Source organism: Astatotilapia calliptera, chromosome 18 (genome assembly GCF_900246225.1).
Source record: "Astatotilapia calliptera chromosome 18, fAstCal1.2, whole genome shotgun sequence".
NCBI lineage: Eukaryota > Metazoa > Chordata > Actinopteri > Cichliformes > Cichlidae > Astatotilapia > Astatotilapia calliptera.
In genome coordinates, this window is record NC_039319.1 from 25,012,707 (window position 1) to 25,084,795 (window position 72,089).

The window sequence follows — 72,089 nt, forward strand, 5'->3', positions numbered from 1 at the left end:
ATTCACTTTTAAATAAAATGCACTTTGCATCATATTGATAAGACAACAAAAGGGTATATAAAAAAGCATGGTGCACTATTTTGTGAAGGGCTCTAATGGTCAAGTTTATTTTATTCATAAAATGTCATAAAAATTGTTTGACATTGATCTGAGGAGAAGATTCAGCATTATTTTTCTGGTCTGTGCTAACACCGAGCCTTTGTCTGGTCTTTTACTGCACATGGTTTATAATCACTGCCATCAGGTTGTTATCTCTGCCTTTGCTGCCAGCAGTGAACCAGAACAGAGAGGGGATTTTCTTTTAGTTTAAATGAATTATTTGGAGCTATTTATTTCTTATCCCCGCAGGCTATTGTTTCATAATGAATTGTAAAGGACAGGCTAGATGTCTATTTGCCTGGCAAATAAACATTCATTCAAGGCACAAAAAGAAAAAAAAATCTTGTTCAAAGTAAAAAGAGCTTTTTAGCCTTCAGGCAAGCCATGAATAATTCTTTTACAATGAGAATTCATTCTGTATACCTTTCTATTCAATTTTCAAAAGACATAATTAATGTGTGAGTAACATTTGTTGCTGTTTAATTAGTTAAAAGGCTCATGGACAAGGCCAGAATTATATTTCTTTGATGGGCCAAAGGGCACATTTTTCAGTCATCACCCATTTCATTTGTACTACATTTTCTTCTCTTAATTGGAATTACTGTATGCAAGAAACCGGACAAATCGGAACCTCACTGAATCAGTGAGACGTGATAATCTTTCCGACTCTTTGTTTTTGCTCTGACAACTATCTGCAATCACAAAATTCGAAGAAACAGGAATGTACGCAGTGTCCTTGCATCGAGTGCTTACTAGTGAAAGGATTTATTTGTCTGCTGCATTTATTAAGACATTTAAAACCTTTACATTCTCTGTGCATAATGTGAATATTTGTCAAGCTGTGATAATGTCAAATAAACTCAAAAGAAAATGGGACCCAGTGATGGCAAGTGATGACACGTGTCTCTATGCAGATGCAGGCAAATCTCCTCCTTCCACAGAAGTTACACATTTATCACAGTGCATTGGTGGTAGAAAAATCAGAATATTTATTGAAGTAAAGGTACCAATATAACAACTAAACGAGTTATTGAATTTTAATTATTATAAAATTTATGTCGATTACATGTTTACGGTGTCCCCTAGAAACAAAGTATGTACAAACTCCGAAGCATGTACAAACTGCAAAACACAACGGAAGTGCTCCAGGACGCTAGGGGCAGTGTTGAGCTTCCCTCTGAGCAAAGCACACTGACTGTTAGCTAACGTGAGATTTGACTCCACCATAAACCAAGCGTTCATAGTAGTTAAAAACAAATCAAACAAACAACAGTTTACACATTACCTTTCTTATAAAGTGTGGTTGTTCTATCCTTGCAGGTGTTTTCCACCGGTATCCAACTCCATGTGTTTACAACAAACTTGCCGTTTATTTTGCAAATCGAGCTCAACACTGCCCCTAGCGTCCTGGAGCACTTCCGTTGTGTTTTGGAGTTTGCATGTGCTTTGTCTCTAGGGGCCACCATACATATTGTCCTAAAAGCTAAAAAAAAAAAAAGAGAGAGAAAAGAAACCACTGTCATTTACTATTAATTGTTTTTCCACAAATTTAACTTCAAATTTCTACATTTATCTGCCAGCAGTTACTAAACTGAAGGAAATGAAGGCTTGATTGTTAAGCAGAGCATGTTTGTTTTATCGCAGCTGCTATACTTAAGTTGAAATGGTGGTAGTGGAAAAACCTAAGTAGCTGTAAACGATTTATCCAGAGAGGGTCCCTGATATCACAACACCCAAAGACAGCCAAGAGGGGGGATAGAAAAGGTAAGTAAAGTTTGAAAGGTACATTCTCTACTTCATAGACTTATGTAAGTGGATGTTTTAAAACAGACACTTTACATAGTCATGAAGTACTATGACAGTACATAGTACATTAGTGCATTATGAGGACAAGGTGCTTAAAGTAGCAAAATTAAATACACTTGGTATACGGATGTATCACAAAGTAAAGTATAAATGGCATTATAAAAACAACGTTATGTCTCCAAAGAATCGTCAGCTCTTAAAAAAATGATGGTGGGTTATGAGATGATTGTTGAGGTAGGAAATCACTCTTACTAACCTCTTTCAGATTAGCTAAACACAAAGCAGCAACATCAGAATGAGGAAGAAAAGTTATTTATGTAACTTTGATTGTGGCATGGCTGTTGGTGCCAGACGAACCAGCCTGGCTATTTCAGAAACACAACCATCTCTGGGGCTTACAGAGAATGCTCAAAAAAAGTTCTGTGGGTGAAAATACCTTGTTGATGTCAGAGGTCAGACGACTACTTTCAGTTGATAGGATGTCAACAGCAACTCAAAAACAACTTGTAATAACCAAGGTATGCAGAAGAGCATCTGTGAATGTATAATAATTTAAACCGCGAAGCACAGGGGTATGGCAACAGATGACCACTCTGGGTACTGCTCCTATCGCTGAGGAACAGGAAACTAATATTCACACAAGATAATGTGCCACAACACGAAGCTCAAGTGATCTCCAACTGGTTTCTTGAACTTGACAGTTAGTTCAATGTACTTAAACGGCCTTCACAATTGTTAGGGTTGACTGAATGGACTCAAGTGCAGACTCCGAACTTTAAGCAAATATTCTTTATTTACAACATCAGTGAACTATATACAGATGTGAGGGGAATGGACAGGGGCTTCAGGTATCCACAGGGCAGGAAAGGGAAACACTCCACAGTCGCTCGTAGATCATTCCGTGCACTCCGGTCTCCAACTTGCTCCATGCCAACACGCCACACATCTCAGCCAAACACTCGTGCTCAGGTATCCAAAGGAGGTTCAAGGGATGGGTCCAGGAAAACTATTTACACACAGATGAGAGATAATCACAAATAGGCTACACTAACATGGGTTGTACAATGGTCCAGCAACGAGAAGCACCATCCTAAGAAGCAGCCAGAGAAAGCAGGATGATGAGCCACAGGTGTGTGATTACGGACAGGTGCGTGGGCCGAAGGCAGGAGGCTGCGATGAGCTCCGCCCAGGCTGAGTGAACACAGGAGAGAGAGAGCAAGAGTTGCCTGGGTTGGCCGGGCAGACATGGGGACCATAACAACAATAACCAGATCTCCATCCAATAGCGTGCTTTTGGGCTGTGCAGCCAGCAAATCAGCAGCAACTGCATGATGCTATCAAGTCAACATGAACCAAAATCTCGAAAATATGTTTCCACCGCCTTGTTGAATCTATGCCATGAAGAATTAAGGCTGTTCTAAAGACAAAGGAGGTCCAGGATAAAAGGGGAAAAGTGACTGGTAAAACTCAAGCACAGTACCAGAACCAGGAATCTGAACCTGAAGTAGCAGGTACAACTTTTTAAAACATCACATCTCTCAAATCCATTCCTCCCATTACCTTTTGGCCAGCGGACTAAATAATGAAAAACATGAGAACTCGCAAGATATGAAATCTTAACAATAGCAGCTGTCAGTATTGCGATGTGAGATGCAGATACAGTACCTGCCACACAAAGCCTGTAGCTGTTAATCGAACTGGAGAAGAAAAAGAAAATCCCCTTTGAATTGTATCCACCTTTATTTTCTCAAACTTTTACACTCCACCACTTTTGGTATTGATTGTGAGTATTCAAGGCTGTAAAAAAGTATTTCTGTGTTTTTCTTTTTAATCTGCAGGAAAAATTCAAATGCTGTCTGTACATGTGTGTTTACACAAAACACTTCGTTAATTTAGCTTAGTCAAGCATGGGGACTAATGCCTTGCGCCGGTGTTCATTTCATACTCCCATTTGTTTTGCACATTTGGAACGCAGATGAGTTTCACTGTTTTAGCACTAGCTGTTTGGGTTTGTCCTAATGAGCTAGCAGTAAATGGGTTTCTACTGTTCCAGATATGGTGCTAAAAGACCAGGATCATAACCTTAATGAGTTCAAGTTTGGGATTTCCCAATTTAGATATGCACATAAAAAATTGTGTCACTTGGTGTGAAAACCTGCAAAGTCCTGTGATAAGTTTATGTTTTCTTCAGCATTGCTATAATGTTAAAATAAAGCCTTTACTTACATGAAAATCAGTGCTGGGCTACTGAGGGTTTGAGTGTCACATTCCTCCAAATAAATATTTGTTCTAAAGGCCCAGCAGGAATTTCACTCTATTTTGAGACTCTGCAAGTGAGGCTGCACCCACATACTCCCCATGCTACCGACACTCAGACACGGGCACACGTGCTTTAGGTTCACACACACATACGCACGCATGCACAACCGCACTCTCCTCTCAGATGTCCCATTCAAGAGCTCCCGGAGATGCAGTTGGGAAGGATCGATGATGGTGTCTGCACCTTCTGACCTGCTCTCCCCGTCTGTGCCACATCTCCTCCAGCCTCCAACAGCCAGGAGGCAAAGAGACGCACCACAAACTGGCTGTGAAATGAGATAGTCACTCTGAAAAATGTCTGCGGCTTCATGCTCTGCTTGCCCCGGAAGGTCCTTGAAATGTACTTATATTTGCAAGAGTGCCATCTTAAACAAAAGGCTGAAAGTGAGGTGGAAATTTGCCTTAAAGTGCTGCTGAACTTTGTCAGGTTTCATCCGGGTAGATTTTTATCACATCTGCTGAAGAGGATTAAGGTTAACAAGTTTGGTTCACTTTATTGCATACAGTTGGAAGAATAACACAATTAAGAACTACAGTGGCAAAAATACACTGAGGGCAAACATAAAATGTGTGCAGGTGATATTAAAAACCCAAAGGGCTTACTTCAAAACAAAGAAAATTCCTTTGATCCCCTTCTATCCATACCCTCGCCTAAATCCAACATTTTAATGTGAGGTTTGTTCATCTTAATCATTAAAGCTATGAAAATTCGAATTCTTTTGATCAGTGAGCTAGTATAAACAGACGGTCGTATGCTGTTATGATTTAACTTTTCTTTTCTCCTAAAAATCTCAAGTGCTTCATTTAGTTGGCCTTTCAGTATTCAGCTCAAATATAGAAATCGAATGTGTATCCCTCCAATCCCTCTAATGTGTAACTCTATGTTTTCAAATGAGAGCTTTAACCCCGAAGATAGATGATCATGGGCTCTCATTTCCGCAAGTGCTGCATCTGCATTTCCAAACCTGCAGAGAGACTGCCACTGGACCAGGACTCTGATCTGTATGCTGGTCACTATTAAATACATATTAGGAGCAATAATTGACTACTAGTAGTCAGAGAGCACTTTGGTGAGGCTGCTTTTATGCCTATATGCTGTCATTTAATGGTGAAATCAGACTTTTAGAAGAATAAGAGAAATGTTTGTGTTTTCTCTTGGGAAATCAGTGACCTCAGGTCAGTCATTAACAACAAGGAGGCAGAAGATTTTTTTCCTTTTTGATGAGAAGTGACTAATAACCTGTAGGTAATGCTGATATGTCGCTATCGATGTGCACTGGACTCTTAAGACTCTGTAACATTTGTATTTAAATTATGATGGATGCTAAATGCTGTCACATGCTGAACGTGTGTATTCGAATGCAGCCGGTGCAGAGCAAACACAGTCTGCTGCTTGGACTATCATGAGTCATTGATATAAACAGAGTACAGGCTTGTTGGCTGTGCCACAAAACAACAAAACACTTGTTTTAAATTCTTGTGTTTTTTATTAAACTGTCAAAATCAGGCAATTTGATTTTGACTACTGAGCATCCTGATCTGGACAGAGTCAAGCATTTGTGTAACAGACTGTCTCAGCTGAACAGATTGTTTTTGGTTTTTGTTTCAGCGTGATGTTTGGCAGGCTAGGCTTGACCTGTTAGAGCTCAGTCCATTTATCACTGAGATCTAACAGGATTACAGCATCCTCGGAATTAAAGGGAGTGTGCTGCAGTGGTTTGAACTGCATCTATCTGATAGATTCCAATTTATTCATGTAACTGGGGAGTCTTCTTCACGAATGAAATTACAGGTGTGTCTACACTGGAAACAATTTGCCGCATAGCACTTTGAAGCTGACGGCTGGTCGCTTGTGAACAGTGCAGGTTCTGGTTGCCTATGTTCATTTGCCACTGACATATTTACTGCCAGGTCAAATGTTAGTCAACTGTATTTTCCACTCTTGGTAGTCGGTTCAGTACTTTGCCTTGAAACTGAGAAAAGCTCATGTTGCCAGCAGTTTTGTCATTAAATATTTCTTTCTATGGCCTCAAGTCGCCAAATCTTCGTATCGTTTCCAGTATGTTTGTAGCTTTAACACCACCACAGGGTTCGGTGGTGGGACAAGTTCTATTTACATTATGCATGCTGGTAGTATTATATTTATCTATATTGTTATTATTAGAAAACACTGCATATATTTTATTGCTTTGTAGATGATAACCTGCTATATTTATCCATTAAGCCAGATGACAAATCAATTAGTTGCACTACAGGCATATCTTAAACATGCCTGTAGTTCAACTTAAAGGACATTCAGCCCTTTATGTAAACATACATAAAGGTCTGAATGTACCATAATTTTCTTCTCTTAAATTCAGACAAAGCTGAGGTTACTTACTACTACTTACTCTGGATTGCATTACCTTGTCCCCCAGTAACACTGAGAAATCCTGGAGTATTTTTTCTACAGGATTTGCCCTTCAATGAACCCATTCAACAAAAATTTAGGACTACTTTCATTCATCTGCACAATATCTCTCAAATTAAAAATATCCTCTCTCAGAGTGATGCTGAAAAACTAGTATATGCATTCATTACTACTGGGCTGAACTTGCAATTCATTATTATCAGGTTGTTCTCTAAATTCTCCAAAAAGCTTCCAATTAATCCAAAACACTGCAGCGTGAGCACTGACAGAGATGAGAAAGTTACTCTATATTTCTCCCTTATTAACTTCTTATTGTTGGCTCCCTGTTAAATCTAGAGCTGAATTTAAAATCCTTTTCTTCACATGCAAAATCTTTAATAATCTGTCCCCATCTGATCTTAAAGAGCTCTTAGTATCATGTTGTCCTAACAGATCACTTCATTCTCAGACTGCAGACTGACTTGTCTTTCCAAGACTTACTAAAACCAGACTGGGAGGCAGATCTTTAAGGTTTCAGACTGCACTCTCTGTGAAACCAGATCCCAGTTTGGATTTGGGAGACTCCTATACTTTTATACATCGACATAAAGCTTTCCCTTTGACAAAGCTTATATTTAAGGCTGGAATCAGGTGACCCTGAAGCATCCATTAGTTATGCTGCTGTAGGGTGATGCACTGAGCACTTCTTCTCCACTCACCTCTTTTCACTCCCCACATGTTTATATACCAGCGCAGTATGACATAAAATTTTTTGTCTTCTTTCGCTGTTAGCCTGTGTTTTGTCATGTCCTTGTTTTGTCCTTGTCCCTATCCCCTCTTTTTGTTCCTTTGTCCCTTTCTTCTCTTCTTTCTCCCCACACCCCCCGGCTGGTGCAGCAGATGACTGCACATCCCTGAGTCTAGTTCTGCCAGAGGTTTTTCCACCACTGCAAATATCTAATCAGGATTCATATGGCAGAAACTTAATGCATTTAGATACTGTATGTAGACATGGTCAAGAGAACCTGTGGAAGTTCAAACTGAGAATCTGAATATGGATGAAAGTGATATGTGTAACTTTGAAGGTTACATGGTTGGAATTATGTCACCTCTGATCTGTTGGGATTTATAGAAAAAGGTCAAAACATGAGAAAAAAAATCTAGTGAGCGACAGTTCTCTTGGTTGAAAAGCTAGACTGCTTTGAGCTGATAGGAAGTTAACAGTAAGTCAAATAACAACTTGTTACAACCAAAGTATGCAGAAGAGCATCTATGAATACAAAACATATTGAATTTTGATGCAGATGGGCTACCACAGCAGAAGACCACACCGGATGCCATGCTTGTCAGCTCAGAACAGAAAACTGAGGTGACAGTTCACACAGGCTACCAAAATTGTCAACAGAAGACTGAAAGAATCTGGCCTGGTCTGATACAACATTCAGCTGTTAGGATCAGAATTTGGTGGAAACAACACAAAAGCATGGCTCTAACCTTCTTTGTATCAGTGGTTCAAACTCGTGGTGGTGGTGGTGGTGGTGTAATAGTACCCTGGGATATTTTTTGTGGCAAACTTTGGCCTCTTCAGAGTTCGTCTGTATGCCTCTGTGGTTCCTCCAGTGCTTTAAAGTCATTCAGCCTTCCCTGATCAGGAGACGTTTGTGTGTAAGCTGAACCATCTGCAAATTATCAGCAATACAAAGTGGATTCCAAGTTATCTTAGTACATCTCTTTCCATTACAGCGCCTCCCATCCTCCAATGTATGTGACACCATATTGAGCCCGTGGTGGACAATTTTTTATGTTGTAGTCTTTTGGGCAAAAATATGATTGATATCAACAAAAGACTACGAAGTGGCTGACTCAGTCCCCTGAGGACAGAATTGGACCCCACCTCAGGTAGAGTCTTACATAGTGCTGCAAGTGCATGTTAAACAAATACTATGAAAGGACATAAGAGGAGGGCACCCCTTTTGTTAAACTTACATGTTTTACTAATATATTTTATTCCAGCGGTATGCATTTTCTACCATAAAGCTGTCCATATCTGCCACAGTCTTTGCAACTATAGCAAAATTGTTTAAGGGATTATTCAAGTCCTTCTTATTTTTAATTATCTTCATGAGCAGGTGTTGTTAAATGTGACATTTCTTTCAGTTTGTTCTTTCTTTGCCTTGCCTACCCTCTCCCTGCACAAAACCTCATTTTAAAATTAATCCTAATCCTCAACTACCAACTCAGCCGGGTGAAGCGAGGACCAGCAAAAAAGACTCCACTTCCTCAAAAAGTCCAGAGCTCAAAATGACACTCGCAAGCAAAACAAAACTAGACCACAAACACACACATCCACACACTCGCTCTTTCCTGATCTTTTTTCCAAGCGAGGGATTGGACACACTTCATCCACTGGACAGCATAATCTCACACCCGCTGTCTGCAATGCACTAAGAACTGAAAAGTCGGTGTCATGTGTTTGTGGTGTAAGAACTGTCATGACAAACGTACAAGTTGCACGAGGTTAATGAGAAACTCCAACACAAGTACCTGTGACAGAGAGGGTGTGAATTGCATATAACGAGTGATGTGTTCCAGACCAGAGGAGCTTGGAGTGGAAGCAAAACATTGTTTCTGTACACAGATGGTTGCAGACATTTAACTAACCTCTGGAAAGCATTTACAACACATTTGCTACCTCCTTCAAGAGGCTTCAGACAGGTTTGAGTGTGAGAGGCTGGGGCTCAGATTAACAGATAAGTAGACAGACAGAGACACTGAGCACAGAGACAGGAAAAAGGAGAAGAAGGGCACATAAAAAAGAGCAAAGACTTAAAATTCAAGTAAGAGGCTTAGTTTCAGTCAAAGAACCCCTTTTAGTGTCCTTTGGTTCTTTATGAAAGCTGACAGGGCAGATTATCCTGACAGCAAGGGGGTCAGAGTGAATGTCATGTTATGTCTGTCTTTGAGCACAAACCAAACAATTCCTCACATCAATAACACACTTCACTGTAGCATAACTCACTGCCAATATAAAATGTTCCACCTTGTCCTGCTTTTTCTTAAATGGTAAAAAAAAAACCAAAAAACATGGTAAATGGCCTGTATTTGTATAGCGCTTTACTAGTCCCTAAGGACCCCAAAGCGCTTTACACATCCAGTCACCCACCCATTCACACACACATTCACACACTGTTTTTTTTGTTCTCAGATCTACTATAGTAGAGGCAAAACTGGTGCTTTTCTAGATAATACAAATACAAGCTGGGAGACTAAGAGACTGTATATCCTCGCACGGCTCTGCAAGGTTGTGCAAACCCAATTCCAAAAAAGTTGGGATGCTGTGTAAAATGTAAAGAATACAGAATTTAATGATTCGTAAATCTCATAAACCCACATTTTATTCACAGTTTGAAGATATATTAAATATTTAAGGTGAGAAAGTAATTCTAAGAAATATATCGCATTTTGAAGTTGATGTCTCAAAAAAGTTGGGAGAGGGGCAAGAAAACGGTGAAAAGGTCTTTAGTGCTAAAACGAAAACTTATCAAAGATTCAAAGAATCTGGAGAAATCTCTGTATGTAAGAGACAAGGCCAAAAATGAATATTAGACATCTGTTATCTCCGGACCCTCCGGTGGCACTGCACTAAAACAGGTGATGGAAATCCCTGCATGGGTTCAGGAATCAGTGTCTGTGACCATGGCTCACCGTGCCATCCACACATCCAGGTTAAAGCTTTGTCGCGACGAAGCCGCATGTGAAAATGATGCAGACATCCAACTATCACCTCTGGGCCAAAGCGCACTTCAAATGAACTGAGACAGTTTTGAAACGCAACAGCTAAAAATGATGCCAACAGTTCACTACAGTGCATTCTACATACAGGACATAGAAAACAATGTGCTCTGATAGAATACTTTCTGTTTCTACAAAAACCCACTTTTATTCACATGTGCAAATCTCTGTACAGGGAAGGAGGCATATTTATTTAGGTCAGCAGCAGACAAACATGTGAAAAGAACTCGGCTCTGTAACGAGCATCAACAGAAGTTTGGATCACACGTTTTAACTTGTGAAAGCTGCAGTGAATGATGGTCAAGTAAGAGACGATCTTGTCACCCAGTAAGGTGGCTGCTCTTCTCTATCACCAATCACAGCACTTACACCAACATTTGCAAAACCAAAAAGCGGTCTGTAGACACCACAGACTATCACAGACAGCAGCCTCGAGGAATAACTGCGATTTAACAAACTGAAAGGCCCAGCAGTTAACTCCCTTTTATAGGGAATTCTGATGTCAATAATCAGGAAAGATTATTTTTTCATTGAATCCACATTTTTCTTTTATTTCATTAATGGTAGTTTTCACTCTGAAACCAAGGTGTTTAATAAAAAGTTGGAACAGAACGGACCTGGATCATCTTCCTATACAGTGACATCATTAACAGATCAAGTGGTGAGAGTAAAGTGAATTTCAAAATGCAGCACCGAATATCTTAGAAGGGCGATAGACGTGAAGGCAGGGACATGTAGGCCAGAGTTGGGGAAATTATGCCTTGTTTAGATAGTTGAATATTTAATATTAGTTTTACTATCGTCATCATAATCTAAATCTATAAACCAAATACTGTATGTTACCTGGAGAGAGAAAAAATTGTGCAGTCAGTAGGATTCCTGCCATGCTGTCCTCAGGGGAAAGTCTTGAGTTACGTCATCTGTAAAAGCTTTCTGATTACTCAGCAATTATGGTGTATATGGCTCAGAGTGCAGGAGCTGATGAGTTTCTACTATTCTTCATGAAGTGGAATTAAGTAGCCAGTGATCAGCGAGGCCAAGACAAAGAAGCCGTTGTGAAATTTGTCATAAGGCACTTTTTCCAGTCAACATGCACGAGTCTGAGGTTGAAAAAGTGGCATCCTACAAGTATCTGGCAGTACATCTGAGTAATCATCTGAAGAGGACAACCTCCTGTCTGCAGGAGGGGCCAGAGTGATCTTCCCAAGGAGGTCCTTTAACATCAGCAGCAAAATCCCTGAAATTTTCTATTAGTCCACAGAAGCAAGAGCAGTGTGGGAGATGCTGGGAAGCTCAATAAAGTCCTGGTGGGCTGGAGGGAGGCTGGCTCTGTACTGGGCTCTGATGTGGATATTCTGCATGTGGAGTAAGGCTGAGAGGGGGGATCCTCAGAACCATTACGGACAACCACGCTCACCCCCTACATGGCTTGTGTCTCAACAGGAAAAGTGTGTTCAGCAGGAGGTTCTTCCAGTTGAAATGCAAAACAGAGCACAGCTGGAAGCCGCTCCTCCCTGCTGCTCTACAGTGCATCCAATTCTTCAGTTGAAACTGTCTGTAAGATCATGAATGGGAAGGATGTAGTTCCTACACACATATATGATGCATGCTTTTATACATATATTGTTCATTCAGTTTTTATGGTCTTAGGCAATATGTAGTCATGCACAATAATTAGCTTTTGGAGATTTAAACTTTGACTTTCTTTTGAGTCCAAAGAAGTCTACAGTCTGAAGAAGAATAAGACTGACTTTGAAGCTGCAACAGTCACCTCAAGGTGCTTTGTATTGTAAGGTAAAGACCCTACAAACCTCCAAAAATTAGAGAAACTCCTTTTTACCAGGAATAAAGCTCTAGCAGAGCTGGGCTTGCAGAGTAGCAGCCATGTATGACAACCAGTAGGGGGTGAGGGAAGGGAGACGAGAGCAGAGATGGGACATAAGGGAATGTATGGCAAAGACAGCCAGCCATATTTGTCCATCTAAAAAAAATTTAGCCTTATAATGTCAGGCGTTGTGTGGAGGCGAGGAAGAAGGAACCCAAACGCAGGACTCGCAGGTACAGAAATGATGGGGATTTATTGGAGCGGGTGAATGAACAAAGCAGGAACGAAGGACTGGCTGACTGAAAGACTGGATGAATGGCTGGCTGACTAACTGAACATACATACGGGGAGACGACAGGAACATCACATGTACATCAATGACACGACAAGGATCGGATGGAACTGAGGACTTAAATACACGCTGGGTGAGGAAAGATTAGAAACCGGTGAGTACGCAGCTGAACTTAGTCTGACTAATGATACATGGAAATAACTGGAACACAATACGCAGGCGGTATGCTGGCACAGAAAACACAGATGTGAAAATAAACTGAACATGACAAAACAGAAAACACTGGGTCAACGACCCAGGAACCCTGACATATAATGACAGCTGAAGGTCACAGTTTCTTTCAGAAATGTGCCAGATGTACAGTTTGATAAAGTCTGGAGGTGCTGTGGAGAGCCAGCAACCAGGCTTATTTAGAAACACTGCAACATGTTTCAGAGTGTGTACACAGCTTTGCACACAGCGGCGTTGGATATATTAGCAATTGTTTGGATCAGACACGATGGGATGTATTTAAATCACACCACCCAGGCAAAATGCTCATAATGTTTTCCTTTCACGTGTTAATGCGCCGGTGGCCCGAAATCATTACATATTCAATATAGCGTTGCAAGTCATGCCTGTGCTAACACTCACAAAAATAGATTAGGAGCAATTATGATGCATGAGAAGCAGCAGGAGGCTGTCAGAGAAAAAGAACCTGTAACATTTATCTAAAAAAATAATATTCAAATGAAACGGCCCCTTTGTTCTTCTATATGAAGAAGGTGACTTGAACAGTTGGCTGTAACACATGATGAGCTGCGTGGATCAATAGAGCAGCCCAGCATGGGAAGCACAACTTGATTAGTGTTTTACAATTGCAGTTGTGAAACGTAATTATTCGAAACGATTCAAAGTTTAAAAAAAAAGATCAGCAGAATTTTATTAACTGTGACAAGGAGCTGGTTAAACTCTTCCATATAGCACATTTTACTGAATGTATTAAATGGCTGTGCATTTGTTTTGTTATGTTTAGATTATTCAGAGAGCCCTGCACACTATTTTTTTAAAGAGTTGGAGTAGATGTATTCGTGCCTCTTGCCTCCACTGAGACAGCCACTTGATTCCATTCTTCTCACTTGGGTGTACCAATCAACTTGCAGAGACTTGTGACTTGAATGAGATCGATAATCCATCACAGAGAACACATACTATATGTGCTTTTGTTTTTGCTCAGGTTAAGTCAGTGCTGAGCAACGATACAGCACAGACTGCTTTATGGCACGACAAAAAAAACTAAAACCACATGATGTTCACTGTCAAGAAATAACCATTTTCATCATGCTTCAAGTGAAACTTTTAACTAAAAAAATGTTGCATTCATGCAAAATTTAGGTGAAATTTCTCCCAGTACGACAAAAACAGCAGCCACACAAGACTACAGTAATAACACAGCTTTCTGTGGGATAGATTTCTGCTTCAATATGAGATCAGCATTAGCTGGGTAATTGCTTTTATGCCTGTGGCTGTACTCTTTTGCTTCTGATACACTTCTCAATGCTGCAAAAAGCTCTTACAAACAGACTATAGACTACCTGCCTAGCACCAAATGGGGGAAAAAAGCAACACAGCTAGTAAATATAATGGAGCTTGGTAAAGAAAGAACTTCCTTCAGGTCCAGAGAATCACACAAATGTGTTATAGTGGCCAGAATTTCAACTCCAAATTAATGCAAATCTTTCCAAGTATTATACATCTAAAAACTCTAGTTTCAAACAAGTTGGTCAAAAAGGCAGTCATACATATCTCAATGTTTATAACTAGTTTCAGCTGATTTACAAATGGGCATAATTAGCAGTTAAACAGATGCATTACCTTTCAGTCTATTTTACAATGGCAAAAGTAAAATAACAAAGAAAACTACAAAGTATTTGATCGAGTAACAAGAAAAACAAAAAAATATGATGACCATATAGACCAAGTTTGAAAGTCAATTTTATTTATATAGCACCAGTTCATAGCAACAGTGTTGTTTTAACCCTTTCATTCTTAATTTGACCTTGAACTTCCATCCATCTTCTTCCAGGTCGCAGGGGCAGCAGCCCAAGCAGAGAAGCCCAGACCTCTCTCTTCCCAGCCACTTCCTCCAGCATGTCCGGAGGAACACCAAGGGGTTCACAGGCCAGCCGAGAGATGTAATCTCTCCAGCATGTCCCGGGTCTGCCCCGGGGCCTCCTCCTCCCTGTGGGACATCCCCGGAACACCTCGCCCAGGAGGCGCCCAGGAGGCGCCCAGGAGGCATCCTTGTCAGATGCCCAAACCACCTGACCTGGCTTTTTTCGATGTGGAGGAGCAGCAGCTCTACTCTGAGCCCCTCCGGGATGGCTGAACTTCTCAACTTATCTCTAAGGGAGAGGCCAGCCACCCTTCGGAGGAAGCTCATTCCTGCCGCTTATATCCGCAATCTCGTTCTTCCGGTCACTACCCACAGCTCATGGCTATAGGTGAGGGTAGGGACGTAGATCGACTGGTAAATTGAGAGCCTCGCTTTTACACTCAGCTCTCTTGTCACCACAACGGAGCAGTGCAGTGTCTGCATCACTGCGGCCACTGAACCAATCCGTCTGTTGATCTCCCGCTCCCGTCACTCGTGAACAAGACCCCGAGATACTTGAACTCCTCCACTTGGGGCAGGAACTCATCCCCAACCCGGAGTTGGCACTCCACCCTTTTCCAGCTGAGAACCATGGCCTCAGATTTGGAGGTGCTGATCCTCATTCCCGCTGCTTCACACTCAGCTGCGAACCGTTCCAGTGCGAGCTGGAGGCCATCACCTGATGAAGCCAACAGAACCACATCATCCGCGAAAAGCAGAGATGAGATTCTCAGGCCACCTAAGTGAAAGCCCCCCGCCACTTGGCTGCACCTAGAAATCCTGTCCATAAAGGTTATGATGGTGGTGGGTGATGAGAAAGAGTCGACTTATTGCCGGCAATGCGAGCTCTTGCAACAGTTGTATAGGGATTGAATGGCCCGTAGCAATGGGCCAGACACCCTATACTCCCATAGCACTGTCTGTCTTCCTACCAAGCTTGTGTGTCCCGGTTTACATCTCTCCATGTTTCCTGTTTTATTTTGAAAGTCTTGTATTTCCATGCTCAGTGTGTTTAGTTTTGCTTCCCCTGGTGTTTCCATTTCCCTCACTACCCTTCTGTGTATTTAAGTCCTCTGTCTTCCTTTGTTCAGGGTCAGGTCGTCTGTCTACCTCGCTTCATGTTTCCTGGAATTCATGTCATGTTTTCAAGTTTCGTTTTTTCCAGTTTGATGCTCATGTTCACGTTTTTTTTCCACATCTAGCTTTAGCTTCATGAGTTTAGGTCTGAGTTTAGTTTTTGCCATTGTTTCTCATTCCTACATAGGGATGGGTATCGTTTAGGTTTTATCCGATACCGGTGCCAAATCGGTACTTTTGAAACGGTGCCGGTGCTCAAACGGTGCTCAAACCGGTGCTTAAAGAATGGAGAACACAAAATTGGTCCAAAAACCTCTCATGTTCAGCTGTTTTTTGTAAAAATATAACAATGTTAGCCTTTTCTGCAGCTATGGGGCATATATGGTATCACTCTTGGCTGGAAGCAGTGCTTAAACAATGGAAAAAACACAAACTTTGTCCTAAACCTCTCATGTTTAACTGTTTTCCACTTTTTCTTTGGTCATTTTAGCCTTTTTAGCCAGGGTGAAGGGAGTATCTGCCATCAAACAAGAGGACAGCCGCATGTAGCTATGATGATGTTTGCTAGTTCACCTTACATGCATTAATGTAATAACGTGGTTAGCCTACTCAACGTAAATTAGCTACTCACGCAGAGAAGAACGGCTGCTGCCACCATCATCCGTCATCATTTCTGCTACACTGGCAGGGCTAGGGGCCAGGACTCTCCTCTTCGTGTTTTTGGGGGATGTTGCATAACAGCCAACCCACCCGCAGTAGATGTGCTCGGTGTGAGGTCTCGCAGCAAGCTATCAAATACGGCGCATTTCTGGGCTTTTAAAAAAAACGCTATGCGTCGCCAGGTGTTTCATCGGATTTGAGGTGTTACCTCCTTTGACAGTATCACAGTATCAGCTTAAAGCACTTGTTGCTGCTGAGTTTGCATATTTTGCTATGAAGTACAGCCAGACTTTTAACCGCTTCGCCTTGGACATTTTTAATCTGTAGCTCTGCTCTAACAGAACGTACGTACCTGGCCCCGCCTACTATCCTCGGAAACGTAAAATGATTGGCTAGAAGTGTATCACAGCTCAGGAAAAAAAAGCACCGAAATAAAGCACCGAAATGTGCGCTGCTTTTCGGTCTGGTTACTACCGTTTATGTCAGAACCGGTGCCATCATGGCACAGGACACCGGTACCCATCCCTATTCCTACATTTTACATCTGGAAGACACTAAGAGCAGCTAGATCAACAAACAGAAGATAAACATGATGGATGTAGCTTACCCGGGTCCTTTCTAATGTACAACAACGGACAACTCTGTTGATTTACCAAGAAGTCTGATTGTATAGAAACCTATGAGATGAAAGATCCTACTGCTGACTTAGGCTACGTTCACACTGCAGGTCTTAATGCTCAATTCTGATTTTTTGATCAAATCCAATTTTTTTGTCTGCTTGTTCACACTACAAATAAAATGCGACAGCAAACGCGCTCTAGTGTGAACGCTCAAAGCGGCCCGCGTGCGCAGAAGAAGACGTCACACACAACGCGCTCTGTTTAGACCCAGACCAAACAGTATTGTTTGACTGATGGGCCTTAATATAAAGACTTGTTTCAGACTTTACGTTTCCCAATTTTGTTGAAGTCATAAAGTTATTTTGTTATTTACATATGGCCTAATAATTATCCTTATTGCTGTTTTAGAGAGGAGCAGTGCTTCAAAGGATAGTTGCAGATTTCTGTCAGAATCTGCAGATTATACCGTACAAATAAAATATTCACATTTCTCCAGCGTTGTCTTCCCAACAGTTTCACTGACATCTACACAGGATGGCCAGGAAGCGTTCCCGATGTCTTCTCCGGCGCTTCTCCGGTGCTTCTCCGGCGCTTCTCCGGTGCTTCTCCGGCGCTTCTCCAGCGCCGATAATTGGCGTCTGTCTTATGTCAGTGACGTAAAAGACGGATTTAATGCAACATGACCATGAATGAGCCTGAATGAGGGGTTAAAAGTGCTTCATGGTGCAATGGAAATTAAATCAGGCTGGAATGGAAGAACAAAGTTTCAAGAATATAAAAATCTAACATTTCTACATTTACATTTGCTCTAACATTCACATGTCAGCCAAAGCCGGTAAAAACAGTCCTTTAACATTTGTGCCTGCAATGAAATGTGTCGTAGTGAAGGACAGACCCTTACACCTAAATTGTAACAGTGGACAATTATTACTGTTATTAGGCACTTTTCTACCCTTTTATAACGTCTGAGTCAAGCGCTCAAGAAGCTAAAAGTGAAAGGAGCAGAAATTGTGTTAACTGATTAACATCAATTGCTGCTTCCGTTCAGTGCACTGATGTCAAAAAGGAATGATCTCACTTGAGGAGAAACAGATGAATGGTTATATTTTTTTGCTTCATCATCCAATAACTTTCTATTGTAAAGCAAACAATAAAAAATCAACTTAAAAATTAAGCCCAAGTTCAAGGTCACTGCTTTACTTTTTATGAGAAAATAGTTTGTGTGTTTTTTCATTTCAATGCATTGTACAGGAAAATAATATAATCTGCGCTTTTTGTGTGCAGTAATAACAAAATGTGACCATTTATTGAAAGATCCTTTGCCAGTACAGGTACAATCTAGCTACCTTGTAAATTAGTTTATATTCACTCTGTGTACAATAAAATACAATTTAACAACATCTACAGAATTCTTTAGATGTTGTTAAATTTTCAGTCAACCTCTGAATGATGATCACATTACTGAAGCACCGCAGCAATTTCCTAATGTTGTAAACCTCAACATCTGGCAATAAACCCATTCTGATTCTCTGATTCTGATTCTGATTAACAGTAGCTGAAAGTTACTAAAAATTTCGTCTCGAATATATATTGCACCTTTATTATACCTTTACTTATATTATCTATACACTGTACAGTTTAGATATTTTTAGTTTTTCTATCAAACTTGTGCATGCTTTCTAGCATGAAATAATTTCCTTCAGTGTCCCAGTAACTCTTTTAATAAAATACTTACTTAATTGGAATATGCATGTTTATCAATAGGTTGACCAATAATGTTCTCACAATTCTACAGAAAATATGTATTTTTCACCAAATAAAACTATAAACAAGCACAGCTGCAGTGCTGAGGTACAACTTTTTCTTTGAAGTTTCCCAGTTTGTGTAGCACGGTGTTTGCAGACAAGTCGTAATCTTCCATGGAAACTTGGCAATCTGCTAGCAACCAAAGTGATCATGAGAACGTTTCTGATGCAGTGCTCTCTTTGGTACCATTTTCCACCAGCAACCTCCAGGAACAACTCACATACTGGTCAGGAAATACTCGTTCTCCCACTGTTAGTTTTATCATGTCCAATGTAGTGGACAGCTATTGAGCTATATGTGTATGATGTCATGTATGAAACCTCTCTTATTAGCTTTATGGTTCAATACATAGTGACAGTGTTTGACCAAGAATTAAGTGTAGTTTGACACATAATCAAACTAAAACCAGGAATGGATGGTTGTACACTGTTGTGATACAGGCTAGCTTTGTTCTAAGCCAACAGGTGGTTTGCTTAGCTTAGCGTGAACATGCTATAGCTTCATATTTGATGAAGGATGGGAATTTGAGGGGAAGAGGCAGCTATTTTTTCAATCTTCTCTTTTCGCACAACTGTCTAGAGAGCAAGAATTTGCCAAACTGTGTTTCACAGAAAAGTTTACCTCTTCATATTTATCTTGACAAAAAAATGTGAGCATTCCTGTAAAAATACAGAATATGCTAAAGGCGAAATAGGCTAACTTTTTATTTTTTCAAAAAGTAGCAGGAATTCAGTGCAGGATGTTTCCTCAGAAATAAATTTAATTATATATGCAACTTTTGGGAGTCGTGTGTGTGTGTGTGTGTGTGTGTGTGTGTGTGTGTGTGTGTGTGTGTGTGTGTGTGTTCAAACCAGAAAAACATATACTGAAAAGGGTTTATGAAAAGTGCCACCACTTTATTAGAATCCTCATAAGCAATAGATTAAATTGGAGCACTCAATAATTACCCAGCAAGGCTATGAAGTGCATTTTTGCATATATGTGCAATGTTCAAAGGCACCAATCATCATCAAGTGCATTCATTAGTGCTGCTATCATGACGCCATTTAATGGATGGTGAAGCACTTTTACTTCCTGAGTGGTGTTACTGTTTAGTTACTTTTCTCTACACAGCTGCTCGTGTCCTGTTGTGTGACAGGCTTTCAGTATTCTAGGTCAGCCATCCAATGCTCCAGTGCGACTCAAGAATGATAGGGCATGTACAGGGAAGAAGCAAAAATAGCAGCTGGGCCACAGAAGCCAAGGCTTTGACAAAGCCTCGGACATGTATGTTTCCTGACCTGAATAACCAAGAGAGCTGCCAAGCGCTCAACCAAACCTGGGATAGGACCAAATTTTCTTCCACATCTATCTGCACTTACCACTTCTTGTTTAGCCCGCCGCTTCAGCTTCCAGTAAGGGAAATGGCAACTGACAAAAATGCTTAAAAAATCAAACGATGGCAACAGGCAAGCTAATCAAAGCTGAATTCATTTATATTAATAAATCTCGGCGTTAATGTGCTGAAACAATTGCTAATGTGCCTCAGACCCTGCGCCCTCCCACGAAAGCGTGGGGGCATTTGCTGTTTCGTTTCCAAACATCTTTCCTGTAATGCCTGTCCAATTACTCACACTAGAGAGGTTTCGGTCCAATCGCTGTCTTCGCTCCAGAGTTAAATAGCAAAGGCGAGACCTCATCATCATCCATTCCATTTTGTTTGCACTTTCACATTCAGCACCTGCCAAGTTACTTTGCCATTCCATTTTGGAGAGAATTTCAAAGAACAATGAGCGCACAGCACCAGGTGTATCCATGCTTTACACCGTGCTCATCAACTACAATTCATTCTTTCGGAATAAAAGGTGCAGCAAAAGTAATTATTCAGTAAAACACTTTTCTAGTCAGGCGGGAGTCTACGGCGCGTTATCTGTTCAAAGACAGACAAGTGTGCACAACTCATTGCTGAACGCCGGAGCTCTTGAGTAAAATTAATCATTTTTTATGTTATTTCAACAGAGATGATTTTGCATGCACACAGACACACACATGCTTTATGCCAACGCCTTCATCTGCTGCATTGGAACTCTTTTCCCTCACTTCCCAATGTGGGAGGAAATCACAATGTCATTCTTGACTTGTACTTACTTTGGCACATCAGATGTCAGCCGGCTATAGAAGCGGTTGTTTTCAGGCACTGCCTATTAACACCACCACTGCCATGTCAAGGCCTTTCACATCATCTTCCTGGACAATTGTGATGTTCTCCGCCCTCTTATCATCCGCTGGAGGAGCCTGATTCAGCGGATGGTTGAGGCGCGAATGATCAAAATCATCCACATTTGTCCTAAAACTCAGCAGGCGGCCGAGGAGGGGGGGGAGAATGAGTCAAACGAATCATGACAGACAGTTCAAATGGAGAGGCGAAAAGCGAAGACGCTGGAAGAGAAAAAGAAAGACCGCTGGTTTGGGGTGGTGGAAGGGAAGTGGGCATAGAGAGGGGAAAGAATAAGAGTGTGAAAGACAGAGGAAGAAACAGGGGCTGGAACTTTTCAATTACACCACACACAGACAACAAAGACCCAGATTTCAACAGACTATAACAGTCTGTAGCCCTGAGGGGAAAAGCTCATTTAGTCTTTTTCAATTCTCATATTCCCTCTCCACACAAATTCCTTGTTGGAATATTTAATGTATTTCTTTTGTTGCACCATCAAACACCGTCTTCACTATCATTACAGATGTCCCGAAAGCAACAGTCGACTACCTGGGGAGGCAAATCCCCCTGTTGGCAGATTACAAGAAAACTATCTGCTGCTTTAAATTTCAAAGCATTTCAGTTGATTGAGACGGTCCAGATGACTGTCAGCGGCACTTACAGTGAGTAAAACCATTTAGGCTTTAAAGATATAACCCCTTGTTACTGAATTGAAAAACTGTCTTCCTTTGAGTTTGAAAAAGGGAGGAAAAAAAAAGAAAAAAGAGCATCCCCTGACATCCTAGGAGTGCTTGCCTAACAACATTAAAGAAAAAGGGAAATCAATTGAAGCAGACTATTGATTTAACCCCATCATTGTTAACAGACTCTCCTTGCAGCCCATTTAACAGATGTCATTCAGGCTTTTTTTTAGTGAGGATGACAAACAGGGTGACAAGATGAGACAAAGGTATCTAGTGGGGAGCGTGATGTAGCCTCGCTCTGGAATTTATCTGCTTTTTTATTGTTGTGGCCCTGAAGAGGAGACATGAGAGTCTAATTAGAGATAATTTCCTGCACCTGTCGACACCAATACTCAAACAGAAAGAACTGATATCCCGCTTTTTCCTCTTAATTTGATTTAATAATTGGTTTACAGCAGCGGCTCCTCTCAGTTCATTAGGCTTTGTGAAAATCTTGTGCGGGAGGTAGTTGTGATGATGCTGCAAGCGTGACTAGAAGGGCTACCAGATGTCTCCCTTTATGTGGGACCATCCTCCTGTCCTTGAGACACTGTCCCACATTTTCACTGATTCTGGACGACTTAATTCGATTCGAACCAATCAAATTCAATTTAGTTTTATTCATACAGAGCCAAATGACAACAGCAGTCACCTCAAAGCCCTTCATATTGTAAGGTAACAACCGTACAAAACCCCAACAATCAGACGACCTCCTATGAGCAAGCGCTTGGAGACAGTCATGGCGGGGCGGCCATCTGCTCCAACCAGTTGGGTTGCTCTGTGGAAAAGAGCCAGAAATTAATAATAACTAATGACTCAAAGGGATGGTTAAACACATATAGAGTGACAAGAGAGAAGAGAAGAAGAAACACGCATCATGGGAAGCCCTCAGCAGCCTGAGTCTATTACAGCATAACTAAGGAAGAGTTTAGAGTCAACTGATTCAGCCCTAACTATAAGCTTAATCAAAAAGGGAAGTTTTAAGCCTAATCTTAAAAGTAGAGAGGGTGTCTGTCCCAAATCCAAACTGGGAGCTGGTTCCACAGAAGAGAGGCCTGAAAACCGAAAACTATCTCCCATTCTACTTTTGAATATCGCTGGAACCACCAGTAAACCAGCAGTATGAGAGAAAAGTGCTCTTTTGGCGTTATATGGTGCTACATGGTTAAGATGGGATGAAAGCTATTAGTCAAGACTTTGTGAGAAGGATTTTAATCCCAATTCTGAAGCTAACAGGAGCCAATGAAGGGAACCCAGTCTCTTTCTAGTCCCTGTCAGTATTTCTGCTGCAGCATTCTGGATCAACTGACATGCACTTTTCTAAAGTCTGGCTTTTACCCAATGTATATGAAGGGAAGGTTTTTTATTGTAGTCAGAAGAAGGTTACCCCGTCTAACAGCATACTCATGAGGGAAAGGTACAAGTCACAGAAAGTTGCAAGCTTTGCAGATTTTGGTGAATTTGATGGAAACTACTACAAAGAAAATGAAGCGGCAGTATGAGTCTGAGAAATTGAGTTTTTGTATTTTTCATTTTGCACAGGGGGGAAATATGGCGTGAGGTGAAACTGTATATGTGTTAGAACTGGATAGAAATTGCTAAAACTGTTATATGTGGCTTTAAAAAAAGTCATGCTATTCTATGAATGCATCCAAACTGAAAGCCAAAAGTGGAAACCAGAAAGAAGAGCGGAAGAAATAACAGAGAAATCAAAAAGAATGAGGCAGTATATAAAGACTATCACATGATAACACAGGAGACCATTAGAGCAAACTTAAGCTTCATTTTATCTTTATTGTATTTGCTTAGCAAAGAAAGTTGGAAATATAATATATATCTGGTCTGTACATAGTAAATAGCAATTCAGAAACATGCACGCTTTATTGCATTTTTATTTTTAAGGTAGAAATGAAAATGTCAGACTACTTCTCAGCACTGTAGATGAGCACCACTTTGTGCTACACACTCACAGTGTTTGCCCCACCCTAAAGGTGACCGGATCCCCCGAAAAAGGGGGAGGATCCAAAGCTCCATATGTCCCATAAAAGAAAAACCATCATTAAAAAAAAATCTCACGTTCATTCGCAAATGGTTTGAACATTCAAAATACAATTATTTTGCAAGCCACAGGTCGAACATTTCCTCTCCTTCTTCTGGAAATGAAACATCCATTTTTGTTGGAGAAGCTGTATTTTTTATTTTTTATTTTCAAAATTATGACGCTTGGTGTGGAATAGCGAGTGCACCCCTGAACCTGAATCACACAACCCAAGAAACCTGCTCCCCGATAATAGCCTGTAATTATTCTCCCCGGCAAATCCAGCAACGTGCAAGTGTGTGTGCCATTTAGTCATGCAAGCTGCAGGCCCTGAAGCTGTGGCACAGAACTAGTCAGGGGAGAGGGGGGGGACAAAAGAAACACCGCGAGATAATTAGCCTATTATCAGACTCCGTTAAAGACCTTTAATGGGCAATATTCACCCAGGGAGAGACAAGCTGTGATGGGAAATAATAATGAATAAAGTGAAGATAATGGTGAGTGATGGATGCAGTCCTGATGCATCATCACTCCACTCATCTCCAAACTTAAGTACACTCAGTGATCATACTGTATATATTACCCTGCCAGCCTCATCATGATGCACTTGCTCGCCCTCTTGCTATCTCTCTTGGAAAAAAAATAGGGAAGAAAAGGTCTCTTTGTTGAAGCAGGCACTCATTCATCCACCAGCTCACACACAGCAAAGAGGAGATATAAGCGCCTACAGCGTCTGTCAAGATTTGTTTTTTTCTTTTAAATCTTTTTAAACAGACAATTTAGCGATCAAACAGAGCTACAGGGTGTCCCACTCACTCTGTTTAAATCTGCCCCCCCCCCCCCCTGTTCAACCTCTGGAACTATCTGTGACCGCACGGACGTCCTCGCAATGAACTCCGCCGTCTCACCGCCTCCGCCGCTTCAACTTCTCACCGAGGAGCGGATGGATGCGCGGATGCTGGAGCAACGTCTTCCGAAATAAAATAAAAAAAAGAAAAGAAAAGAGAGAGAAAAAGTTGGGCGGGAGCAGAAAAATACCCAAGTTGGAGTAGCTCTCTGTGAAGAGAGGACACATTACGAATTCATTCATTGTGTCGGATCGCTGATTCGGAGAGCTTTTATTCTTGGCTGTGGCGAGATCGCAGGAGTTCATCTTCGGGCGCATCCTTTTGGTTCTTATTGCAAATCAGGTGAGTGTGTCTTCGGCAGAAGGAGGAGGAGAAGGAAAAACGTTTAATTGCTATTATTTCTTGTTCATTAACTCTGAGGTATCACTGCTTTGAAATAATTTTTCCGACAAACCTCCAGATCAGCGTGACGCGCTACTTTTCAGCCCTGATTATCTGTCCTCTCCTCTCAGTCTGGAGAGAATGAGGTGTCGCTGGGTGAAGCATGAGCTGTCAGAGAATCAGTCATAAGCGGCTGTCTCTGCTATGGGAGGGGGCAGCTCTCAGCCTCTGGCTCTGCTGGTGCTGTTGCTGGACCTCCAGGGCCGCCACTGCCACTGGAGCCGCAGCCGCCGGACGAGGCGACGGCTCCCCCGGCTCCCTGGGCTGGCTGCTGTCGGATAAGGGCCCCTTCCAGCAGTCACTGGAGTACACAGAGGCTGCGGAGAGGTACCAGCAGGGCTTCAGCACCAGATACAAGATCTATAGGTGAGAAGTGTGTGTGTTTAACGCGTGTAATGTTTTGTGTGTGAGAGAGTTTCAGGTATGGATTATAAGTAGGCTACTTGCCATTTTTTTTTTCATTCCAGAGGTGTTACTGGATAATTTTACTGATGAGCAATTTCAGCAAGAGAGCAACTTATCGGTGACAGCAGCTGCTGTAGTGTGTGTGGAATGCAATCCTGCACACTCTCAGGATTGCTCTCACAGGTACCGCACCTGCACCAAATTAGTTGCAAGCTGATGAGCAAATCAGAAGAACTGCTGTAAGCATGCAGAGGGCCCTTTCCTGCTGAAAGCTCATCTGTCATCTGAATAACAGCAGGCATTTATTCCTTTCTTTTGCTTTGTTTCTTTATTATCTTCTTCTTTTTAACCTGGTGCTTTTTGCTGTTGCTGGTGTTTCTAAATGACCCCTGCAGCAAGAGTTAATGCCATGGATTGTGCGTGGACAGTCGAGCTTCATCCCTTCAGGGACTTCCTGCAGTATCTGCCAGCTGCACTTTGCTGCCTTTCCAGAAACTTTTCCTAAAGCAATATATTTCTGCTCTGATTTAACTTTTAGGTATTTATCGATCATTCCCTTCATGGCTCGGGGGTTTGAGTTGCAGACGTGCAGTAAAAAGGTCTGAATTATATTTTGTGTTTATAATTCGTGTGGAGGACCCGTGTGTGTTGATATTTTGTCACTGTCCCTGCAGTCCTGCGGGGTCGGTTTGAGAAGAAATGTTCATTTCTGTGGCAAAAAGAAGAAGAAAATCGCCAAGGGTTTAGCAAAGTGAAGGAAAGACTTTGTGTGCATCTTTAGCTGTGCTATAAATCAATCGCTCCATTATCTTTTCCCAGAAATCTTTAAGACTCTGGTGTTTATCTCGTCGTGACACCTGTGTTTTTTCAATGGACCCGGTGTGACAATGTCCCAAGAGTCCTCTGACTTGAGCTTCCTTGTTTCCAGTAATTACTGGAAATCATTAAAAAAGTATCAAAGAAGCAGACAGCTTGGACTGGAAAGGCACTCATCACTGGTAATGGCTGGCTGACATCTCACCTCTTAAGGATCTCTCACCCTACAGCAGTCAGCCCTGTATCCTCTCAGATGCCTTGCTCACATATTTTAAGCCAAAGGCTGGTTTTAGGATTAGGGATTAAGGATTTTAAGGATGACTCTAACTGAGATAAAAACCTGCTGTAACAAGATGATAACTGACAGGAGAGTCTTTTTAAAGCAGTTTTCATCCTCTCTGCCTAATGTGACTTATTTAATGGTTTAGAGATAAGGGAGGGCATTTAATAAACTGTGGGAACACTGAAGGCATTTTTTTTATAATAACTGTATTTTATGCACTCCCTACAATGCTGTAGACACTTCATATTTTCTATAGGTGTGCTGTGTTAAAGTGCCGGGGGATTTAAATTGCAGTTCTGCTCTGACCTCTGTAATAGCTGCACACCATACTAAAGCTCACGTGGCTGTCAGTCATGTGGAAGCAAAGCATGCGATTACGCTGTCAGCTAGCTCCCCCCCATACAGCTGCTCCTGTATAGTTTCAACCCCCCCACCCCCCAATAAAGTGTTTTCATCACTTTCTGATTGCTTTCTATGCGTACAGTAAGCCTCCACGTTTACATAAGCCAGCCCATTCCTACAGCGCTTCTGTTTTTCCACCAGTGCATGCTGATGGAGTAGCTGTAGGCTAACCCTGGGCTAGATCTGCAATATCCATCTGTCCACCAGAGACAGACACTCATCCTGTCCACTCGTTACGATGATTGGCCGTAATGACACACTCCACACAGTCCCGGTTCCCCCAATTATTTCTTTGCCGATCATTTTTCTCATGGCAGTGATTTGATGACCTCCCAGAAGGAGAGGGAGGTACACAGAGCAGCAGGCAAGCACCGTGGGAGAGGTGGATGTTAACTGACGCTGCAGAGGGAGGGGCTGTGGGGAATGGAGAGCGAGGGTTTGTGAGTATCTAGAGTTCAGCGAGGCTCGTGTCTAAAGGGCACGGGGTGACAAATCATGGCAGCTGATGTCGTGGGGCTTTATTTTCTTTATTTTTTTCTCTTTTTTTTGCACCTTTCCTGATGCTGTGGGGGTTGCCACTTTGGAACCCAACGAGTTTTGTTGTACCCAGGCGCAGGTTACTCAAAGCTGACATCGGTCAACTGTAACAGTGATTCTCAACTTGGTGCACTTATACACGGGGGAGGGGGAGGGTATCCACACGTTTGATTTTCGGATGAACATGAGGATAAATCTGTGCTGCATTACTATTACTTTTGAACCAGAGTAATCTCCAAGCTTTTAAGATTTAACAAATAGGCAGGTTGAAAAGCTATCTATTCATATTTTAATTTTTTTGTCAGCCTGGTCTATTATTTTTTTACTTTATCATGGTTCTGAGAATGAGTGCTGCTAATCTGTTGAGATCAGTGATATATTTGCACTCCAAATATATTTGCTGTACCACCAGCAACTTATGTCCAAAGATTAAGACAAATGTGCACACTATGTCTTGTTTTTTAAATCCGCTAACAGTCTGCTGTCCACAGCCTAAGGCCTCGGGTTGCCATAAAAAATAAATAAATAAATAAACAGAAAAATAAACCTTCTTGCTTGGATTAAAAGTGCATTAAAACTAGTTAGCAAGTTGGCAGAGCTCTAATAGAGCGGTGCTCTATTAAAGTGCTGATTGAATGGTTAAATCATAGCTGCTAAACCCAGTGCTAGTAGCAGAACCGATTGTTGTAATACTGCTACAATCTATATAATGTATCCACTCTTATATAATAAATACTGTTACATGAGTTTCAAATGAGAGCATTTAAGGCCAAAAGAAAGAAGAAAGAAACAGCTGTCTTATATAACATCCTTTTTTACAATTGCCTGGTAAAAATCTGACAATCGATAAACATTCAATCACTACTTGCCGTATAATCCCTTAAGTAAAAAAAATAGAAAAAAGGTTTTTCAGGGTAGTTTCTTGTACATCAGAGGCATATTGTTAAGCTCCGCTGAGCATTACAGCTTCATCGCTTGGCGTTACTGCTTCCTCTGTGTCCACCATGTATGTGAGCCATAAGTATACAGCAGCGTGTGCCTCAGTGAGGGTAACACACTTTCAAATATTGCTTTCCTCTCAACGCAGCTTGTTAAATAGCAGCCCGGGGCCTTACACACAATTAAAGACCTTAACAGAGTGAGCAAACCTGTGTGTGTGTGTGTGTGTGTGGTGTTTCTAGGGAATTTGGTCGATGGAAGGTGAACAGCCTGGCTGTGGAGAAGCTGGACAATTTTGGTGGCGGCAGGGGTTTGGCTTTGCCCCTCGACCCTGACTTTGTGCACGCCATCCGGCAGTTGGGGAGGAGACCAACCCTTCAGATGATTACAGAGAGTCTAATCAAGAAATACGGCACCCACTTTCTCCTCTCCGCCACTCTGGGAGGTACAGTAGAGTAGTCTGAGCTTCAAAGCGAGCCTGATCCACATAGCCTCTAATGTGATTTTTGTTCATTTTTTTTTCTAGCATATGGGGCACAGATTTTTTACTGTCTGCTGCTTTTGAATCAACAAAGCATGTAATGATTTTTCTGGATCAGTGTTTTTTGGCGTACAAAAAGGAATCAAATCGCCCCAGATTAGCGTACAACAAGTGATTTGTGGTAGGCGGGAGAACGACAGATATGATATTTTTGTTTAGCTGCCAAACCGGCACGGTTCCGTGAACAGAGGTTTGTCACTGCTGTGATATGCTGTCATTTATAAGCAATTAGTTTTTCTCTTCTTTTCTTAAGCTAACTGCTATCACAGAGCATGCTGTAAATGAACGGCACTGATTTGAGGGAAGTATTTGGCTAAAAAACAGTAGCTGGCAGTTTTCTCTTACGCCCCAAAATACAGCAACTGGTCGAAAACCAACACTGGCCATGCACTCTGTCTGTTAGTGTCTACAAAATTATTAGAAATTCGTCATGAAACCCACCCACAAAGATGCAATAGTCGCAAAGTGTTGTTGATGTATAACAACGTCACACAAGTCACAATTCCCAGTGCTTTGAGAAGTTCTTGTCAGATAGACTGAAACCCAGTTTATACTGAGCAAATGGTCCTCCTAAAAGGCAATATAGAAGCTTCCTGATAAAATAAACACTATCAACACTTCATGTACCAGACGTCAGTTTCACCCAGAGTCACCTTTACCACCTACAAACATCAGCTACATCGCTCAAAAACTGAATGAGTTCAAGTTCAGGTGAACTGTGTTATTAGATTTTTTTTTTTTTTGGCAGCACTGTGGTCTGCAGGATGCATTGTCTCAGAGGTCAGAGTGGATAGATGCATCAACAAAATGTGGATCTTCAAAGCATAAGACTGTTTGCTTGTTATTTTTGCAATCATCACATGTAAGAGTTTTGATAACCACCTGCCACAAGGGATGCTTGATCAGTGTGACTCGTTTCATATAACTGCTGCTGTAATACTCGGCTATAGCAGTGTTCAGAGTTAAGACGATGTCAGCAGACCAAACTGGGTGAAAACGATTATTAGCCTTCACCAAAGCAGGGTCAGATCAGAAAACGTAAACATGTGATTTAACAACGCAACAGTTTTGTGTCATTTTGGAAAAAGAAAAATGCTCATCATCTTTCTAGATGATTTTTAAGAGCATAAGATGAGATAAGATGCCACATTTTCACAGGGCTTTTTAGCCACATCTTTTAACATCTTTTTAATATCTTCATATGTGAGGATAGCTGCCTGGTTGGAAACCAGACATGAGCAGAAACAGAATCAGATGAATGATTGAATATTTTATATGGGGGAGGTGAGGGCAGGTTAAACTGGCGTGGCTCTTCTGAGGCACATATAATCCCATCTGTAGGGAAATAAGAAAGACTAACAGTCTGGCTTATTATAAGGAAAATTTGTATTGATCCTTGTTTGACTGGAGGTGGGCATATTCATATACACTGACAGTGTACTCTCCTTACAGAGGTTCAGCTGCGCTGACAGTTTAATTAAATTTAATTCGAAGAGCTTTATTTCCCTGCAAGTTTAAATACAAATTATCACAGAAGCTTTCAAATTTACAAAGGTCAGGCCGCACGGAGTGATGCTTTTCGAGCGCTAGTGGTGAGGAAACAGTTGGAGAACAGTGCCAATAAAGTAAGTACAGATAAAGTGACTCAGACCTGCTGTGACAGTTACGGCATGTTGTTAAGGTTCGCTGAAGAGCACCTGCAGCTCCCTTCAAAAGGCACTCATTCCTCATCTGGCTCAAATCTGAGACGCTTTTGAGGGAAAGTAAAAGAATTTATTAATGTCCTCTTGACTCAGTAGTGAATGCAGCTATTTTCAAATCTGTTCTCTGGTGAACGTTGTTCAGATAGTATAGGAGAGAAAGACCTGGGAAAATATAACAGGAGGAAGATGAGGTGAGTTGCAGAAAGAAATTAACTACTAGGGTAGGAAGTTCAACGGCATCACAAAAAGACTGCAGTTTTCATTGTCAGGGCTGACTTTCCAAAGTGCACGTGAATCTATAAATCTTATACTTAATCAAACGTGTCTTTTTTTCTTCTCACTGCTGGTGATTTGACCGTTATATAGAATTCATCTAAGAACAGCCCGGCGCTAACCTGATTTTGTTTTCCAAGTCATTTTTTTCCATCATAATTAAAATAATTGAAATAATTAAGGAAATTTGATTAACGACGGTGAGTGAGCTCTCTTTATTCACCAGGAGTTTAATAGATGCAGAGACCTTGCCTGTGCCTTTTCCTCTAATCATCCAAACCATCAGTTCCCCCACAGTACTTAATGACTACTGTGCTTTTCTATCTAGTCTGAAAAGATACTAATGAAAGGTGATTAGTGGCGTTCTGCTGGAGCTAATGAACCTCTCATCCCTCTGCCTAAATGTTACCAGGGGAGGAGTCTTTGACAATATTTGTGGACAAAAGGAAGCTCAGCCAGGAGTCTTCGCCCTCAGGGGGCGAGGGCAGCCGGGGCAGCAACAGGAACTCAAATACTACAGGGACCGTGACCCTGGAAACTCTCCACCAGCTGGCTGCTTCCTACTTCACAGACAGAGAGAGCACCCTGCGGAGGCTACACCACCTCCAAATCGCATCCACTGCCATACGGGTATGTTGAAGGAGGGAAATTGTAAATACAGCAGCAATCTGCTGGGAAATGAAACGCCAGACATTCACTGCCTGAAGGTAGCCGTGTTGTTCTCCTGCCTTGCGGTTTGTTAGCCTCAAGCATTTGCATGAGGGAAAGCCTGATATGAAGCTGGGAGTCGGGCTGGGTGGGTTTTTGGTTTCTGTTAAAGTGAACGTGGCTTCGGGGAATGACTTTGGGGAGAAAGAAAATAACTTCTGTCTTCGTCGCCTGGCTTAAATTGACCCGGCGTGGGTCAGTATGGACCAGTGAAATACTGGGGGTTTTTAATGCGGTGTTTTTTTTCTTTAGTTTCCTTTTAAGTTACAGTATCCATGTAACCCCGTGTTGTAGTATTTCCACTTTGACCTAGTCATTTGTAGCATATGCTTACATGCCTACATGATCTTAGACATGCTGAATGCAAACAAACAAAAAGTTTGGAGTCTCTTTAAAATGGAAAGAAAAAACAGAATGCTATTATATGCAAATCTCTCAAACCCGCATTTTATTCATGATAGAACATAGAAAACATGTCAGATGTTTAAATTGAGAAAAATGTATCATTTTAAGAAAAATATTAGCTCATTATGAATGCCAGATGTTTTTAGCTGGAGAGGTCTGGACTGCAGGTCGGCCAGTTCAGGACCTGGACTCTTCTACTGTGAAGCCATGCTGCTGTAACAAATGCAGTATGTGGTTTAGCATTGTCTTGCTGAAATATGTAAGGCCTTCCCTGAAAAAGACATCATCTGGGTGGAAGCATATGTTGTTCTAAAACTAGCGTATACCTTTTAAACACTGATGGCATCTTTCCGGATGTGCAAGCCCTCTCCTCTTCAGTGATGATGCGGCATCCATGTTTTCCAAAAATAATTTCCGGTGTTGAGTCGTCTGACCACACAGGTCGTGGCAGATGGCCGCCGCTCCCTGAGCCAGGTTCTACTGGAGATTTCTTCCTGTTAAAAGGGAGTTCTTCCTTTCCACTGTCGCCAAAGCACTTCTTCATAAGGGGTCATATGATTGTTGGCGTTTTCTGTTTCCTTTGTGTAATTGTAGGGATTTTACCTTACAATATAAAGCACCTTGAGGCAACTGTTATTGTGTTTTGGCACTATATAACTAACATTGAATTGAATACATGATGGCTACATTTCTGGATTGTGTTCTCATTTTGTGTCTTTGTCTGTTTGATGGAGCTTTAACCTGCATTTGTGGATGGCACAATGAACTGTGTTCACAGACAGTGTTTCCTTGAATCGGTCCTGAGCCCATGCAGTGATTTCCATGGCAAAATCAGGCCTGTTGTTAGTGCAGTGCAGCCTGCAGGCCTAAAGGTTACAGGTATCCAATACTGATTTCGGGCCTTGTTTCTTGCACACAGAGATTTCTCCAGATTCTCTAAATCATTTGATTTCATTAGGTACTGTGTTGCTAAAATCGTAGAAAACAAGTTACAATTTGTTATACATGTACAATGACAATAAAAGGCTATTCTATTCTATTCTATTCTCAACAACAGAATAATTACTTAGTTTTTGATCAGTTTCCTTGCTGCTGTATTTTAATATATGATCACGATTAAAGGTAAAAATTAAATGGTTAAAATAAATATAATGGAGTTAAATTCACCACAGATGAAGCATTGTTATGAAAGTATGAAATAATATAAAATTAAATATCAACTTGCAGATGTTTCTTAGGATTACTGACACATTTGCAGAAGAAAGTTTTAATTCAGGACATTTGGCTAACTCAACTTGAAGACAACTTACACTAATAAATCCTTTAATACCAGCTCAGGGACTTTTCTCCCATAACTTATTTAATCAGGTAGGATTAAGAGCGAATGCTTATTTACAGAATTGGCCTGACACTTAGGAGATTCACCTGTTGTGACTGCAGGGTAGCACTAAGTCTTTCAAATTTGTTTTTCCTGTTTTTTCCCCTCACCAGTGGTTTATTATCATGAAAATCTCTCAGCATGCGAGGAAAACGGGAACAGCAGATTTTGAAAAATGAAGCGTCTGACTGTTTATAGCTGACCACCTATAACACCCTAATTAAGTGACTCTTCAAGCAGTATTGCACGAAGCAGGCTTTCTAAGTTACCCCGCACTCTGTGGCAAGCTTTAAAGAGGGGAGCGAAGCGAGGGGCGGTTGTGTGTCCTGTTGTATGAAACACCAATCATCCATTTTATCGTCTGAAGTGGCTATTAGGGTGTGCGCATTAATCAGCCCAAGGGGCAAATGTAGATGCTAAAGTGAGTAGCCACTGATGAAGACAAGTGCCCTCCCAAAATGAGAGCGCATTCCTCTGGTTATGCATCAGCTTGATGGATTAAAGATATCATTCCATTAATTTTCAGCCAGGCTGACATAAATTCATTTGCCATTTTGCAGCAGGTGTGGAGTTTAGGCAGACTGAAGATCAGTGTGAGAGAAAGAGAGGAGAGCAGAAGAAGATGAACACTAGATTTTATGAGATAAATAGCCGTGCATTAAAATCACAGATGGTAACAGAAATTCGGTGAGAAATGGGAAGGTGTGTGTGCGTGTGTGTGTGTGTGTGTGCGTGCGTGTGTGTGTGTATTCCTAACTTTGTGGGGACCAAAAATAGGAAGTTTACTATACTTATGGGGACCAAAATCCTGGTCCCTGCAAGTTTGAAGGCATTTTTGAGATTCAAAATGTGGTTTTAGTGACAGGGTTACAGTTGAGTTATAGGTTTAGGGTTATGGTTAGGCATTCATTTTTCATGGTTAGGGTTGGGGTAAGGGGCTAGGGAAAGCATTATGTCAATTAGATGTCCCCACCAGAGATGGGCAGTAATCCGATTATTTTTTTCAAGTAACGAGTAAAGTAAGGGATTACTATTGCAAAAACGGTAATTAGATTACCGTTACTTTCCCGTAGGAACGCTGCGTTACTGCGTTACTAAAACCGTGATTTTTTTTTTGCGAGAATGTCTTATGACAGTGACGTAAGCAAGTGCGACATTCGTGAAAACAGCTGTGTGCAGATCAACAATGGATAATATATCGATTGTGGGAGAGAGTATGAGCGTGCAGCGTTTAAAGCGTGGAAGTACTGACCTTACTTTGAGTTTGATTCCATAAAAAGTGACAAAAACATTAGTGTCCGTTGTGCGTGGGAAGAAAACGTCTTTTTACAGCGAAAAAAAACCCCTAAACTTCCAAGCAAGCACCGAGTGCGCTATGACATAATGGGAAATTCACAGAGAAACTCGCGGATTCTTCCACACCGCTGCAGCACACCTGCACCAGGGTAAACCTCCGCCTACCACAGTCCTGCTTTACAGGTGAAAATAGAGCAAAAGGGCTGCTGAGTCTTTGATTTTATTTATTTTCTGCTGTGTTTTACTTGCATTTATTTGAAAGACTGAGTGTAAACACAAAAAAAACAATTATTTTATGTGCTGGAACGTGCAGAAAATAGGTTTAAATGTTAAACTAATTTATTCAAGTCAGAGAATGGTGCATATAATTTTATTTTTGCTTGATGCATAAAGTTAAAAGATTAAAACTAATAAAACAAGTTTTAAAAAAGGAGACTTTTCCATTTGATTACATTTTGTATGATGGATTATGTAGAAAAAGTAGAATTGGGCTGAAAGAGCTATCGCTTTATCACCTATTCAGGTTGTAAATCGTGTTTTTAAAAAGTAACCAAGTAACTAAGTAATTAATTACTTTTGAAAATAAGTAATCAGTAAAGTAACGGGATTACTTTTTGGGGGAAGTAATCAGTAATTAGTTACTGATTACTTTTTTCAAATAACTTGACCAACACTGGTCCCCACAAGATATAAATACCCGATATGCGTGTATGTGTTTTTGAATTTCTAGCTTTAACATTGGGATTGTTTACTGTTAGAGATGCAGAGAAGTGAGTCAGTTTAAAGTTTTTCAGTCAGAGGGAAGTTGATTTCCTTCCCTCACATCAGAACAAATTATTCTGTGTGAGGAGAGAAAGCTTTCTAATTGAAGACCTTTTCAGTGTTACTTCACCGTGACTCATTGAATACCAAGCTCTTTTAAGACATAAAATGCATCTTTGATGAGGATTTTTATGTTCTTTTGACCTTTCTTTAGAAAAAGAAAATATTCAAGTAATCCATGCAGAACCAAGATTATCAGTTGTTTTCTACCTATTAACGCAGATGGAGGGGTGAAAACGGGGGCGACTGCTGACAGAGCGAGCGTTCATAACACTGTTTTCTCTTCATGTGCTTCCAGGTGACTGAAACAAGAACCGGGCCGCTCGGATGCAGCAACTATGACAATCTGGACACAGTCAGCTCTGTGTTGGTTCACAGTCCTGAAAACAAGATTCAGCTGCAGGGTAAATTTTAACCTTAAGATTGATTTGGGAGCCAGTAGTTCATCTGCAGAGCACGTTCTGTTGGTTCAATAAAATTTGAGCGGGCTTTGGCTACATGTAGGTAAACTGTCTGAAGACTGAAAGAGGGTATTTGCTGAAATGCAATCACAAAACTAATTAACCTTTTATTAGCTCAGACAGAATACAAAGTATTTGCCCGGTTATCTTGCATTCCAGTTGGAAAGAGCAGAGAAAAAATCAGCAGAATATCCAAGGGTTCCCCGACTGACTAACTCTAACCATGATAATGACCACCAAGTCCTCCAACTAAATAATCGTATTGGACATTTGTCCCTTCCATTTGATTGAATCATGTAACGACATGCAGGAACGTTTCCACTTAAAAGAACAAAGTCTAGATGAGCGGGCAGATCAAATGGTCTTTGTTAATCAGAAGACTGGAACTGAAGTATCATGTGGAAGTGCTTTAAATGTCACTTTTATTCAGTGTTTACTTCAGTTTTACTTGCTGTTTGGTTGGGTTTAAGCACCAAAACTACACTAAAAAACTGAAACACGCTCACTTTCACTGCTTGTGATGGACCGAGCAGTGAAGGAAAGTCAAGCACAGGTTAAAGTCCAAAAACAAGTTTTTTTTAAATTTACCCAAAAACAAACTTGGTTAAATTATACAGAAAAATCTAAATCTTGGGCCCATAAAAGAGGTCAAAGTAACAGAACTCTACTTAAAAGCTGACAACAATACTACTAACTCAAACAAACTGAACTCCCTAAACAAGTCAAAGGGGAAACTTAAATCAGCCCACATAAACACAAAGGGGTAGAACACAAAAACCCCTAATTCCATTTCCCCCCCATGATCCAGAGTTGTGGTATGACCCAATTTGCAGGTCTCATATAGGCTTGCTCCGCCTCTTAGCTCATCAACCAAGGGAGTGGGAGCAGCTGCCACTGAGGTCACTCAGAAAACAAAGAGTAAATCATACACATAACAGTGTAAACTACAACGTGCGCACTTATTTTAGAATACAGTATTATGCGATTGTACAAGTAAATTAATTCTAAACCAAAACCAATTCTTTATTACCCTCTAAATTAAATCCTGTATTTAAAGACATTAAAATGAAAGTGTAGTGTTATGCGTAAGTCTCTATTGTAACACTAATGTTTGGTAGACATTACCACTGTGTGGCTGTAACTGCAGCCATCGCACTGCTAAACACACGTTAGAAAGCTTCATTGATTCATGATCATTTGAATTTAAAGATGCTGATGCACATTTTGCAGACAGTTAAGAGCTGTCCACACAGAAAGCAATTCGCTTGTTGTGAATCACTTTATCATTGCTGACTGGTCACTAGTGGAAATTCTAGGCTTCACTCGCCTGGGTAGCCATCTAGGATTAGTCAGAGCCTTTGAGTTAGGGTGAAGTCAGAATTTGTGGTCATCATGTGATTCATCTAGACTTCAAACAGTTTGCAGAATAGTCATTTGTGATTAACCCTCATGTTTTCTTTTTTTTTCAGAAAAATATAGTTAATTTGATCAGACTGATCTAAGACTCCATGTTTTAAAAAAAAAAAAAAAAGGATTTCGGCACATAAAATAAGTTGTATTAGTCTGCATACAATTTAGCATGTTTTATTCAACATTTGTACTTTTTTGGTGTGCCGGTCGAAAATGACCGATCGTTAGTAATGAGACAACGATTAGGTGCCAGTAGTGGAGGTTTTTACATATAGCCAAGCTTGTTATCGCCTCCCTAAGCTAAGCTAAATAGCTACAGTAGTTATTATTTCAATTATTTATTTATTTTATTTATAGCTACTAAATGTTCCTGAGAGATCCATGAAGCTTATTTCCCACACTGTGAAAATTGCTTTAATGCTTTAATGAAGGCTACATCAGCATATCCATCCGCTGTCTTCAGGTTATCCTAATCAGGGTAGCGGGAGAGCCTATCCTGTTCCAGGTGTACCCTGCCTCTTGCTCCGGGTATACATATGATGCAAGGCTGCATCAACATAACCATTAAAAAAGACATTCGCATATTTGTTCATTCCAACTTCCTTCCTGCAATCTACAATAATCCACTGTTTAATACTAAAGATATAAATCTTTGAAAATACAGAACTACTTTATTATTTTTTTATCATTTTTTTTAATTGTTCCTTTCTAGTAGTAAGTAAACGTCTGAAAAGGCTGAGTCAAACAGGCTAGAGGACTGCTTTAAATGGTGGATTAATACATATTTGTTTATCTTGGAAGTACAGCGCAGGATTATGTATGTAAGATTAATCATTTTTAGACAACAGTAAACTACAGCAACTAACAAGACGTGTTCAAATGTTTTCACTTTTGCTACTCAGACTGCTTTTTCTATGAGGATGAATCAGCCGCTCTTTCACATGTTTAATAGTTTATTAATTTTTTCCCTCGTGTGTCTCGTCTGTGGTGCTCCGCAGGGCTGCAGGTCATCCTTCCAGGCTATTTGCGGAGCCGCTTCATTCAGGCAGCTCTCAACTACGTTGGCTGCAAATCTGAGGGCCAGTTTATTTGCAAGAACAGTGACTGCTGGTGTGACTGCAGCGTGGACTTCCCACAGTGTAACTGTCCTCGCTCTGACCTGGCCACTCTGGAAAACAACCTGCTGCGCATCAGAGACGCCTGGAGGCTGACCTACAAGGAGTTTGAGGAATCTGGTGAGTCAGAAATTCCTTCAAAATGGGACTTGAAAATGTCAGCTTGAAAAGTGCTTTCACAAAAAAAAGAAAAAGAAAACACACGGGTGGAACAGTGGCTTTTAAAATCCTCCTCAAAAGTACGTGCTTTGGGACTAAGGTCATTTTTTTTCCTCAAGAACAAAACACTTTAAAGTTTAGTCTTAAAACAAAAGTCTTGTTTTATGTTCAGAATGCTTTCTTAGCTGTCAAACTCTGACAGCTGCCAGACTTCAAATCAAGAGACCTGTCAGTCATTGTGTCAAATCAAATGACGGCTTTGATGCTCTCAAGTTGCTTAGGGCTGCTCTTAGTGATTTTTCTTTTAAATCCATCTGTTCTCATCAAAGTGCTGTGAACATAAAAACATGTACAGGAAATATCAAACATGATTTGTATTTTTTTTAGTCTAGGAATAGTCTCACAAGCGACCCTCTAAATCCACTACATGTTGTTTTAACGCAAAAAACAAGATATTATTTGACTGGTGACCTGCAGAGGTCCTTAAAACAGATACTAATACTTTTAGACAGAGCCAGGCTGATTGTTTCCTATTAAATTTACTTCATTGTACAATTTTCATAAATTTTATCTTTAAAATAATGCCAGTAATTCCCTTTGGGGAGACACTCATCTTGCGTCCATTTAGACACAATGGGAAAACAGCCTATAAAACCTGAAATCACTGAACTGCTTGATTCGAACAAACATTTTTCTCAGCTCTGTGCACAAAAAAACTCATAAAAAATTATCTACATAAACAAATGAACAAGCTATTGCACAAAACCTGGCCTCTGTCCAAGCACGTAATAATGTGCTATTTCTTTCTTTTTCAGACTGTAATTACCGTAAACACAAAACCATCGCAGAGGAAGTTAGCAGCTTTGACTGACACTTACCCTGCAGTTACACAGATATACGTCGGCACAAAATCAGCAGCGGCTTTAAAAACAGAGCCCACTGTATCACAGCACAAAACACTGCAGTGCTGTAGGTTATTCAGATGTTTGAAGAAAGTTATAGCGCAGCTTTGTTGCCTGTGATGTCGACACTGAGTGCACTGGGTTTGTGTCTCTTTGTGTATTTGAGATTAGAAAGGGCGTATAAAGAGAATGGCAGAGAGGATGCACTGCGTCGTTTTTTTGTACTACTGAGAGGTGACACAGTTCATGATATAAGTTTCCTCCGGCATCAAAAAATGTCAAAGAAGTTTAATCAGGGGCACCGCTCGTTTCTCGTTAACGCGGCAAAATGTCTCCCTTTCATATTAATAATGTCAGAAACAGCAATTTCTCTAATAAGACTTGTTGCCTTAAAGGTATACAGTGACTTATTCTGACAACAGGTGTGACATAGAATATGAAAATCATTTGTTCCCTCCTGAAAAAAAGAGGCATAAAAGATCAAAACACGCCGCGCTTTGCAGCTGTTATTTCTCCTTTTTGGGTTGTTTGATTTTCAGGGACAAACAATGAGGAATGGATGCGTTTGTGTGTTTTTTGTTTTTTTTTTTGTTTTTTTTTTTTAATATTGTCACCCTGCGGTTTATGGCCACAGGCAAAGTTTACTTATTCATGTTCTCCTTCCTACCAGAGGAGTTCCAAAGCTTCGTTGGGAACCTGCCAACCCATTTCGCTGTAAACACATCTGTCGTGGAGCACTTGTGGAGGATGGATGCCAACCTCCTACAGCGATACAGGCAGCTGGAGACCAGTAGCAACCAGCTTCTCACCAGAGCGCACCGCACCGCTAACAAGCTCTTCAGCCTTAGCAAGAGGTGCCGAAAACAACCCAAAATGATCCAGCAGAGGCCCAGGTAAGAAGCAAGCAAGGAACATGAGGGAGGAGTATTCATGCTGCTGCCCGTTAAGCCAAGGTGCTCCCCAAAACTTATAATTGTGAAAATGATTTATGCACCAGGCAGTGAAAGAAAGCAGCAGAGCGAGACGGTACTTATTAGAAGGCACTTGAGGGAAAAGTAGTCGTGGAGTAAGGTGAAAAGTGCTGACAGGAGGGAAGCGGCTTCTCTGTTCCAGCCTCAGAAAGACGAACGGAATCCCAGCTGGCCAAACGGCCACGTTTCACTGTCGGCAGGTTCAAACTACATCACAATCAATCCAGCGTCTTTAAACCTCTCATGTCATCTCATTTCTTTTCTTTTTTTTTTATCAGAACCCGTGGACAGTAATATAGTTTGCTTATATATAATTCCTATATTTTCTTTTTACTGTTACAGCTGCTGTATCAGCAGCACTGCCACTTGGACGGTCTATTCGAGCAGCCCTATCAGAGACCACGTTGGTCATAACTCCAGTCAGATTTATGCCTCTCCTATGAACACTCTGTGTTGATAGCTATTTCTGGCAGGGAAATTAACTAAATGACACGATCCATCAGTGTACTACTCAAACACAGACACTGTCTCCTCAGTCCACAATCCAATTACACTCTTTATCAGACTCCTTCTGCTCGTAAAAAAGAAATTCAATAGTAGTTTAGGATAACCGGGAAGATCATTTTTCTTGGTGTGTGTGTATGCGTCCTCTCATTCAATTTAATTACACTGTTTTCAAAAAGTTAGTAGCAGGATGCTGTTAAAATTTAAATAAAAACACAAGCATTGAAAATCATTAAAAACCTACATTTATCTGAAAATGGTACAAAGGTTTTGGCAAATAATTTTTTTTTTTGTCATTGTTCAATTTGAAGCCAGGTAAACTGTGTCCCTGCTGCTGAAACAACATTTAATTGTTTCATTTCTTAATGCTCCAGAAGATCTCGCTTCAGCACACAGACAATTTTTATAGCAACATTAGGAATGGAGTTTGGTATTATCGTGCTAAAATCAGCAAGACAGTCCCTGGAAAAGACGGCTGCATATATTGCTCAGCAGTAACGGCAGTTTCACAGATGCGCAAGTCACCTGTGCCACGATCACCAGTGAACCTCTTCAACTTTTGAACTGTGGGCTCATTAAATGCCAGGTGGTAACTCTCCTTTGTAGAAGAAGGTCATATTTACTTTATAACATCACAAGATAGGAGGAAATCAACCCTTTTCTCTTTTTCACTCGTCTCTGTAGTTTTCCTAATAACTGCATTGATCCTATGCTCATATCGAGGCTGCTAGCTTGCGGCTGACTCAGAATTCAAGACAGCTTTAGCTTTATCCACTTTGCCTTTGTTTGCTTCTTTGAAATGTTCATGTTCAGCTGTGTGAAGGTCACCACCTCCTCATTGTGTCTTTACCTAATGACGCGTTAGCATGGCTATCTGCTTGCTGCTGTACATGTGTTGAGCGTGAAGGACTAGCCGGTTACCTGTTCAGGCTGAAATTGTCCGACTTCTGTCCTTGGTCCCTTGACCTTGTTAATATATGACTTTTATTGCACGATAGAGTTATTACTTGCATACTCTCAACTGGTCCTGGCCTCCCTGAGCCTGTTTCTCCTGCAGATGTCTTCAAGTTGAAAGGGAGTTTTTCCTTCCCGCTGTTGCCAGGTGCTTGCAAATAAGGAGTCATTTGATTATTGGGGTTTTCTCTCTATTATTGTAGAGTCTTTACCTTACATTGAGGTGCATTGAGGCGACTGCTGTTGTGATTTGGTGCTTTATAAATAAAATCGAATTGAATTTTGATGCAGTAATGAACTGTGTTCACTGAATCATCTTTAGAGCTTTTCCTCGCTTTTTTGATGCCGTGCCCCCCAAAGACCTGAAGATCACAGCCTTTTATTATTGGATTTGTCACTTACTTGCAAAGATTTGTTCAGTTTCACAGAATCTTTTTTAAGACATTATTGATTCTACATAATAAAATCTCCAAATTCATGCTGTGAGACACATAATAGGGCTCTTTGAAAAGCGTTCCTACGTGGCTATATTTCTAAAAGTAGTCTAAGCTTGAGATAGAAATAAGAGTAGTGGCTGCACCACAGAATGAGAATTCAGCAAATTACAATATTCATTTTGATCTGATTTTCTGTTATGACTCCAGCTGAGCCCGAGTTTGGCTCAAATTGTTTTTTGCCGCACATCAAAACAACACATTGTTTGTGCAAAGCTTGATTAATCTTCTTAGGCAAAACATTTTCTTTGTTGTATAATCACAAAAACATGAAAAAGATGCAAAGTGACAAAGACAAATGAGTTATTATATAATAACCAATACAGCAGTATCCCTGAAGCTGTACTGAAACACTTGTTGTCTCTCCTTCAGGCCTCTGCAGTTCTGGCTGAGCTACGCTCTCTCCGTCTTGTACTGCAGCGAGAACAATCAGGTTGGTGTTTACAGCGATGAGAGCCGCAGCTGCTCCTGCCCCTACAACCATCCACCTTGCCAGGGTCTGATCCCCTGCTCGGTGGGTGACGGTCCCCGCTGTGCCTCATGTTCCACAGAGAACCGAACTCGATGTTCCAGCTGTAACCCCGGCTTCACGCTGACCCAGGGAGTATGCCGGTCAGCCGTGCCTGACCCCACCGACCCCTATCTGGGTTTGGAGAGCGACAGAGATCTGCAGGATTTGGAGCTGCGCTACCTGCTCCAGCGGCGTGACCCGCGCATCGCCCTGCATGCTGTGTTTGTGAGCAACGACGTGCGTGTAAACACTTGGTTTGATCCCTCGTGGAGGAAAAGAATGCTGCTCACGCTCAAGAGCAACCGGGTCAAGTCCAACCGTGTTCATATGCTCCTCGGACTCACGCTACAATTTTGCCTCACCAGAAACAGCACTTTTGAGCCAGCACTGTCGCTGTTTGTGAATCCCTTTGGGGGCAGCCATTCGGAGAGCTGGACCATGCCGATAGGTCAGCACGGATACCCCGACTGGGAGCGGACCAAGCTGGATATCCCCTTGGACTGCTATAATTGGACGTTGACTCTGGGAAACAGATGGAAGAGCTTTTTTGAGACAGTTCATTTCTACCTGAGGAGTAATATCAGGGACCCTGTGGGAGTGACAGGAGGAAACAGGAACATGACACTGTACTATGAGTCTCTGGAGGAAGTGGAGCCTTCCAACAACATCGGCTACATGAAGGTGAACAGCATGCAGCTGTTCGGTTACAGCGTGCACTTTGACCCCGAGGCGATCCAGGACTTGATTCTGCAGATAGACTACCCGTACACTCAGGGATCGCAGGACTCGGCCCTGCTGCAGCTGGTGGAGCTGCGCTACAGGGTCAACCGCCTCTCGCCTCCGGGGGCCCCTCACGTGGATCTGTTCGCCTGCCTGCTCCGCCACAGACTCAAACTGTCCAGTGCCGATGTGACCAGGATACTCACTGCCCTGCAAACTTTCAGTGCCAGACAACCAAACTATATGGAGTACGAGGCAAATAAACTGTGTAGTTAAGCGCCTCCATTTGATGTTTTGTACTATTTCCTTGCCACAAAACAGGCCTGTATCCATTGTCAGCTGGATTGGTTTACATCAAGTGTGTGGTTTGTTGTCCAAGACTGTGCTGTACATACACAATGTGCAATTAAAATAAGTGTTTTTACCAAGACTTTGGTGTAGTTTTATGGATTTAAAGCACCTGAAAATTGCTTAAGAAAGGAGAAAATCAACAATACAGTGTTAATTATTTAGCGCTGATAGTTTGACAGTCAAATACTGTGCTATCAAAACATTTACATTTGAGTCTCCTTTTGCACAAAATCAGAAATGTCCTCACAGTCTTCCTAGCTTGTTTTATAGTTTTCAGCTCAATCCCACTGGAGAGTGTGCGCTGTGTTGTTTTTGCCCATCTGGAGCCTCAGAACACAAGGTCTCCATTCAGGGAACAGCGTTAGCGCAGATTACTAAGTATATAGTGAAAGAAGGGGGAGGCTGGGAGTAGCCTTCCTCTGTTTCTCTGCTGTCCCCATATGCCATTCACAGTTACTGTGATAGATGAGCCAGGGTGCCGCAGAGACATGCCCAGCATCAAACAACAGTAAGCAAAGTGTCAGTGACAAGGATAGTACTCTCACCCTGCGCCAGAGCAAGTTGGACCCTCACAAGTGTGACTCTGGCCAAAAGGGAAATCAGCTTTAATCCCCCCGAGGGCTGTCGAGAGTGGAGCCGCAGGCTAGCAGCATGGAGCAGCTTTGATTAGACGAGCTTCTAAAGAGCTTGTAGCAAAGACGCAGCTTCATCAGGATTCACCAGACACGTTGCTCCCAAGATTAAAGCCAGACACAATTTGCTCCGATGCTGTCATTCAGAATGAATGTGAACGAGGTACCTGATGCAGTTTTGATTGTGAGATGAGGTGCTGAGCATACTACAGCTATCACCGCCCTACTGTCATTCACATTATGATGTATCATGCTGCAATTTTGTGGGAAATAAGCTTGTTTTTTTTGTTTGATTTTTTTGGTTGGTGGTTTTTCTTTTTCACTTTATGTGGCAAAGCTTAAAAATGTGCTCAAGGCGCTGGTTTCATTATTAGTTGTTGTTTTTTTGTTGTTGTTTTTTGCATCCTCAATAGGGTTTCTTTGAGCTTAAACATTGATTTTGCAATGTTATTGGTCAATTTTTAGACACAGCTTTATTGTCTCCAGGCTGCCATTCTGTTACTGAGCGATCAGGCATCACAGGCTCTGGTATTGGCTACTTTGTGTTCATATTCAGCCTTTGAAAACGACCCCTTTACAACTCAGCCTTTTTCTTTGGGCTCTTGTTTTAGAGTTTAAAAGCTGTTCATGGTCTGGAGTTTGTTGTAGCAGTAATTTAATATGCCAAAGCTGCACTGTGTGTTTTACCTGCCTGCAGGGAAAAGTGTGTGTGTGTGTGTGTGTGTGTGTGTGTGTGTGTGTGTGTGTGTGTGTGTGTGTGTGTGTGTGTGTGTGTGTGTGTGTGTGTGTGTGTGTGTGTGTGTGTGAAGGAGACACTATTCTGGATCATATCCCAGCAAGAGTTAACTCCCTGGGTTAAATAGTGAGCATCTGGTGTGACTTTTAAAACCTTCTGAACGAGAAAATACTCTGCATCTGGGTGTTAAATATGTGGCGCACTGTTACTGGAGGCAGTCCAGGGCACCTTTGGGGTGAGTATGAAGCAGAAAGAGGGGTTTTTTGGGTTTTTTTTCTTGGCTCAGATTTGCTAAGGCAGGTTTTGATTTTAGGTTCAATTTGTCCTTAAGATGAGTTTGAAAAAGTTTCTACTTCATTTCACTTCAGTTTGATTCAAAGCTCTTCACCATCCTCGACCGATTTTCTTTCAGAGGTAAAGAAATAAAAATAGTTCCTGCATTAGTGTTTTCCAATGGCAAGCATTTAGATTAAAAAGTAAAGGTTACATTAACCACAAACCTAAGTGCTCAGCCCCCGAGCTTTTGAACAAACCTTTTAAGAATTTCAGAATAAAAAATATCAGGATTATTTACAAAGAAAGGGCCACAAACAAGGATTCAGAATAAGTTTTATCGTGCACCCATTAAAGGAATAATTCAGCTATTACATTAGGGATATTTTTGGAAATATACTTTCTTGCCAAGAGTTAGAAGATTTATATGCGTCTTACTGCTGGCATAATAGATATGAAACAACACAAACTCTAAGCTAGTATATTGTTTTTGTGCTTTCATGCTTTCATATTTGTAGGCATTAAATTCCAGCTGTTAATGTTGTGATTAGTTTGTTTTTAACTAGTGTTAACCAGTTTGGTTTTGGTCTGATGCAGATTTTCAATGCTGGTAGACGGAGCTTCCCCTGCTTCCACTGTTTTCAGGTTGTAGCCTCATTTAAAGATCCATTATGGATGTGTCGTCAGTGCTGATGTGGAATGGATGTATAGCACATGTGGGCTGGATGTGTAAAAGTGCAAACACTGTAGTTTGATGACGCTCACTAAGCGTGTTACCTGTCTGTTTTTTGATGTCCCACTATTGAGGTTTCTCACATGACTACAAGCATACATTGCTCAAAAGCTGTGTGCCATGTAGGAAGTGGTTAAAATTACCGGCCATGAGGGAAAACATTTTATTTACCAACTTCCTGTCAAGTGGTTCTTTAACGTTGCCGGCTGAAATCGGTCACAAAGAGGCCACTGCACCAGAAACTTCCTTGTGATTGCTTTGGTCACTAGCAGGTCCTCGCAGTCGCCTGTGGTCTGCAATCACTGGTGAATACTACCTTAGCTGTAGTAAAGATGCAGGTCTGTATGACTACGTTACTTGCAACCTACGTTGTCACCTCGATTGTCCACTTCCAAAATGACAAACAAGTTAAAGTCACGTGGTTAACGGTCATGTGACTCCAAACCGTCAACATTCTAATTTTGGCCATGAAATAAAACAGTTAAGTATTTTTCTTTTAGCTCCAACAAAATGAATCATCTATAAATACACTTTCTCAACATTTGCTTTAAAAAAATATATGATACTTGATATGATTTTAAAATCCTCTTAGTTATGTCAATAATTTAAAATTAATAAAATATAACAGGAGGGCAACTTGCAAAAATTGATTTCACTTTTACAGCTGAATAAACCTGAAAGTTTAATGATAAAATCACTATGTTAAAATACCAAAAATTGGATTAAAAGAGTCCGGGGCCTGATTACTTTATGTTCCTGCTGGTGTGTAATAGCCTGCGTCTGTTGTCCACCAGGAACACGATGGTTCAACAGTTGAGGTAAACAGGATGCTCGGCTGCACACACTTGACCCAGATCCACTAATACAGCCTTTGAGTTAGTTTTGCAGATGTCGTTCATGGCACTGATGTTTTGATTTGCCTTTGATCAGAGTTGCTCAGCGCACCCTGAGGTAATTCCTATTTTTTTTTTTAAATCTTCTATTCAAAGCTTTAGAATAGCTCTAACATGCTTGACCCTTAAACACATTTTGCAGACGCCATTGACTTCAGTTCCACTTGCAGAGATTTAAGCATCAATAAAAAGTCAAGCCACCTATCACAATACAAATTACAAGACCTGCTCTTTATCTAGATATTTCTACCTTCATTCATAATTTGCATATGTGCTCATCTGCTAATGGATTTTGGATCAGATTCTGTGCAGTTCAAAGCAAAGCAAAGCCGGGATAAAGAAAATGTACACGCTTACACTGAGAGGTTTTATCTGTGGGAAGGGCATGAATGCAAGCGGCTCTGCACTCATACAGGGGGCAGAGACTGAGTGATATGCAAGAGCTTTGTGTTGGCAGGCTAGTGGGCCTCAGAGGAAACATGAGTTAGACTAATGTGTGCGTCTGTTTAACAAGCATGCTGGTGATGGGAGGCAGGGGCTCAGAGACTGGAAGAGTTTATGGAGAAGACGACCCCATGGGAGGTATCAGGAGTAATAGCTGACGATATGTCAAGAACAGCCCAGACAGCTTGCTTTATAGGCCAATAGGGATCAGTCCTTGTAAACTGAATGTAGATTGTCGATTTTTTTTTATTTTCCACCTTTTAGGAAAACAACACACAGAGGAGGAAGAAAACGGGTTATTGATCACTATATTTCAATCTAGGGTCACACTTTACCATTTGTTTGTGTTTTCTTAATCGCAAAGCCTTTTCTGGGCTTTAATCTGGCTCTTTAGTGAATGCGATTGTTCGCTTTGTGTCTTTAACGGTATGTCCACAGGTGCTATTAGTGCTCAGTGAGAAACCCTTTTGTGGGTGGCCAGTGGGGACATTCATATAACTTTACTCCCTTTCACTTGAAATTCTGTCTGCTGAGAGCTATTAAAACCCCATTCAATTAGCATAAGGACATGTTAATTTAGAAAATTAAGAGTGGGGCTATGTTCTGCCAGCAGTAATGAGGAGCCTAATGCAGACTGGAATAATGATAAGACATCAAATAACGACGCCAATCCTAGCAATGTAATATGGCTCTTGAAAAACCAAATGAGATCAGACACGCTAATGTTTGAACGCAGTGCCAGGGCTTATAAAGATATGAAATACAGCTTCTCGAAACTGTACCCCAAACATCAGCTTTGTTTTTAGAGTTTGACTGATGGCTGTTTAACGCCACGCTGACGTTCTCAGCCTGAAGTGACGCTGCCACCAGTGCATCATTAAAATGTGTCTATTTTCACGTCAAAAGTGGTGAATATTAAGTGTTTTTCCTTAGCGTCTTACTAGTGACAGGGTGGAACATCCTCTCAATCAGCATGAACTGTGGATCGTCGTTTGACACTAAAAATAACACAGAAAGCAGCCGAGGCTGATGGACTGATGAAATGCTGTCAGTCTGGCAGGGTCACAAATACTCTGCTAAAGTGTTGGGAGAACGCAGAGATACGTGAAGCACTTAAATGAGGAGGTGAATAAAAAAGATGTCTTTGCAACAAAATAACTCCTTTCAGATCTGAGCAACCTGGAAACATAAAATATTTAAAAGACGCAATAATAATGTTGGCAAGGAAACAAGTTGTCTGCAGAACAACAAAAAATTGTTTTGTTTTTGCTACTTGGAACATTGTCCGTCGTGTGATAAAACAAAATGAAGTTACTGATTAGAAGCTTCAGAATATTTCAGACCTGGCTATTGGTTTCCCCACTATCAGCCACAATCAGCTTCATCATCTTATTTCATTTTGAGAGCCGTGTGCTGCACAATGAAATGTTGAGGATCGCTTCCTTACCGAGATTAACAACAACAGAGGCTTTCGGATTTACATAGTCTGTTTATAATGAGTAGTGCTGGTGAGCCTCCTCTCTCCACACACACACACACGCACACACACACCACACAAAGCAACCAGAAGGTTGCAATTCTTCACCCGAATCTCTCATTATTGCCGCAGCACTAATGACGCAGTGAGGATCAAGGTGCTGTATGGAGATGAAAGAGGAGATGCAAAGGATTTACAATGCTTCCAAGATCACTGATAAAGCACAGCGTAAACAAAACTTTGCCTGGGGTTCGCACCACCAGGGAGTTGGGATTTAGTCTCCTGATTCAGCGTCATCCTCTTTAAACTCGCGGCATTAGTGAGGCAGAGAGCAGAAATCCTGATGAGGCCCACCAGAGCTCCAAGCTGCAACATTTGAAGACAACCACTCACTTTGGATTCCTTTTTTTTTCCAAGGCTCATTCACAAGCACTGTATGTTCTCTGTACTCATTATCCTGCTGCTTGTAGAAACCCTAATGTTTCCTCTAAGTGGCTCCAGAGAAGAACATACTGTATAATCGTCCATTAATCAGCGGCTCGGGACGACGTGTCAGCTCGGAACTCGAGCATCCTTGAAGCGCAATCATATTTAATGATAATCCTCAAGGCCATTTTCACTTGCTTCCAACGCCCCTATCGGCATCTAACTATGTAAGTGCGGAAGCATCCCCCCCTTTGTTTTTCTGTGTGAATGACATAAAGTCGAGTGAGGCAGATGCGCAATGTGCTGTAAGCTGCTGGATAATGTTTCATCATCTCAGAAGTCTCTATCTTCACCGAGATCTCGAGCAGTTTTCAAATGTTTACCCCCCACAACTTCCCAAAAGCATTATGTAAGCTACTTTAATTATAAATAGACACACTTTCTCTTTCTTAAGGGAATAATACAATTACATCAAAGTCCACTTAACGTAGCCCCAACGTTTGTGAAAGTTGTGTCCTGATGCCAGCGCGGCTGGTACTCTTATGTTACGTGAAGCTGCTCCTGCCACGGCGCATATTTGTCCCAAATGGTGACTTGAATTGACTGCCTCATATATTCAATGCCATTAATATTTCAAATCATAAACAAACAATTAGTTGTGTTCATTTATTCAGCAGTGTCGGGTGACACCTCCGAGGCTGGCAGCACATGCAGGCAGCACTCCTACATCACATTAATCAAACGGAGGCTGACTCGTGCAAAAACAGGCGTCTGGAGAGCGTTTTTTTGCGATTAACAGCGAATAAGTTCTCGTATAAAAGCATTCAGAATCAGCACTTCCAGCCCTGTTGGGACTGCTGGAAAGCAGAAGCTGCCATAACTGGATGAACAGCAATCTCGCAGCCAGGGAATCCTGCGGCCAATTATTGAGAGGAAACTGCCATTTTCACGGTCAGCTCCCAAAAAAACTCCACTGGATGTAGTAATTATGTCCCTAAATCACAAGCCATTAATCTCTCCAAATGCAATTCACCAGCAGAATAAATAAGCAGATCAAGATGTGAACTGTTGATTCCTGAGAGTAGATTTATGTGGCTGCCACTGTAATAATGATTGTTGTGGTAAATCCAGGCCAGTCTTGGAGCAGAGGTGAACGGGGCGAAGTCACATCACTGATGACTAAGCCAATGACTAAGCTCACCTCGAGTGAAAATAAACCACCTACCTAAATGCCCTTTGAAAGTTGTGGTGTCTTCCCTCACTAAGCTGTCTCTTCAATTAAGGACTTTAGTAGGTTGTCTGTGCAGAAGCAGCAGCAGCAGTCAGCTTAAGTGGGTCACAGTAAATCCAGTCAGGTGGTCCGAGCACTTCATGTCTTTTTGCTTGTATACCAAGTAAGGCCACTGAGCTTTAGTTCCTGCAGCACACACTGACTCACAAAAGGGGTGCTTGCACACACACACACAGATACACAGACTCTGATGGAAGCAGGCTTTTATTCTCTTTTTACATCGCAGCTTCATAGTGAAAAATACAAAAACAAGGCTAAGGTTGAGCAGGTATCTGCTGCTGTGTGAAGCTGGAATCTCACCTGCTACAAGCTGAATGGAAAAGTCTGTGTCTATTAGATAAGAGGCAGTTACATTGAAAATGTTTTTCAACTCGACTTAGAGCAAGATTTTATCTAGGCATCCATCCGTTCATCCATGTTCTTCCACTTATCCAATTCAGGGCCATGGGGCCCATCAAAGCTGTTACTGTGCAATAGGCTGGGTACACCCCGGACAGGTCACAGCCTATCGAACAGCTAACACAGAGAGCCACACAACTACTCGTGCTCACATTCACACCTACGGCCAGTTTAGAATCACCAGTTAACCTGTGCACAGAAAGACCAAAGCCAGGTGGCGGATGTTATACCTGTATAACCATGCATGTGACAAATAAAGAATCTGGAATTGAATCTATTATAAATCTATTTGTATTATATAGAGGTAGCCTTTATGTCTTCGTTATCAATATATAGAGTCAAAGACAGGACTGAGTGAGACTGAAGGACAATGGGTTTCTGGTGAGTTCATTTGCTGCACCAACATTTTGCTGGTTAGGAAAATTAAAGACAAATGGAAATGTAAAATAAAAAAATCCCTTCTGAATTGTGTGTGAACACACTGTTAGTACAAACTGTTCTCATGCAGAGCATTAAATACTGCTGTTTTTTCAAAGGTGCTGGGTGTCTTTTGGCATTCTCATTCTGATGCACCAACCACTGCACCACTGGACATCAAGAGCAAACACTGAAAATCAAAAATAGTGTAAAGAGGAGGGTGGAGGATTAAACCACAAAACTGTCAACCACCCTGACAGCTTTGTCAGTTTTTTTGTTTTGCACTGAGGCTTTGTGTTAAGTCAATCTTAAAGTTTCCTGCTTGCTTTATTTGGTTAGTTTTAGGAAAGTTGAGTTAAAATATGCCCCTTCAGTATATTAACCTGCATGCTGAAGACTTTGGTTAAGGGCATCCAATTTAAAGGGGAGGCTAAGGGCTGTGGACCAGGAGTCTGTATGTGACGCCAGATCAGTGAAGGTCACAGCACAAATCTCTGGGAGGCAGCAGCTTTGCTGTAACCTCAGTATGTAATGCCTTGGGAAAGAGGGCAGTCTTGTTAACATTTCTTAATTAGCTGTAAACTCAAAGTACACCCGGGGCTGATGGGAATGTTATTATATACAAAGCAACAGAGTTCACCTTTATTCACAAGATGTCACCGCAGCAGGTCCACGTTTGATTTGATTTACACCAGGTTGCCTTTCAAATGCAACCATCAAAGGATCTGTGGATTGAACCAGGTATCGTTTTGCTTCTTAGACCAATGTCTAAACCACTAAATACAACAGAATAGATTTCTAAAAAGGTGTAGGAAAAAATGTTTATTAATAACTGAGCTAGAGCCTCAAACAAGGCTACTACAATTCAGTCTAATATCTCATCTCATGGCAAATCAAAGGTGCAAATGTTCATCTCAAAAGAGGAATCCATCGTTGGGAAGATCCATAGATGCTTCACTGGTGACTTTTTATTTTATTTTTTTACTCGCCCATAGCACTACAGGAAAAGTTGGGGGATCACCAAAGTTGGAACGATTCTGCCTTGGGAAACGATGAATATTCATAGTCCTCCATGGCAGTCCAGCCAATAGCTGAAAGGATATTTCACTTAGAAATGCAAATATCCTCACAGTAGGGCTGAGGCGATCACCGAAATAACTTCGATTCCTCCTGCAGGGGAGTCTGGGGAATCCATAGCTGTTGAGATATTTCAGTCCTGACTAAAGTGGCGCACCGACAGAGTCACGTTTGCAGCCCCGGAGCCACGCTGCTAGCATGGCTACTAAAAATACAACTGAGTTGATCTGAGTTGACTCAAACTGTGACCAAAAGAAATCACAAGAATGAAAGCGCCTTCCCTTTCGATATTTTCAGCTTTCAAAACATGCAGGAAGCTTTAGCTCGCCACGTTGCTCTCTGTCACCCTGATGAGGAACTCCTATAACACACCCGTGCCCTTGTTGAGCTATGCTGTAAGCCCGCCATTCTGAGCTATCGCTTTTAATTTCCACACACATTCATCAGGAACAATAATGAGGCTAATTTGAGGGTAAATAATTGTCACCTGCCCGTGTTCCTCACAGCGGTAGTCTCTAATGACTCCTCGCTCTGCTTCCAAACACTGCAGGACCTGGAAAGTGTGAGTATATTCTTTGAAAGTGAAGCGTGTCTTTCCTCCCTGCAGGTAAATGCCTCTGTGCTATGAGCATGCACATTTTTCAGATGATGATGATGAAAGAGCGGTTCAAGTCCGCCTGAAGATGAAAGACATGTCTGTGCTCCTCTCTGGATTCATTACTCTCAATTCAGGTGTCTTTTACACACTCCTCTGCTTTACCTTCCTTCCACCTTTCCAGCCCTTCCACTCAGCTGTCAGATCCCCCTCTCCGTGGCTCAATGAAGTCATCTTCACCCAGAGACGGGATCACAATGATGCTCAGAGGACTTTGATGAGCAAATTGAGACAAATCGGCTGAATTTCTGCAGCTCCTGGATTGCACGCCCAGCACTAAATGGCCTCCTTGTGGCAAATCCCATCCTCATCTTTTAAAGATTTAACAGATAAATGCAAAATCCATGTCCACACGCACACACATGCTAATAAAGTGAAGGTCGCGTGTTTTTTAACTCTTTCTTTTGACGTGATTGACTGAATCCATAAAACGGGGTTTGTCATTTTCGCTTCTCTTGCCGCTGACTAAATTGGGCAAGGTAGATGGCTGCGTGTTGTGCTATTTTTTGGAGTGTTTTGTGTTTGTTTTCTTGTTACATTTCATTCTTATTTGTTTTTTTCTTCCACACTGAAATCCATCATTATATTCTCTTTCTAAATCTTCACAAGATCTAGGTTGGGTCGTCTCTGTAGATCTCTCGCAGAGAGGAATTTTTGATGAAAGCTATACTGTATAAATAAATCTGACTTCCAGCAAAGATCAAAACGTTCTGAATGCCTGGTTTTTTCGGCTCATATATATTTTGTAAACTTGTTGTCTATCCAGTATTTAATTTGGCACCTCAGAGTTGACTCGTGTGAAGAAAGAGTGGGGTTTGTTGTTGTTGGTTTTTTGTTTTGTTTTGTGTTGTTTTTTTTTTTTCCTACGGAGGTTACTGAAGGATTGCGAAGCAGCAACAGACAGCGTGACTTTGAAAATAATGGAGAGAGAAGGTGCAGAGCGCTTATTTCATTGGCTGTCTGTAGCGGCTGTTGTTGCCACTGTGACAATATGACAGCGAAAACAAATTACAGGGAACAAGGCTCGGGAGTGAGAGTCTACCTGATAGTCAAACCTGACATTGTTGCACCGTTACTCAACCTGACTGACTATCTGACACAGTTGATAACCTCGTGGCTTTTCTGTCTGTCACTGGGTATCCTCCTCATGTGGCCTACTCGACTCCTGGCAGGAGAAGAGGAGAGATGCGCAGGGTTATTTCACAGATCATAAAGCGTCAAAGACATGCAGCGTGACGAGCGACAGCTCTGATCAGAGACATTGTCCTAAATCGCCCAGAAGATGAGAGCGATCTAGGAATAATATCTTAAATTCCCGCCTATGAGATAAATGAAAGTCAAGGGAATAATGCATTTGGTGGGGTGATGGACTGTGTGAATGGTGAGAATGAATCCCACTGAACCTGATAAAATGACTCACACGGTGGCCGTACTGGGCAGAGAAGTTATAATACATAAGCTGTCACCTCTCCTGGGTCAATCTAAAAGCTTTCTTTCTTTTCTTTCCTGTTCTTTTACTTCTTGTTATGTAGCTATAGCCACATTACAGCCACACTCTCCTGTCAGTGCGCTGATAATCAGACTGAGAAGTGTGCAACATTTGACCCTAAATCTGTATGGCAACTTATACAGAACTACATTTACATTCACTATCTAGTCACCAACTGTCCCAGCTTGCCTTCTGCTGCTGGACACGTAGTACACACAGTGGGTTTATCGCGATCTTGAGGTTATAACAGATTGCGGCAGATGCTGATGACATACATTAGATTAAATCATAATATTAAAACTGATGAGACGAAAGACTTATTAGAGCTCTGGGGAATTTTCCAGAATTCCCAGGAATTTCCCGGCTACTTCAGTCTTTAATCGGTCTTAATTTTTTCTTTACTTTGGTTTTTGTTACCATTTTTCTTTATAAATTTTATGAAGACGATCACCTTTTGAAATCAAACGTTTTTAGGAAAACTCGATGGCTTCATTTTCGTTCAGTTTTGTGTCAGTACGGTTGTTGAATCACAAGTCTCCACCATCCCGACCGTCTGCGAAAATCTGCAGTGTTTCATGTGTAAACCGCTCTCTGTGTGCCAGTCAGTTTTTTCTTTTGAAATAATGAGAAGTTAGTTTTAATATCTTTGCTGCTCTACTGTTGCTGCAGTTTTGATTTTGTTTTATTGGGTTTCCGTTTTTCTTTTGATTTTCATATTCCTCGGGGGTCTTTTTTAGTTGCTTCAGTGATTTCCTATCAGCTCCTCCCTCTGTCTCTGTCAGTTAGAGGCTCTGTTTACTGGCTAATGTGAAGTTTTCTTGTTTCCGTCTTCTTGTCTTTTGATTATTTTCTGTTCTTTCACATCGTGTGTTAGTTTTGTTTCCTGTCTGTGTGCTCAGGACTCCCTGACTGTTTTCACCTGTTGATTTTTTCACCTTTGTTCTTCTTCCTCAGTTTCTTGTGTGTAATAAGTCTTCTGTGTACAATATAAACTCCTGGGTTCACTGTTGTCAGTGTCAAATCATCTATTATGTTTCCCTACATGCTGCCTTTGCTGCCCCCTGTAATCGCCTATTTTCCTTGCTCCTCGTGGAGTTCTGGGTTTTTTGGATTAGCTTTTTGTTGTTCTTGTTGTTGTCTGTTTTTTTTTAATTATTTTTTTTATTCAAGCAGCCATTAAAGCTCCCCTTCTTTTTGCACCAGTCCTCAGCTCTACACTTCACGCCACAAAAAAAAAAGCAAAATATCAGTTTCCTCCATGTAATGTAATTATATTTGCATCTTCTGTTGTTCATTTGAAAAAGCAAATGTTCAACCTTTTACCTGGTAGCCACCAAGTCATATCCCAACAGAACGCCCAATCGCACTTCCTGCCTACGTCAGGATACCCTGCAACATATTTCATTTGTAACATAGCTGCTACTCAAACTGATTTGCACAGCTCACAGTTGCTGTGCTCTGCAAGCCACTTTGCAACCCACCTTCAGCTTAACTCCACACTTTATCATGAATCTGACTTAATCGGTCTCACTGACGCCTCCTGTGTTGTGTCTTGGGGTCTTTCCACAGCTCTGCTCACTCCCAGCTTTGCACATAATAAAGCAGGGAGGTCCCTGAACAGAGCCTTGCTTCCAAATAGGAATAACTGCAGCTACAAATAACAATCTTTTTTCAGCTATAGTGGCACTGACTGAAATGTATTTAGCTCATATTGCAGTGGGTGATAACTGAATGTGCTTGCCATGAAGACGATTTTTGTTCGGTTTTTTATTCTGTGTATCATTACCATGTGCTGTATTCATTTTTAAATTCAAAATAGCAAAGAAAAATGTGCAGACAATCATCTTTACTGCCATGGGATTAGGTCAGTATACTGATGGGCCTCAAAATAGACATTGTAGTTATTTGTTGTACTGTTTGAATAGGCTCAGTAAATGCAGCAGCTCACTCACTGTTAGCAGGTCTAAGGGATTTAGGTGTCCTCTGGGCCATTGCTAATTTTCCTCAGACTCCTGAGGTATTTATAAAGCTAAAATGTTTAGTGAATAACTTTAGACTAAACCGAAATGACACACTGTATGTGTATTTGCTGTTTGCCATTTGGGAGCTACTTCTAAACTCGGGTTATGCTCTTTTGTGAATGCAACCTAAGTGTTTTCAGAGTACAGTCTCACAAAGCTAATAATATGGCTGTAGACTGCTACTATTGTGCCTCTCTTATTCAGTATGGTTGGAAGCCATAAAATGCCCTCTTTGTGTAGATTTACTAAAAGTCACCTGATGGAGTGAGTGCTTTTTTCCAGGCCATTTCCTACGCACTCAAAATCCTTCACAAAAAGGCACCGGGGCTGGAACTAGTTCACTCTACAGAGGAATAAAATGTGTGATCACTTATGCATACTATTTTAATTAAATGACTGGCTACTAAAATTAACCTGCATATAACCCCCGCAAACCACATCAGGAAACAGCTCTTATGTATGTATCACAGTCATGAGAGGTGTTTCCAGAATGACCCCGGCCTCTTAAGACATGTTATCCTCTATTAGCACGACATTAGACTCACACAAGGCATTCACTAGTGACTCCTAATTAAACACAATCAGCGCAGCCTAAGTCTTCATTCCTGTCTTGATAAGCCATAAGAGCTCTCCGGGGTAAAGTGAGCGCTAACACGCAGTGTGGGGGGATTACGATTAGCTTTAAGCTCTGCTTACTTCCCGCTGCCCTTGTTCGTCCTCAGCAGTCTGTCTTTAGCAGGCTCAAACTCCCAGTGAGCTAAACGAACATGCACTTATATCACCAATGTGGTTGTTAAAAACTCTCCAGCGTCTTCATCTCACTCCAGCCTCAGAAATTGACAGCTTAAGCTGCGCCACGGTGAACTGGCTCACATTCGGCATTGGCCTCTGTGAGTACCGTCACCATATGTTAATTTGACAACTGAAGGCTTGTTGAATTACTTAGGGGGGTTGAACTACATCTAAGTTTTATTACTGCTATGGCAGATGGTTAATGATCCACAGCAATGATAAAATATTTTATAATGATCAAACTCTAACAACTCCTGGCAGCGGTGCTATGAGATGGGTGGAAGGAGACAAATAATTTAACAGCCTTCTGTCTGTAGAAAGCTCTGAAACATTTTAAGTACACTACGAAGACAAAGCAACTGAGCCTGCAGCGGCCCAAACGCCACATGTTTCACAGTGGACTGAAATCTCTGTCAGTGCCCTAGACTGACATTCTGAGGCAGGAGTGTTTCGATGATTTCGGGTGCAAGTTTAGCTCACTGGGTCGAGGGTTGTAATGCCGTTGCAGAGTTTTGCCTTCGAATCAGCCCCGAGCTATTTGCTGGATGTCTGACAGCTTTCCTGTCCACAGGCTCTGGCTCAGGTCTACAACAGGTCAGCTACCAATCCAAAGGTTGGTGGATAGATTTCTGGATCCTCCAATCCATACTGACCACTGAGTTGTCCCCAATGCATCCATCATACTGTGAGTGTGAGTTTGCATATAGATAAAATGCAGCATGAATGTGTTTGTGACTGGCTGAAAGAAACTTGTATTAGAAAATGCTTTAAATGTTCAAGTTATAGTATAGCACCAATGCATTTGCCATAAAAAAGATCCCAAAAGTAGTCTTTTATGTGTGTTGAAAACAGGCACAAATGAAGCCGGTTCCTAACATGCACCTGCATCGCTCTCTGTAGGTACCTGTACTTTTGTGGGCAAAGAAAGATAAAAGCCATTTTAGTCACCATGGTTTTTAGTTAGCGACCTAATCCATCGATCATGAAACCTACTACTGTTTTGTTTTTTTAATGTCAGCATTTAATAGCATAAATTCATCCATTATAGCAGCAACATAAATATGATAAGTTTAGTGTTATACTTAGTTCCCCCCGACAGAAAAAAAGTCTTCTTTGTTAGAGCTAATGGTCTTATAAGAGCACAGTCCTCTAAATAGCTCCCTCTCACTGAAAAGACTATCAAAATCTCTTTGGAGGGAAGAAAAATAACGTCAATGGCTTTCATCTCCATTTATGAAATTACCCTTTTAGCTTAAGTGCTCTGATGAATTTGCTCAAAACTGAACATATTGCAGATGAATTTTTCCTCTCTCTTGCTCCCCCCATAACAAGTAATTCTCGCTTAACATGTGCTTGGATTTCTTTTGGATTCTCTTTGAATAAAGCTTTACAAACAGGGGAGGGGAGACGTGAGTCTCCTGGGGCCATATTGTACAGGGTCAAAGCTTGTGCTTTATAGAAAAGAGAATAAGTGAGGCTAAATGTACTTTTTACCCACCAATCAGCCAAAACATTAATACCACTTGGCCAGTTTTCTCTTATCCAGCCACCAAATAGTGCAAACCAGGTACAACCATGGGAACACGGCCTCTGGCATTGGGATGTTGCCACCTGATTCTTCAGATCCTGATAGTTTAGGAGTTTGGACTTTGTGGATCGGATCTTTAGATTCTTGATCGCGCTGGGATGCAAGCTTTGAGGGCTGGGCATAAATGCCTCAGGCTCTTTGATAGGTTCCCCGACCTGAGAAGCACTTATAATGGGCACATTGTTCTGCTGGAGGGGATTGCTGTCATTAGAGAGCGCCATTGGTCTGCAATGGAGTTTTGGTGGCTGGAATGTGACTATGTGTAGTTCACTCAGATGTCTAGCAGCCCATTGGATTTTAATGAGATGGTCGGTATTGTTCCTCTCACCTCTCAGTGGGTTTTAATGTTTAATGTCATTACATTTACTTCAGTGCCACGAGTTTCTGGACAACGACAGAATTTTCATATTTTTGCTAGTCAATGTGTGATGGAAGTGCAGACTTTCAGCTCTAATTCAAGACGTTTATCAAAAGTATTGCATTAAGTTTTATATACAGTCCCCCATTTAAGAAGTTCAAAACTAATTGGACAATTGACAAACAAGTTAAAGTGAACTTGTACAAGAATGATGGAAAGACATAAGTATGGAGAAGGAGAGAAACAGCTCATGATCTGAAGTATGCCACATTATCTGTCAAACATGGCAGAATTATACGATATGGGCACGTAAGGCTGCCAGTGGGAGTGGGTCACAAGTGTTTATTGTTGATGTGACTGCTGATAGAAGCAGCAGGATGAAGTGTACAGGGCTGTACTCTCTGCTCAGATTGGACAGATTGAACAAAGCTTCACAGCAAAAATGGACAATGAGCCAGGACACTGCAAAACAAACCCAAGAGTTTGTCAAAGCAAGGAAATGGGATATTCTTCAGTGGCCAAGTCAGTCACCTGATCTCAGCCCAACAGAGCATGTTTTCAGGTATTAAACATAAACTGGAGGAAGGAAGACCCACAGACAAGCGAGAACTGAAGGCTGCCTTACAGAGCAATTGGTGATGTCCATGACTTCTAAACTTCAGGCAGTCACTGTCTGCATATTTGAATTTTATATCAGTTCTGTAAACTATGTATAAAACTGTCTATAAGTCACACACAGTTAGTGCAATACTTTTGTTAAAGCCCTTGAAACTCTGCACTTCAATCACGTCTTGATTGTTTGATTTTAAATTAACTGCGGTGGCGTACAGAGACAAAGCTGCAGAAGAACTTCGCCATTATCCAAATATTTATGGACCTGATTAGTAATGCTGGCACTATTCAAAGTGCGCTCAGTCGATCAAGCTATTTGGTTCAGGCTGAAATATCTCAGTAACATGTGGATGAAATTTTACAGAGACATTTATTGTCCGCGGCGCAATAAACCCCGATGACTCCGGAGATGGCATCATTGTCAGTTACATGACTTTTGTGTCGCACCGTCATCTGGTCGCAACATTAAATTGTTTTCCAATACTTTAGTTTATGACCTGTTTACAAAATGCCATTTCCACTTGTCTCAGCTCTATTTTGGGGTTAGCGAATCAACATGCTGTAATACTAAGACGGGGAAAATGGAAAACATCACATCCTCTAACCATAAGCACGTTGCAGTGTCATTGCTGGCACGCTACCATGAAGACATTAGCATTTGTCTCAAAGCACCACCGTGCCAGAGACGCGGCTTCACGGTGATGCTCGCACGACTGTCGAATCTTAATCTTCTATCCAAACTGTGTGAATGGACACACCAGACTCAATATACAATGGTTAACAGAAAACCAACATTGATCTTTTTTTACAGCCGAAATTCACGATCACCATTGTCAGTCTTGGGAGTGCCAAGATAATGTGATTCCAATAGATTTATAACAATCAGACAGAGAATCGGCTCAGGAGATTGAGCCATTTCACAGAGCAGGGGATAAATATCATTACAGCCTTAACTCCAGCCGTTATTTCCACTTCTCATTGCAAGAGAGAATACTGATTTAAGCTATCATCTTCAGACAGGTACTCTTATAGCAATCATCCATTCCCATTAGGCTTTAGTCACACCCACTGATTCAAGCAGACAAAATAGGTCTAGAAGAAAGCTACCCTATAGCACAGATTAGTTAAACGTCACCAAAACGTATTCATAAAAATTGCTCGCGGTGATGTACCAGAGCATCCATCTTTTGTTCATTCAGAGAGAAGAGATACAGCAGAGATACAGTTGAAACGTCTGCATTTCTTTAAACTAAAAACTGGCATACGTGATAAAATGTGCTTACGCATGCACAACTGTTCCCGGTGGATAACACATGAAAGCATTATAAACATTTTTCTTTGTTGTCTGCTGTGGAAATATGCAAGATAATGTGCTCCTTTGAGGAGGGGGGGGGGGGGGGGGGGGGGGGGTGAAAGACAACAACAATGCAGAGTATCTAGGGGTTTCTGCAGGATAAGGACATTGATCAGGAAAACAAAAACAGTATTTTCACACCAGGTTCTGTTTGTTTCTGCTATCTACAGAAGATGGTGCACGTATCCAAATAATGCACATGAACAGTGTTTAGGACACATTCATTAGCTTGTTGCAGGCGTACATGCTCACACGCTCCTATGACCTATGAAACGGTGCATTCTTTCAGGTTCATGTCCATGCCTGGTGTCCATGTCTTCATTTCTTCTATTTGGACTTCTGATTTTCACATACCATTTGTGCAGCGGTCCTTTTTTATTCCACCTTAACAGTTTTGAACAGTGTAAGAAACTAACAGATTGTTGTTAATGTGAAAAGATGGGGAGGAGCGGCGCATAAATGAGAAGTGCTGCAGGATAATTAGGATGTGACGCTGATTGACGCAGCGCAGGCGTGACTCTGCCTCCATCTGCTGGACAAATGTTGAACATCACAATAACTCAAGGTTAACGTGACGCACGTTCCTACTGCCTGTTCAAAAACTGCGGAGCCGTTTTTTCCGAAGCTTAAAATCCTCCATAGACTCATAAAAAAGTAGATGTGCCAGGTAAATTTACTCCACTTCTCTGTTGTGGCAAATAATGAATCACAGAGTGCTGTGCAAAAGTCTCTCTTTTATAAATATATATATTGTTTCCAGTGAGTCAGACTTTCTTGATATTTTTAAAGTTGTATGAGCAATAGTTTCCAAGTCTTTCTGGGGGGGTCATTAAATGGTTTTCTCTTTTGGCCTTGGCTGCCTTTTCAAGCATTTTCAGCTCAGTCCTTGTAACTGACTGTTTTCACAGGAAGGCAAGTTTATTTATATAGCACAATTCAACAACAAGGTGATTCAAAGTGCTTTACAGAGACATTAAAAACAAAAACAAATAAAAAGCATGATTTAAAATTGATTAAAAAAAACAGTAGATAAAATCAGTAGTTAAAATTTAAGTTTTGAAATTTAAGCTTAAAAGTGTGGATTTAGTGTTTTATTCAAATGCAGCTGAGAACAGGTGAGTCTTCAACCTGGATTTAAATAAACTGAGTGTTTCAGCTGATCTGAGGCTTTCTGGGAGTTTGTTCCAGATATAAGGAGCATAAAAGCTGAATGCAGCTTCTCCGTGTCTGGTTCTGACTCTGGGAACTGATAAAAAAAAAAAAAACGGATCCAGATGACCTGAGGGATCTGGAAGGTTCATACTGGGTCAGGAGGTCACTGATGTATTTTGGTCCTAAACCATTCAGAGCTTTATAGACCAGCATCAGAAGTTTAAAGTCTATCCTCTGACGGACAGGCAGCCAGTGTAAGGACCTCAGAGCTGGACTGATGTGGTCCACTTTTTTGGTCTTAGTGGGGACTCGAGCAGCAGAGTTCTGAATGAGCTGTAGTTGTCTGACTGATTTTTTAGGTAGACCTGTAAAGATGCTGTTACAGTAATCAAGCCTGCCAAAGATGAATGCATGGACTAGTTTTTCCAGATCCTGTTGAGACATCAAAAGGTTTGTCTTTTGTTTATTTGCTGATTTGTCTGTTTGTTAAACCATTTGACTTTGACCTGTGAATAAGTCAAGCATAAAAAAGACACGTAATTCAAGGGATGAACCAGTTTTGTGTCTACACATAACAGACAGCTTAGTAAAGAGCCAGGTTTCAGTTGTATCTTTAGGCACTTTGTTACCAGCGGCTTGTCATAAAACACATTTTTACTCATTTCTTTAGATTAATGTCTGAAAAATGTCAAAGATGTGACAGAATATTCATATTTTTTATTTCAATAAAGTGGTTCCACAAAAGCTATTAACTAAAAACTTGAGATATTGCAACAATGGCATGCAGTGTGGATGTCAAATTTTTTGAGAAAACTGAGGATTTGGAGAAGAAGTGGCGGGAATGCAGCAGATGAACAGTATCTGAAAATCATGTCCTTAAGAAATAGGAAAAAGAAATTCACCAAAGGTATAAAACGGGACTTGAAAGATACATCTGGTGCTTCGGTTGATCAGCTACTGTTCACTGAGGCCTCACCAGAAATGGTCTCAGTAGCTGTCAAGAAGCCAAATTTTAAGCAAAACAGGCAGAAAGGGCTGAGGTGTGCTGAATTAAACAAGAACTGGACTGAAAATAGGTGCCAACAGGTCTGATGGAGTGATGCATCCCATTGAGAAAATGTTGATTAAATTGTTGTCAGCATGTACAGTTGTCCAATTTCATTGTACTGTTGTACTATGTATGGCTGTGCAATGACAATAAAGACTTATCTTATCTTACAGAGGAGTTTCTACAGCGATGGAGGCTCCGTCACAGTTTGAGGCTGTATTTCAGCCCGTGGTGTTGGGGATCTTGTTAAAATTGATGGATAAATGAAGAAAAATATAAGCCACCATGCAATACCATCTGGAAAGCATTAAGGTACCAATGGCCCTATTTTTCAGCATGATCCCAAACATACTGCCAATGCAGTAAAAATATACCTGGATAGAAAAAAACACACAATGGAGCACTATCAGTCATGAATCGGCCTCCCCAGAGCTTGGACATCAGCTTTATTGAAGCAGTGTGGGATCATCTAGACAGAGAACAGGCAGCCAACAAAGCAGAGCTCCGAATGTCCTCCAAGGATCGTGGAGAACTATTCCTGAAGACTACTTAAAGAAATTAAAAGAAAACTGCTTGAGAGACTTCAGGTGGTCATACCAAATACTGGCTTTAACACTCATAAGAATTGTATAAACTCTTTTTTTGCCTTATGTGCTGCATGTTTGCATATGTTTCACTAAACTGAGGCACATGTTTCCCTTTTTTCTTATGCAGTATAAAGAAATCAAAGCTTTTGCGGAGTCCAATAAATCAGAGGAAAATATAGAACATTTTGTGTGTGCCAGATCTCTCATATCCCACAGACTGAGTGAAGCAAAATGTATAATCCACAATGTGTCCATCCTAACCCTTCTGTCATTGTGACAAGCTACCAGGGGACCATGTGTTTGATGATAAATAGGACTGAGTGTGGAAATGTAGTCTCACTAAACACTGGAATGATAGCACCAAAAAAAGTCAATGGAGGAATGCCAGGCGAGTGAAACTGGAAATCACGTGGTGTTGTGTTCATCGGCCCGGCTAGTCTGTGACACGTCAGACCCGAAAATACCAGGACATCCTTCAATGTGTCACCTGCTGAGTTGTGTTTATACCAGCATGCCATTTAGGGAAATCATGATTGTTTAATCTTACCCTGTAGAGAAAAGGACAGCCTTTTTAGCCGCATTGTCCCTTTGACGATAACGATGATATGTCAGGTGCTTCTTTGACTTTGGTTTCTTTCCAGTACTCGATCTGTCCCCAGAGCTCGGTCACAAGCTTTTTATTTTTGTAAATAAAAACAAATCCATTGAGATTTCGAAACGCAGCCAAGAGCGTACTTTCCTCAGAAGGAAAACCAAAGTTTGGAGGTCACTGCTGATAAAGGCCGGATGTGTTTTCCACAGCTGGGTAATTTGTAGATTAAAATAATATTGTCACACATGTGACCAGCGTTGGCTCATCAAATGATGCATAGTATTCCCACCAAGGGAGGACAAAATTCCCACACATGTCTTGCCCTCCTTGGATGCTGGGGAAAGCTACCGAGATTGGAACAATATGGCAATATGGGAAATTTGTGGATCACTGCTGTCAATTAAATGATAAAACATCACTAAAAAGCAGCCTGTAAAAGCTTTAATACAGATAACAGCAAATTTATAGCAACAATAAAAGCCACTGTGCACAGAAGCATGAATTTATATTCTTCACTCCCACTGTTAGTGTTTGGAAAATTCAGACCTACATTAACCTTTTAATAATGTGTCTTTCTCTTTTTGGTATATACAACAGAAACATTTCCTCTTTCCACTCACCTCACAGCTTTGTAAATCAAGACCGTCAGTGAAGAGACGCTGGGTTACAGAAGGACACACAATCCGTCTGCACTGCGGTTATTACTTTTTCTCTCTTTATCACAATAACTCAATAACTGGAAAATTTCAGAAATAATACATTAAAAAAAGGATCAGAATGGAAAAAATGAAATAAGGATATAAAATTAGAGGAAGGTGATGAGACGTGATGGCGTTCAGTCATCTAGGCCTCTGCCACACATGCACTTTTTTCCATTAATCATTAGCAGCATGTGCCACAGATGTATGACAGGCTTGCACAGTCATAATCTTGTGACTGCAGCTGCGTGCGCGTAAACATCACTACATCCAAACTAGAGATGTTACTGTCTTGACATTTATGTGTTTTTTTTTTCTGTGGGAAATAATCTACCTCCAGTTTAGACCGGCTCAGAGTCAGTTGTGGCTGAAGCCAGTGCTTGAGCCTTATCACGTACTCCTGACTGAGGGGAAACTTCTGGAGCCGACACAAAAGCGGCAAAAACTGTGGGTCCTCTAGGTGCCACGTGAGTCTGACTCCAAAAGGGAGTGAGTCCCCATAGACTCCCATGTTACAGGATTAGAAAGCATATTTACAGGCTGGTACAGAAACAGTTTTGATTTCTATGGATAGTTTCCCCCCCTCATAACAGCTCTGAGTGACCTGGGGTGACTTGCTTTTATAACTCATCCACATGAATACTAGAATTAGGCCTGTGGGCGTGCTGATTGACAAATGTCTGTAAGCTGGAGTTGATCAGAGTCTCATAGGCAACCACAGACTGCAAGAACCTCTTCACTGTGTTTGTATTGTTGGAGGCTTTTGGAACATTTTTAATGTTTGAGCTTCAGCTTTGATGGGTGCAAATTCCAGGAATTTATTATTGGGCAGTTGAAAACCATTTAATAACACTTATGAGTGTAATATTTTTTTTTGTTTTATTTATGTATTTGTTTATTCATTGTTTTGAAAAAAAAATAATAATTTAAATGATTAGTAATAAACATCAAGTGAAAAAAAAAGTTTCAAATTTGGTTGGTCTACTGACCTCAAAGGAGGTTAGAGGTCAAATGTGACATCAGTTCAATTCATTTTAATTTAATTTATATAGCACCAAATCACAACAGCAGGTGCTTTAAGGTACTTTATATCGTAATGTAGGCATTACAATAATACAAAGAAAACAGAGAGGACCCCAACAATGAGACGACCCCCTCTGAGCAAGTGCTTTGATGACAGTGGGAAGGAAAAACTCCCTTTTAACAGGAAGAATACTCTGGCAGGACAAGGTTGAGGTAGGGGCTGCCATGCTGCTGTGACCGGTTGGAGGCGAGGGAAGCAAGACAGGACTAAAGACACGCTGTGGAAGAGAGCCAGAGATTAACAATAACTAATGATTCAATGCAAATTAGTGTATAATTAGCCTTCCGCAATTTTAAACTAATAAATTATTAAGCTGACCTTGAGTACTTCAGTTGGGTGTAAGCAAATTTTGAATGAATTGTTAACCAGACCCCACTCTACACCCAAGTTATCGTGTTTAAAGACAGAATGACATGCAGGGACACAAACGCTACCAAAAAACACAATGTTCTTGGCCGAGGTAAAATCTGGGAAGTGAGAACCAGCAGGAGAGAAATTTTGATTGGGAACATTCTTAACGGAGTGAAGTGACCCAGAAATATCTGCAAGGCAGCCACAGTAAGTGCTAGTTGAGTGCTCTAAATGCCAAGGAAAGGTACTTGAGTACTTCCTTTATTACCTCCTTAGCAGAGCATACACTGGCTCACCATTTTTGACAGGAAAGTTGATAATGTCAGCCCACAAGCCAATCATCATAACAAAAGACCAACATACTGGAACGGATGAGTGACACACAACGTGAATTGCATCTGCCATTGCATTTAACTTGTTAACATGCTTAGATTTTATGCTGTTTTATGTTTATTCCGATCATTTATTTTCAAAACAAAGAAAATGTCCGGAATGACTAATATAATCCTTTAAAGTTTGGAAATGATCCATTGGAAACTAAACCTTTTTCAATTGGTGTGGCCCTGACCTTTGACCTATGACCTCAAAGCATTTCAAGGAGTTTGGAAAGCAACTGGAATATCGTTTAAGTTTAAAGTTAACTTAAAAGAAATCCAGTCACTTTCTGTCCAAGCTCTTTAGACTACCATGGCTGAGAGCCTACACAGATCTCGAAGCATCACAAATTAAAATTGTGTTTTTTATTACCTTTGTCCATAAGATATGAGCAAATCTTTGGATTCCATAAGCTGTAAAAATGTAAGATTTTTAGATCAATTCATGCAATGCCTGATTTTGCAAAATGTCATGGTGTCATAAGATAGATAAGATAAGATAAACCACATGTGGGAAACTTTTTGGTCACGGCAAAAAGTACAGTTACGAGCAGTAAAAATTAAGAAAAAAACAATAGACTAGAATAAGATCAAATAGAATAACATACTGTACACAATAGAAAAAAATGCTTTGTTATAGTAGGAAAATAGCCCTTGGTAATATTGCATAGCAGGAATACAGGGCGAAAGTTACCATTGTGTATTGAATGTGTGTGTGTGTGTGTGTGTGTCTGTCTGCACATGTGTGGTCATCTGCAGAGACCATGTTGTGGAGTCTGACAGCAGTTGGAAGAAAATCTCTCCGTCCCACATCGTGGGTGCCGCAGCCACTGAAGGAGCTGCTCAGTGCTGTCAGAGTCTCCTACATGAGGTGGGTGATGTTGTCCAACAGGGATGACAGCTTAGCCATCTTTCTCCTGTCACTCACAACCTCCACTGGGTCCAGAGGAGATCCTAGAACAGAGCTGGCCCTCCGGATCAGCCTGTTCAGTCTCTTCCTGTCCCCAGCAGAGATGTTGTCACCCCAGCAGACCACACCGTAAAAGATGGCTGAGGCCACCACAGAGTCATAGAAGGTCTTCAGGAGTGGGTCCAAGGTAAAATGCCTTCCTTGGTACGCATGTCCCCAAAGGCCTAGTTGATTGTTGTGAAGTTTGAAGACGAGCCGTAAAAAATTGTGGGCGATAGAAAAAGTTTTGAATGATTTTCACATTTGGTGTGACCGTGACTTTGACCCAATTTTCACCTAAATTAAAATGGCTCGAGCTGTTATTGGTATCTACCATCACACAAAATTTGAACACAACATCTTCAAAACTGTGGGCGCTAGACTGCAAAAAACAGACAGACAGAAAAACTAAACCGATTACGTGCTCCCTCGTTTCAGGGACGAGAACAATCGTTCCATTTAAGCTACATCGTTTCTTTAACACTAATAATGAAGAGATGTTTTTATGTTTGCATCAAGGGGGAAATACATCTACATAAAACAACATGGCTATCACACAGGGGACAATACATCTATAAGAAGATGAATTGTGCCTTTGGGTCTTATAGTTTTATCACAGTAGATCCATGTCAGAATTCACCATCAGACTTTTAAGCAGCCTATTGAATCTGCTCTGATTCTCCCACATCCCTGTGATTTCACTTTGACTATTTACTGGCATCCACAGACTACAAAAAGAGCAGATAAAGGAATAGTGAGACACATGTGATCAATCAAGACAATAGTAAGGGCAGGGAAAGAACAAAATGAAGGGACGAGATTACTTTAAAAATAAAAAGGCTTAAACTGAAAGAGGGACAAAGAATAAGTCGTGCAGAAAAACATGAAAGCATACGTGCACACACACGGGAAACAGAAGGGAAATGAAGCAGGACCACAAGGACGAGGCAAAAGATTACAAAAGAAATCAGGGATCTTTGCAAAGACCTTGACGTGTCATTAGTTTCACCCTTGATTTGTGTGACTGGCTTCTTTTCAGGCTGCATTTAAAAATGTCCTATCGATATATTAACATCTAAAGGATTTATCATACTCGTGACAGCTTTTAATCCACAGCAGAATTATTGACATTCCTGTTTTATAAACTCGGTTTTCAAACACATCACGCTCAGGCTCCATGGCTGAGAGACTCTCTGGTGGAAATCACCAAAATAGGATCCGAAAATCCCAGAAGACCCTGGGGATATTTTAATAAGGCTAAAGATGATTATTAAAGTTCACTGAGGCGTAGCTCAGCAAAAACTTATTGCACTGCAGTGCATGTCAGATACATGACTACTAATGCATATCTGCGACATATGCTGTCACATAAATGATTTGCATTAGCAGTCATATCTGTGACGCTGCCTGACAGCTTGTGCTTTTTTTGTTATATGCGATTTTTCCATTTTTCCATTGTGCCGCTTTGATTGCTGGCTGGTGTTTTTGCCTGAACAGAAGGTTTACCATTTTACCTTCACTAATGACTCACTGCTGCCTGAGACAGTCAGCAGTGCTGAGCCTCTTAAAGGAAATAGAGCACTGGTTGCTGTGTGGGTAGATGTTTCACACTGGCACTCAATGGCCTTGAGCGAATTTTAAAGCATTTAAAGTGACTGTTGTACAGTATGTGCCGTGTCTTTCTGCACTTCCAATCAGACACGGAGCACTGTGAAACTGTCACCGTGCTCATTTAGTAGGCTATCTCCTCTCCTGTTAATGTGAAACACTTTGTCTTGTTTCAAAGATTTGAGGGAGCTTTTATGCAAACACGGTCATTAAGGACCACATTATGTTAAAACCTTCCAACGTAAGTGGGAGGATTTTGGAGACAATCCAAAAAGGCAGGGGGGAATCTGGTGCATTTATCTTTTTAATTGCTTGCAAATGACAGTGTAAACTGAGAAACTGTGATGATTAAAGGAGCATTAAATAATCCCTGCCCTTACTATTCCCTGCAATTGTCCCATCCTACACAAAACTAAGGAGCAGCCCAACCTGCTCCAGCAACCAGTGAAGAGAATCTCATATCTGCTTTATCATTGTCTTTATTATGGATGGATCATAGACCCAAAACTCCCGATGACCCTGATTTACTCACTGCTGATGTGTCCAAGCTGCACGTCTGCCCAGATTGCGTTTCTTTAACTAACGTCTGCTTGTGAAAAACTGTACAGATATCAACATTCACAAGTGGATTACATGATTTTCTTGGAATATCAGATTTCTTGACACCTCATGCAAACCAGCTGTTGTGGCCTGTAAATAAGTGTGCTTTCCATTTTACTGTGAATAGGTGCCAAACTTCACTCTGAATTAGGGCTGTGCGATATGACAAAAATCTCATATCCCGATATAAGACATTTATCGTCCTGACAACGATATAAATCACAAAAATGTAATATTTTCTGTAAATTCTGTGAATCTCGGGCAATTCGACTTGCGTGAAGTTTTTCCAGCTTTACCTGGATTCCAGTGTTTTAACCGATGCATGAAACTATACATATACCTACGCTGTGTTCACTGCATCATTCCATGTTTGGCACTGATCACCACCTGCACTCATGTATATATCATGTATATATCTATCTATCTACTTAGCACTTTTAATTCTTATTCTCATTTTTATTTTCATGTCTATTTAAGCTTAATTTATAACAGTATGTTTGCACTGAAGCACCGCAGCAATTTCCTAATTGTAGATAACAGCAATGTTATGTTTGTCCATACTGCCTCCTGTTGCTGCCGTTACGGAAAGTTCCAGCAGGTGTCGCTGTAGTTCTCTCTAGATGTTATGTGTACTTCCTGTTACGAGCGTACGGACGTTCATGTTGGCTGATAATAAACGCCTGGCATACAGTTACAGCGGACTGGTTATTATAAGCAAAACCTACATGGTGTCAGAAGTGGCATGTATTAGAAAGCCTGCACAGTCCAAGAAGAAAAGCGGAGCCGGTAAGGACGACGAAAAAAGCAATCACCGCACAACATGGCGGACGGATTCCGGCGCCCAGATCCTCTCATCTTTGACGGCAACGTCGCTGAAAACTGGCGTAAGTTCAAGCGCGAATATGACATCTTTATCGCCGCTGCCCACAGTGACAAAAATGCTAAGACTAAGCCCTATATACTCCTCAATCTGGCGGGACCAGAGGCCATTGAAAGGGAGCGATCATTCACGTATGCCCCCGCAGTCATATCAGCTGAAGGCATAGTAGAAGTCGCCGCGGAATCGAGGGAAGACCCCGCATGTCTAAAGAGAAAGTTCAGGGAGATCTGCAACCCAGAGACCAATGTCATAATGGAGAGGCATAACTTTAACAAAAGACAACAGAAACCCGATGAAACCATTGAAGCATACGTGAGCACGTTAAAGAACATGGCCAGAACCTGCAGCTTTGGTGCACTACAAGACGAGTTAAT

At 41.2% G+C, this 72,089-nt stretch overlaps 1 protein-coding gene across 5 annotated transcripts; it reads left to right on the forward strand.

Annotated features, from left to right (window-relative positions):
* The first annotated feature begins 24,377 nt into the window (after nucleotides 1–24,377).
* LOC113010577 (BMP/retinoic acid-inducible neural-specific protein 3-like) lies at nucleotides 24,378–44,204 on the forward strand. Of its 5 annotated transcripts, none has more exons than XM_026149700.1 (8): nucleotides 24,378–24,966; nucleotides 25,085–25,431; nucleotides 28,690–28,892; nucleotides 31,377–31,594; nucleotides 35,872–35,977; nucleotides 38,443–38,679; nucleotides 40,291–40,513; nucleotides 42,916–44,204. In XM_026149700.1, the coding sequence occupies exons 2-8, from the start codon at nucleotides 25,169–25,171 to the stop codon at nucleotides 44,048–44,050; spliced, it is 2,385 nt and encodes a 794-aa protein (XP_026005485.1). In that variant the 5' UTR covers nucleotides 24,378–24,966; nucleotides 25,085–25,168; the 3' UTR covers nucleotides 44,051–44,204. The 5 variants fall into 5 exon arrangements, with proteins under 5 accessions (XP_026005485.1, XP_026005486.1, XP_026005489.1 ...); XM_026149701.1 differs by having other exon boundaries at nucleotides 25,137–25,431; XM_026149704.1 differs by lacking the exon at nucleotides 24,378–24,966 and adding an exon at nucleotides 25,533–25,653 and having other exon boundaries at nucleotides 25,371–25,431.
* The last annotated feature ends 27,885 nt before the right edge of the window (nucleotides 44,205–72,089 follow it).

Bases quoted from the DNA above. Each gene is read 5' to 3' on its own strand.
- LOC113010577 (XM_026149700.1), top strand. From the start codon at position 25,169: ATGAGCTGTCAGAGAATCAGTCATAAGCGGCTGTCTCTGCTATGGGAG. The intron at 25,432-28,689 runs GTGAGAAGTGTG...TGGTGTTTCTAG, and splicing joins ACCAGATACAAGATCTATAG to GGAATTTGGTCGATGGAAGG. The intron at 35,978-38,442 runs GTAAATTTTAAC...GGTGCTCCGCAG, and splicing joins AAACAAGATTCAGCTGCAGG to GGCTGCAGGTCATCCTTCCA.